This window comes from Nelumbo nucifera, chromosome 2 (genome assembly GCF_055504915.1).
Source record: "Nelumbo nucifera cultivar China Antique chromosome 2, China Antique-T2T, whole genome shotgun sequence".
In the NCBI taxonomy this organism is placed as follows: Eukaryota; Viridiplantae; Streptophyta; class Magnoliopsida; order Proteales; family Nelumbonaceae; genus Nelumbo; species Nelumbo nucifera.
The window spans coordinates 34,807,171-34,870,862 of record NC_142650.1 but is presented as its reverse complement, the minus strand read 5'-3'; the positions used below and the strand labels follow the sequence as shown (position 1 = coordinate 34,870,862).

Here is a 63,692-nt window from a genome sequence, read left to right as displayed (position 1 = left end):
CTCTGCCTCCGCCTCCGGAAACGTTGCCGGAGGTGTGTGGAGATAGAGGTGGCGGCGGCGGCGCTAGGCAGAGGAATGACCACCAGCGCTGCCGCCGCCACCTCTACCTCCGGCCATCTCTAGCAATGTTGTCGGAGACGAAGGAAGAGATGGGCGGAGGCAGCGGCGAACGGCGGTGCTAGTGAACAAATGGCAAGAAGAAGATGATGAACATTGTTTTTGCCCTTTATTGATATTATTTTTAAAAAGTTAATCTATTTTTTATTTTTTTAAAATATTACTTTTATTGATATTAAACCTCAAAAGTTTCCCTTATATGCTATTACCCCAAAGTTATTTACCCATCTTGGAAACGGGTATAAGTGATACCTAGGAAAATAAACTTTCCTTGGTCCCCACATAAATCTGAAAAAAGAACATAGGATTCTTCGTCATTGGGATTTTTCCCATTGACCAACTTTCTCCCCTCTCAAAATTCGAAAAAAGAACACCCCCCAAGTATCAAGCAGGGATAGAGGAAATTATCATCCCTAATTATAGTTCTATGCTTTTTATCTTATATGTCATATAATATATGTACAATATTTATTTTATATTATATATCAAATAATATGTCACATTTTCTTGGCTAGACCGGACTAGGCTTCCTAAGCAGATTGAAAATGATCACCCCTAGCCGATTCCCTAGTGTGTAAAAAATCCCATTTGGTAAGAGGCGTAAGACTAGACCTAGCAATTGGGTTGGGTGGGTCGGGTCGGGTTCGGGTTCGGGTTAGGACACTTCGGGTTGAATTTTGGGTTGGGTCAAAAAAATGTTGGACCCTAACCCTAAATGTTTAGGTTAGGGTTGACCCATGAGTCAATTCGGGTCATCCCAAAAAAAATAAAGAAAAAATACACGAAGAATGTCAAAACTAAAGGAATTAACCTTATGATTCCAAAAATAAAATAAAAAATTTGAACATTTAACATTTCAAAGAATAAACAATAAAGAGTAAAGACTAAATAGTAAAGATTAAAGACAGGGAAACTTCTAACAATACATAAATAGTCCCAATTAGACCTAACAATTAGGTTAATAGGTTGACCCATGACCCAACCCAACCTAACCCAATTTTTCTTGGTTGGGTCGGGTCGGGTCATTCTCAAATTTAGTTAGTTAAGGCCATGTTTGGTTCACTGCTCTGCACCTCATTCTCTTAATTCTTGTTCATTCTAGGCAAGAATGGGCAAGAATGAATAGCATTAGAGTGTTTGGTTACAAAATTCTTGCCCAGGGCCACATTCTTTTTAAAATGAAAAATCAGCCCCATAGCACAAAAATTGACTAGCCTGCAACATGAAAACTAATCATGCCCCATCTTGTTCATTTCATTCTCTGGAGAAACTCTACCTATACAACTTTTGCAATAGATGTTTACTTTTCCAAAAGCACTTTTACAAAAGTACTTTTACTCTACATGAAAGTACTTTTATGAAAACACTTTTATGGAAGTACTTTTATAGAAGTACTTTTATGAAAGCACTTTTATGGAAGCACTTTTATGGAAGTACTTTTAAGAAAGCACTTTTATAAAATCACTTTTACAAAAGTATTTTTATAAAAGAACTTTAATGGAAGTACTTTTACAAAAGCACTTTTACAGAATTACTTTTATAAAAGCACTTTTACGAAAGTTCTTTTATAAAAGCACATTTAGGAAAGTGCTTTTGTAAAAGTACTTTTCATAAAAGTACTTTTACAAAAGCACTTTTACAGAATTACTTTTATAAAAGCACTTTTACGAAAGTTTTTTTATGAAAGCATATTTATGAAAGTACTTTTATAAAAGCACTTTTATGAAAGTACTTTTATAAAAGCACTTTTATGAATGTACTTTTACAATGGTACTTTTATGAATGTGCTTTTACGAAAGTACAAAAGCACTTTTAAGAAAGTACTTTTATAAAAGCACTTTTACGAAAGTACTTTTACAAAACATCTATGCCAATTGGTAAATATTGATTATTGGAGACCTAGGCTAGAGGTTTGTGAATAATGGAACAATTTTTTTTGTAAGAATGAAAATGAGCAACATAGAACACTTGTCAATCTGAAAAGAATTCATTTTTAGGGAAAAAGTGTTTGGTTCATAGCAATTTTTTCTCATTCTGCCTATTTTTACCCATTCTTTTCCATTTTAGAATCTCATCTTAGATAAGAATGAGAAAGAATGAAAGTTGAACCAAACATGGCCTAAATATGAGACCCTAATCCTGTTTCCTCAGGTTAGGTTGGGTCCTGACCTGTTCATGGGTCATGTAGCCCGATGGCCCGGCCCGCACCCCGGTCAGGCTTGGTCATGTAATTAGGCCCGCGGGCTTGACCTCGGGCCTAACACAGTAAGCTCGACTATGTTTCAGGTCGGGTTCGGGATTTGTCAAAAAAGCCCAGCCCGACCTGACTCAACATTATATATTTTATAAAATATATAATATGTATTTTATATATTATATAATATTTATTAAAATATATATTTATAATTTAATATATACATTTTTTATTCTTTTCTTTATAATCTCTCTCTCTCTCTCTCTCTCTCTCTATTCAACCGCTAACAATATGGGCTAAATTTCGGGCTCGGGCCCAGGCCTGAGCTTTGGGCTTTTTATGAGGGTCAGGCTCACGCCCAAGTTGTAGGCCCGATGGTTGGGCCGGGCTCGGGCTCGGGCTCGGGCCTTAGAAAATTCTATTAATACAGAGTGAAGCCCGACCCGAGCCCGGCCCGACCCGGCTCATGAACAGGTCTAGCTGGGTCAGGTTTGCGAGTTGGGTCAACTATTTGCCATGTTTGCATAAGATTGATTCCTCAATAATCAATACATGAATCAATTAGTCCTTTCCATGGGTGATTTTCAAGTGATTTCTAATATATCCATGACAATAATGTTGTCATAGTTGCATTTTCTTTTTGAGAAATTATCTCATCATTATTTTTACCAAATATGTTTCCTCAGAGAAATCAATAATACCCTAAACCCCTCAAAACTAGTGACTCTTGAGGAATTTTGAGAAACAAGATTCCTCAACGAAACATGAGTTTGGATCTGCTTCTCACAGAGCATTCCTCACACGAACATTACAGCACGTCCCAACTGCACATTGAGAACATCTCCTATATTTATATGTTATTATTCATGGGAAGATGTTTCCAATACACATGGTGAAATGTACTATGAAGTCGGTATTATTCACAAGACACCTACATAAAGCTTTGTCGATATTTATATACCCTCCACACCAAACAGTCTTCCATCCTAATAATATATTTAACTTTTGCATATAGAAACTGATGAGGGCAGATTTGGCCCTCCAGTGAAATTGTGACACCTGGCACCTCATGCCAACTAAGTGTAGCCTCTTGACAACTAGACAGCTCGCCATAGGCAGCTCGCCATAGGCAACTCGCCATAGGCAACTCACCATAAGCAGCTTGCCACAGGCAGTTCGCCATAAGCAGCTCGCCATAAGCAGCTCGCCATAGGCAGCTCGCCATAAGCAGCTCGCCATAGGCAACTCGCCATAAGCAGCTCGCCATAGGCAGCTCGCCATAAGCAGCTCGCCATAAGCAGCTCGCCATAGGCAACTCGCCATAAGCAGCTTGCCATAGGCAGCTCGCCACATGCAGCTAGCCGCAGGCAACTCGCCATAGGCAGCTCGCCACAGGCAGCTCACCACAGGCAGCTCACCCTCAGCCTGGCAACTTAGACAACTCAGCATTGCATAGGCAGCTCGCCACTAGGCAACTCACAACTAAGCAGTTCGTCCCCAAGTATCGCAGGAAGATCTCCTGCCTGACGACCTGGCCCAGACACCGACCCACCGACCTGACAACCTGGCCCAGACACCGACCCGCCAACTGACGCAGGCGCCGCCCTGACAACCTAGCCTAGGCGCCGACCTGGCCGCCTGACACAAGCGCCAGCCTGACAACCTCGAGGAGTTCACCACCATACCCCGGTTCTGACGAGATGTGATGAGTCTTACCGTTTGGAGGCTTTTCACCCACCTAACCCGCGAGGACTCCGGTATATAAAGACCTCACCCCCCAAAGGGGAGGGAGAGGGGAAAAAAGGATGGTAACCCCTGCTCTCTATCTCTCTCATTTCTCTCCAAGCTCTTTGTAATCAAAATGCTAACTTAGGCATCGGAGAGTCTCCGCCGGGAAAATACCCCCGGGTCCTTTGATACAGTTCTCGCAAGTCCCTCAACACCCGCTGCCTACAAAGGAGAGGAAACCACCTCATGCAGAGGGTAGTCGGGTTGCGCTGCACCAGGGAGCTCCACCATCCTCTAAGTTGCAGGCCGTCTAGGAGCAGGTCAAATGACAAGTCCACCCGGGAGTTCGCCACCAGGCAGTTCGCCACCAGGCAGCTCGCCACCGGGCAGTTCTCCACCAGGGAGTTTGCCACCAAGCAGTTCGTCACCAAGTATCTCTCCACCAGGGAGCTCGCCACCAGGCAGTTCTCCACCAGGGAGTTCGCCACCAAGTAGCTTATCACCAAGGCACGTCACCACCGGGTCAAATAACGAGGTACTTAGCCAAAAAAATTTATACATCACAAAAAATGGTACGTGACCAAAAACGATTACATCAATTGGCGCCGTCTGTGGGAAAACGCTACAAAAAGCTAAGTTCTCATCCTACAAAAGCTAAGTTCTCATCTTACCAAAGCTAAGTCCTCACTTTTTAGAAATTGAAGCTATCACTTTATAGTTTACATTTTTTATGAACTCAAAGACTATGCAAGTAGCTAATAGACTAAGTAACTCTACCAACCTTACTTTCAATTAAGATAATGCCTCATCAGTCCTCTCCGCAAGGTCCCCCCTACAAAGATGAGCTCTTTGTGGCTTCCGCGGGAGTTGGCGGCCAACAGACTACATAGGCGCCCCTACCAGTCGAGCCTTCCAAAGCTCCCGTGTGAGCTGGCGACCTAAAGTTAGTAGTGCTGCCCCCGATGGTCGAGCTCCTAGTAGCTTCTTGTAGGAGTGGATGACCGGCATTACGAAGCTGATGCAGCACAATCATAGCTCAACACCTCACAGGCAAAGCCTACGGGCCACATTACTGCTTAAGGCCCAGTCGCCTCTCCGGCACGGGCGAAGTCAAAGAAGAGTAGACTACGAGTCACTCCCAAAGCCTACGGGCCACATTACTGCTTAAGGCCCGGTCGCCTCTCCGGCACGGGCAAAAGTCAAAAGAAGAGTAGATTACAAGTCACTCCCAAAGCCTATGGGCCACACTATTGCTAAATATCCAGTTGCTTCCTCAGCAGGAGCAAAATCAATAAAAGTGAACTATAAATCGCCCCAGAGTCTAAGGGCTACACTACTGAACTGGTGGAGGCCCCCTCGCCTAACTAGCAGCTCGCCACATACAGGCAGCTCCCGAAGCCTAAGGAATTGGATCAGCACTTACTAGCTCGTCGACTTACGGGCCAAAAGAAATCTACTCCCTTCGCTGAGTTACTCTCAGCTCGGTAGTGGGGGGCAATTGATGAGGGCAAATTTGGCCCTCCAGTGAAATTGTGACACCTGGCACCTCATGCCAACTAAGTGTAGCCTCTTGACAACTAGACAACTCGCCATAGGCAGCTCGCCATAGGCAACTCGCCATAAGCAGCTTGCCACAGGCAGCTCGCCATAAGCAGCTCACCATAGGCAACTTGCCACAGGCAGCTCGCCATAGGCAGCTCGCCATAGGCAACTTGCCATAAGCAGCTTGCCACAGGCAGCTCGCCATAGGCAGCTCGCCACTAAGCAGCTCGAGCTCGCCACAGGCAGCTCGCCATAGGCAGCTCGCCACAGGCAGCTCACCCTCAGCCTGGCAACTTAGACAACTCGGCATTGCATAGGCAGCTCGCCACTAAGCAGTTCGTCCCCAAGTATCGCAGGAAGATCTCCTGCCTGACAACCTGGCCCAGACACCGACCCGCCGGCTACACAGGCGCCAACCTGATAACCTGGCCCAGACACCGACCCGCCGACTGATGCAGACGCCGTGCTGACAACCTGGCCTAGGCGCCAACCTGGCCGCCTGACACAAGCGCCAACCTGATGACCTCGAGGAGTTCACCACTGTACCCCGTTTCTGACAGGATGTGATGAGTCTTACCGTTTGGAGGCTTTTCACCCACCTAACCCGCGAGGACTCCGGTATATAAAGACCTCACCCCCTAAAGGGGAGGGAGAGGGGAAAAAAGGATGGCCGCCTGACACAAGCGCCAGCCTGATGACCTCGAGGAGTTCACCACCGTACCCCGGTCTGCTCTCTAGCTCTCTCATTTTTCACCCACCTAACCCGCGAGTCTCCGCCGGGAAAATACCCCCGGGTCCTCTGATTTAGTTCTCGCAGGTCCCTCAGCACCCGCCGCCTACAAAGGAGAGGAAACCACCTCATGTAGAGGATAGTCGGGTTGCGCTGCACCAGGGAGCTCCACCATCCGCAGGTCAAATGACAAGTCCACCAGGCAGTTCGCCACCAGGGAGTTTTCCACCAGGGAGTTCGCCACCAGGCAGTTCTCCACCAGGGAGTTTGCCACCAAGCAGTTCGTCACCAAGTAGCTCTCCACCAGGGGGCTCGCCACCAGGCAGTTCTCCACCAAGTAGCTCATCACCAAGGCACGTCACCACCGGGTCAAATAACGAGGTACTTAGCCAAAAAAATTTATACATCACAAAAAATGATACGTAACCAGAAACGATTACATCAGAAACCATCCAAATTAAAGACAACATTTGATCCAAGAGAAGTATTTCTGACCACATACATGATCTTTTTCTTTCTTCAATTTTCTTTCACCATCGGCTCAACATATGAATTGTTGTATTTCCATGAGCTTGTGCTTCCTCCAACTCTTGAATGATCACTTAGAGTTCAGCATCTCAACTTCTAATTGCGTTGCAATGCTGCTTTCTTGCTACAAGAAATTTGTTGTAGCTTGTAAATATCAATATACCCATGCCTGCATTGTGTTGGGATCATAGGATCCGTTGACAGATATATGTTTGAATATGTTTCAACCTCTTGGTTTTCTTTTATGCCCTCCCATGTTCTAATTAATTATATTGAATGTCTTCTTTTGGCATATTATGAGATTTTCCCCCATCATAATGTAGGGTCCATGTTGTTTGCTCTCACCTATGTTTTGCTATTTGGTACCACAAAAATAAATGTATGATGACAATGAAATTAAGCCCACATGAAAATTGTCTCTATTTTTGTATCTTTGAATGATGTGCTAACCCTTTCCTCCGTAACTGAATATATGGCGACCATACTCAATCTATCCCTCCCAAGACCTTAGATAATTGGGACCAATATTGGATAATGGCCTTTTTAAATATATGTGGACTGAGTTGATTCATTCAGAACTCAAAGTCCAAATCCACCTGAGCTTGAATACCTTCAATAAACATGCAGTGGAAGAATAAATATAGCAAAAAACTTTGGGTGCTTGATTGCATAGAATTAACACACATTTGTTCTTTATTTTGGATAGTTTTCATTTTGTCCATCATTAGAATCCCATCCCCAGATGCTTTCTATGTAAACAGTTGGAATCTACATGAGAAACTCAGATTTACAGGGTGCAACTTGGGTGGGTCCAACCCAACCTACAATTTTACATAGGTTGGGTTTGGATTTTCTGTCCTCAAGATGGGCCCAAAAGTTCAGGTTTTTTTAATTTTTTTAAACTGGACTATGGCCTAGCCCTTAGGTTGTTTGAGCCCAGCCCAACCTTATCCCAAATTGAGCCCAACTCAATTATATATTCACATATTTGCATACAGACATGCATATATGTAAAATTTTTCTTAATAAACCAACCCAAGTAAATCAAATTAAGTGCATGTTGGGCTCAGGTTGGGTAGTCCAAGCTTGACCTTGGGCTCAGGCCAAGCTCAAGCTTTAGGTCCAATTCATAGGGTTGGCTTGTGTTGAGCTAAAACCTGGTATGGCCTGCCTAACTTGCACAGTTGCACCCCCTACTTGCTTTCAAATTCAAGATCATTTTATATTGGTATTTGAGATGTAGTTTCAAGAAATTAGAGGTGAAGCTATGAGCCATATCTAAAAACATTGCATTTAAAATATTATCTACCCCCACTCAAGTAGTTGAGTTTGTTGTTAGGTTGCAAAAAAATTGTTTGCAATATACAATAAAGTTTCTAGTGAGAAACTACAATCAACAAGGTTGAAAAATCTCCAAAGAAACCTTATGTGGGACATTAGTAATTTGGATTGAGAAAGAGAACAAATGCTGTGTTGTGAATTGTATTTAAAATGACTTACATCTATTTTACAGATTCTGGAGTGTCACCATGAAAAGTTTCCAAGTTTGTATGAAGAGACCTTCTATACAATCACAAATTTGAATTAAGTGGTCATTCATAGTTAGTTTAATTAATAGTTAATAATTGTTAATCTTTTAAATGATGTCTTTTGACCACATCCGATCAAATCATGACCATTGGATTAAAATTAAAACATCAATGAGGATTGTTATAAGACTTTTATAGAAACAGCTAGAGCATAAAACCATTGCTATAAGACTTTTATAGAACTTTTACACAAACAGTTAAAGTAATAAGACTTTTATAGAACTTTTATAGAAATAGTTAGAGGATAAAATCATTGCTATAGGAATTTTTTGTGTCAATTATTGTTATAGGAGTTTTATAGAAATAGTTAGAGTATGAAACCATTGCTATAGGACTTTTATAGCAACGTACAGGAGCATCTTCAAGGGGTTGAGTCCATTACTATAGGATTCTTATAACAATGATTAAACCATAAATTATCACAATTTTATAAAAATGTTGCTAAAAGTTTGCCCTTTAATTTAAGAATCCCTATGTATTATTCCTTTAGCAATGGATTTTTAAATAAATTCACTACAACGTTAGAGAAGGTTTGCTTTCACAGGTACCTATATGATGAGAAAAAGAGATTTTTAAATAATTAATATTTTTTTCAAATAAAAATCATCTTATATTAAATACAAAATATCCATATTTAGTCTTGGTTCAATATTCATCATTATACAACTCTTTTCATTACAAAAAATATAAAAGAGAATTAATAAAAATATTCTCATTGCATCTGATTGTCCACTCATATACAACATGTACATCATGCATAAGACCTTCACTTTGAATCATAAACTTCAATTTATCAAGTTCAACAAAAATGAATACATAATATCGATACCAATAACTAGTCATATTAATTAATTAATGTAAGGGTCCATTTGATTCGTAAGAATAGGGGTTAAGAATTGGAATCAGAATGGTCCATTTTGATTCCAAGCATTTGGTTGGGTAAAATCAGATTCTGATTCCCATTTCATGCAGAATGGCAATCCCCCATTTGAGGGAATGGCCATTCCCAGCCCCCTCCTGAGGAATTAGAATCTCATTCCTGCTCATTAAAATAAAGAAAAAAATGAAATGACACAAAACCCCTCAAACCCTTCTCTCTTCCCAATTCCAACTTTCTAACCCTTCCTCCCTCATCTCTTGTCACTCCCTCCTTCGATAGTTAAAGTTTGAAGAACCAATCTAAACTAAAACTCCGGCAATGACGAGGTAAGTCACCATTGATTTCTCTCTCCCCTTTCCTCTTCTCTCTCTCTCTCTCACACACACACAATTTTTCATTCCTCTCTTGTTTTTTCGTTACAACAAACCAGAACACATAGGAACCATTTTCGAGTTTACAATACCATCCTTGCAATCAAGATATGATTTGATTAGATCATTTGTATAAAGCAAGACCTAACCAAAATTTCTCTTATCTGTAGACTTGGACTTCTAATTGGGAAGGGGACAGTTTTCCTTGATTTTCCTTTTGGAAAAAGGTATTTCTTATATACATAAGTACAAGGTGTCTCTACCATGCGAAAAATCAGTGAAACCATTCTTTGTATCATTTCTTTTCTTTATCCATACTTGGACATGCTGATTTTATACTAAAATTCTATATGTTGTGTTGTATATATGTGTTCTTTCAATTTCTAAGCATGCCTTTCTTCAATCACTTAGGCAATATAGAGCCAGTTTCTATCTCTCTAGTATTTTATTTTGGTAGGTTATAGGTTGATTTTTGTAATGTTAGATGATTGTCTTTAATCATGTTGTCTTAAGTTCCTTGGGGAATAATATGCGAGAAAGATGAAGTTGGAAATTCCTTCAAGTATTTTAGAAAAAAATGGTTATAGGGTTCCACAAAGCCTTCCTTTTATCATTTATTTTTAAGGAACCAAATTGAATCATTAGGAAGCATATTAATCTTTTTTTAATCAAGTTATGCTGTTTTCTAAGTATAAATTATCTGACATTCTACAATTTTTTATTGGTAATTGTTCATTTTACCACTAATAGATACTTTCATGGTTGTTAGTAGGTTGTTGTTCTTCGTCATGGTAAGACCTGCTTTACAAGATTATGGTCCTCAAAGTGTTTATTTTTCAACTTCATAGAAGAAAAAGAAAAATAGTGGGAAATGGGAGAAGTAAGACATATCTTCAATTTTTATCCAAATAAAAATATAACAAGAGGGATTCAATATAAAGGGTAACAACCTACTTTACTTTTAGCTAGGTGCATTTTAAAATATTTAATCACTCACAAACAAACCAAATAGCCAATTGCTGTGAATATAATAGCAGGGATTATTGACAAAGAATCTTTTCCTCATAATGAAATGCCTCTAGTCAAGGAACTAAACCTAAGTTCTGGAATTGAATCAAAATTTCAGTGTGTGTGTGTCCATTAACTAGCTTAGTTTGCCATTAGAAATTCCATATTTTGAAAAATTAGTCACTTATTTTATCTCTTAAACTACCTCCCCCACTTTAACTAAATTATTTCTAATTCCTATTTATCTCCTAAATTATCATAAATTCCTATTTATTCTCTCCCTCATTTTTATCTATATCTATTTAAAGAAGGTTAGAATTAAAAAGTTTAAGAATTATTTAAATATTCTAATGAAATTATATAATAACTTTAAAATAATACAAAAAATAATTATAATAGATGTAATAATATTCATATTATTAATAATTTTATATTTTTACAAAAATCATCACGAAATTATGTACTAACAACAAAAATTATTATTTTATGATTTTCCAAATTATTCAATTTAAATGTTATTCGAATAATAAAAAATTAACATTAAAAAATAAAATATTATTTTAATATTTTAATAAATAAATATCTTAAATAATAAAATATTAAAAATTGCTAAATAATTATATAAAAAAATATTTAATATTATGTAATAACTTTAAAATCAATAAAATTAAAATAATGAAAAATAATTATGACATAATAATCAAATTAATAATAGTTTAATATTTTTCAAAAATAATAACAATATTATGTAATAATAGTATAAATTTAAATTTTATGGATTATTAAATTCAATAAATAATTAATATTTTAAATTAAAATAATATTATTATTTAAATAACTAAATAATATTTTAAATAAAATTTTCACTTAAATCAATTAATAATTCTAGAAATTAACTTTCAAAAAAATAATATTGATTAATAATAATTTTAAAATCTTAATCTTTATTATTATATATTTATATATACTAAAATTAATATTTATTGTAATTTTAGTAATTATTTATTGTTTTTGTGATAAATATAATAATTATAACATAAATCTACTTTTTTTTTGTTGTTTAATAGAAATTTTTCAATAATTATTGGAGATTAAATTACTGTTATTTAACTTTTTAAATTTAATTTATTGTGCTTATTGTATTTGTTGTATTTTTGTTATAATTTATTGATTAATATTTATTAGAGATTAAACTATTTATTGACTAATTTAATATTTTTTAGCATTTATTATATTTTTGTAATTATTGTATTTTTATTAGTTATTTATTATATTTTCATTATCAATATATTTTCAATAATTGTATATTTTTGCTATAAATTTTCAATAGTTATTTGAGATTAAAATATTGTTATTTATTAGAGAATAGACTATTAATTTAGCTAAAATTAGGAGTGTTCACGAGTTAGTTCGGTTTGGCTTTAGGTTGTTTGGCCAACCAAATCAACCTAGTTAGGTTGGGGTGTTGGTCACCCGAAACCGACTGACCATTAGTGAAAGCCAATCAACTCGGGTTATATCGGTTTGGGTCGATTTTCTGTTTGGTTGGTTGGTTCAAAAGATTTAAATTCAAATTAAAATTTTATAGTGGCATTATTAAAAAATAAATAGCCTTATCCTCCACCAATTCTCATACTTTCTTATACTATCTCAAATCTCAATCCCTTCCCATACATCATACTTTCATATATACTCTCATACTCTCTACTCTCCAATTCTCAACTTGATTCAAGTTTCAACAAGAAGAAGGCTTGCTTGGGTATCTCAAGTTAGCAATTTGGGAGACTTGGAGTCTTCAACTATTGAAATCAAGTTGAAATTCTGAACCAGCAATTCAGGTAAGTGCAATTAAATTAATTTTTGTTTTTATAATTAAAAAATGGTTGGCTCCTCCTCTTGCTCTCGACACTAGTTCCTCAATGTAGTCAATGTCAACGATGTCAATGTTCAGTCACAATATGATAGTATTAGTGCTGATATGGATGTTGTTGATATTGTTGACATTCCCACCCCTAGTATTGTTACTAGAGGTAGGGGAAAGAAAAAGGAGAACACTATGTTGATTAACTCAGTTTGGATAATATTTAAAATAGAGGAGATTGAGAGGAAGGGAAAGAGAGTTGTTTGTCAAAAACATAGGAGTGACTTTAGCTATAATAGTAGTGGTGGTACTAGCCACTTGGGCAGACATTTGAAACACTATTTGATGAAAGAAGAAGAAAAAATAAGGGAGAGAAACATCACAAGCACAAATAGAAAGTGAGATTTTTGGTACTTTTAAATATTCACAAGAAAAAATGAGGCATGAATTAGGAAAATATATTGTGCATGCTAAACATCCATTTTTATTAATTGAATATACTAAACTTGAAAAATTTTTACGTAGATTTGTACATCCACAATTTAAAAAACTTTCTAGAAATACAATTAGAATGATAAATGCTTTAAAATTTTTTTATTCATATAAACAAAACTTAATTTCTTATGTTATCAAATCTTAATTCTAAAACGTCAATTACTTCTCATATTTGGACATCTAGATTTAACATAAGTTATATTTGTGTTACCGATCATTTTATTAATGAAAAATGGCTTTTACATAAAAGAATTTTGAGTTTTACTAGGCTTGAATGGCCACATACTGGCCCAATTATTACTACAAGTATTTTAAATACTTTATATATTTATGGAATTGAAAATAAACTTTTTTCTATTAGTTTTGATAATGCTATTAATAATGATTTAGCAATAAATATTTTAAAATCTCAATTAAAACCATATTTAGATGGTAAATTATTTCATATTAGATGTGCATGTCACATTTTAAATTTATGTATTCAAGGTGCTTTAAATATTATTTCTCATCATATTTCTAAAATTAGAAATTGTATAATATATATTAAAATTTCTTGCAAGAAAATAAAAATTTAAATATTTGTGTCAAAATTATGGTTTAAAATATAAACATTTTGCATTAGATGTTCAACATAGATGGAATTATACCTATTCTATGTTAGAAAGTTGTATTTCTTACAAACAAATTCTTAGTGATTTTTATAATGCAAAAATGCCACACAATCCTATACTTGAGGAAGATTGGGAAATGGCCATTTGTATAAAAGATCTTTTACAATTTTTTTATGATGCAATTAATGAATTATCAGGTATTTATTACTCAACTAGTTGTCTTTTAGTTAATCAATTATTTATAATTAGTGAATGATTTGCAAAATATAGGAAAAATCTATAATTTCAAAGTATTATTGAAATAATGGAAAATAAATTTAAAAAATATTGGGAAAAATTTGTTCCCCTTTTGTTGCTTAACTATAATATTAGATCTTAGGATTATGAAAAATGGTTTAAAAATTTTACTTGAATCATATTGTGAAAATATGAATTATGAAATTGGAAATAAAATAAAAGAATTTAATAGTTTATTATTTGAAATGTATAGGTTATATGAATCTCAAGTGGGTGGGCATAAGAAATCTTCTACAAGTGCAAGTTCCATTTCTGAAACAGTTAGTTCCAGTGGTGGATTAGACAAAATTCGGTTTTTACTACATAAGATGTAGAAATCTTCTACCAGTTCATCAGCAAGTTTATTTATTGAACTTAATTTTTATTTACAAGCAAGTATTTCTACTCTAACTGATTCCTGTGACAATGAGGGATGGGATAATTTTGATATTTTAGCTTTGTGGAGAGGACATGAAAACAACTATTCAGTCTTTGCCACCGTGACACATGATTTACTAACCCCTCCGATGTTTACAGTTCCATCAGAGTTTTGTTTTAGTGTAAGTACTAGGGTGCTAGATGATAAGAAAAGTTGTATGAATTATGAAAGTCTAGAAATGTGCATCTGTCTTAAAATTTGATTGGATGTTGAGGGTAAATTATAAGACAAAGGAGGGCATGACATTACACCAGATGTTTCACTTGAAGCAGATGATGATAATCAAAGAGATGATTAGATGAAGATGCAAGTGAAGGTGGAACATGAAGAAAAATGATGAAGTCAATATTTTTTTTATTTTTTTGTATACTCGATATTTCAATTATTGTAATTTTTTAATTTTTAAAATGATTGTAATTTTTTCAATTTTTAAAATTATTGTAATTTTTTTCAATTTTATTTATATTAGTTGTTATTTTTTCAACAATGTAACTTTTCATTTTCAATTTATAATTGTATTATATTTTATTTTATTCATCCATTGTCCATCGACCGTTGTATTCTTTAAATTCAAGAAAATTCCCATTTTTTTCCAATTTGTTGTCCAGTTTGTATTTTCTTAAGTATTTAAGTATTTTTTTAATTTTTTTGTTAGATTTTTTATTTTTCCAACTTGTTCCTAAAGCTTAAAGGAATTATTGAATTAAGGAAAGTGAAATATTTTAGCAAAAAAATAAAAAAACAAAATGTAAAAAAAAACAATTTGGCCCGGTTCAGCCTAGGCCCAAGGCCCAGCTCATAACCCAGCTTGACATGGGCCAGGCCCACTACACGGCCTGTAGCCTACCCGACATAGGCTTGTGGCACGACCCTGCTCGGCATGGGCCCGCACGGGCTTGAGCCATGGGTTGTGCTGGGCCGACCCCCAGTAGTATCCTAGGGGAGGAAAGCACGGCTTGGCCCGTCCCGCACTTTTGCATGGGTCGTGCCGTGCCAGCCTAGCATGGTCTGATTAAGTTGTTATTGCCTCTAAGCCTACCATTCTCCAATTTGCTAGTTCGCCGCCACCCAATTCAAGCAAAACAACAACCACTCCAGCACCAATGCACCTATTCTGGCATTAAGATATTTTCAGACTGTAGATCTAGGTTTTTAATCTGAAACTATGGTGCAAAGAATTGGATTCTTTCCACTTCCCCTTTCTCGGGTAATCCAAAACTCAAAAACCTAATTTAGTGATATGTTTTGGGGTTTTATTTCATAAAAAGCTTGAAAATGCTTTCATCCTTAGTAATCAATCGAATTTGAATCGAATGAATATTGGACTTAATAATCGAAATCGAATTCTAACCTACATTTTAAATATCCATCGGATATCGAATCGAATTCGAATATCACATAATAGGTTTCCAATTTGAATCTAACTGGATTCGGTTCGAATTCGATCCATTTACGAGCCTTTACGAAGCTACTGCACATCCAAAGCCAAAATGAAAATTTGTCACATAATCGACTTTGGACTTTTCTGGTTTCTCCAAACCAATGTAACCAAACATTACTTATAGGCTATCCACATAGGTAAAGCAAGCCACCACATAAAAGCCTATTACGATCCATTTGTCCCATATTGATAATAAGGGATGCTAATGCGAGGAATCCCACATCGATAGTATGGGATGCTATTGTGGGGTATATGTATTTAGATTTCCTACTCTAACAGTTAGCTTTTAGGGTGGATTCTCCACTTTTTTTAAGGCACATATCAAATGCACTATGCGTTGCAGTACAGGTAGTGACGTCGGTATTAGAGTGTTTGGCCGTGATCAGGTGGATTAGTGCGAAGTCACCTACCGAGATGCTAATGTGAAGAATTTTATGGGATGCTGTTGTTGTGGGGTATATATGTGTTTGGTTCCCTCCCTACAATTTCTTCAAGTTATAGTCTTACCTCACAGTTCATTTCTAACTGAATTTATTAAGATTTTCTATTTTCATCATTTTGCGTTAGCCCTTTGTGATGTAATTTGGGAGAAATAGAAGATTCGGTGCCCATTGATTGATATTTTGTCTTTTCATGCTGGTGAAAGAAACCCTAGAATTAGCTCGTAAGAATCTTGTTGGGGTTTCTTTCAGAACCCAAGAATTTCAGTTAAGGCTGCATAGCGTAGATAAGTTAGTAGCTTTCGTACAGTTAAAAATGGTGACGGCCTTCGTCAGTCACACGGCTTTGAGGCAATTGTCCCAGTTCTTTGCGGCAGTTGTTTTCTTTCACACTACAGAGTATATTCTGGCGATTTTCTTTCACGGAAGATCAAGTGTAACCCTTTCCTGTACGTACTCTTCATTTTTGCATCTCTCGATTCAGTTTTTGTTGTTCTAATTTTTTTGCTTAAATCTTTAGTACTCTGAGGCTTTGCTTGAATTTGTTGTTGTTAAACTGCTGAGTGTTGAGCAGTCAATAAACAACGTGTTAGAAAATGAATGTTGGAAAAATGTGAATGTTAAGATGGATAAGTGGATAAACCGTAAAGGATAGGATTTGGAATGAAGTTACAGTAGGAAATAAGTTGCCTAACATGATAACATTTGTTTTCTAGTAAATTTGCTAATTTTCTAAATGGAATAATCAAAATAGAAAGTGAATATATAAACCGTATAGAGGGCATATCATTCCATCCCTTGGAAGCACCGTAATATGATAAGATGCATATCCTAAGATTTTGGTGCAGTCCTTAACCCTCAGCAGGGCTTCCCTGTTAAGGAAGTTTGGCGCAGACCTGTTCCCCCTAAGATTTTGGTGAGGACTGTTATCATTTGCTAATTTCTTGTTCCTTTATTCCAGAGTTATGGAATTGGCTTCTTTCTTTGTTTGGGAGCAATTGGAACTTGCCAGCATATTTAAGATTGCTTTTTGATCCCTCTACTTTTGTTTGGCAGCAAAAAAGGGGTAAAATCATGTGGAGGTGTGCAAGAGCTGCATTAATATGGACAATTTGGGAAGAAAGGAATGTTAGAACTTTTTTGGAGAAGGAAAGGAAGAACCTTTAAGAGATTAAGGACTGTGTCTTGGTTAGGGTGATTCATTGGCTGAAATCTTTGGACTTGTTCCACCAATTCTCCTTTAATGACATTTGGAGGAATTGGGCAGCAGTGGCAAGTTGTTCCTCTTCCAAGATTAAAGTGAGAACAAGCTGGTCATCACCTCCTACAGGCTTCTTGAAGTTGAATTTTGATGGAAGCAGTCTAGGAAACCCAGGCCCTTTTGGGTTAGGTGGGGTATTGAAGAATGAAGTTGGGAATGCGATACTTATCTTCTCAGGTCCTTTAGGAGTGGGAGACTCTACTAGAGCGGAATTGTTTGCTGCCCTGCAAGGTGTACCGTTTTCTGTTCAATTAGGGGTGGAACAACTAATAGTTGGAGGTGACTCAAAGGTTGTAATAAGCTGGTTGCAGGACCCAAAGTCAGTAGTTTGGTGCTTCAGGAATGAAATTAAAAAGTTTAAGGTGCTGACAAGAAACATGGACCTAAGAATATAATGGGTGGGAAGATCAGCAAATGCTATGGCAGACTGTCTAGCCAAGCAAGGGTTAGATAGGGAAGTTTTGTATTGGGCACAACTGTAACTTATTGCTTTTGTTTTCTTCTTTAGTGGAGATATTGCAGCTTGCGCCTTTCCGAGGGCTGCTTGTATGTGGTAATATTTCCAAATTAATAAAAGGTTCTATCTATTTATCAAAAAAAAAAGATGCATATCCTAATAAATTCTCTTCTTTTCTAACTAGAGCAATGAAATAGAAATTGGATATAGTAACTAGATATAAAGCATATCATTCCACTCCCTTTGGAAGCACCCTTGCCTTGAAGAGTGATTATGGTGAATCCATTGACCATGTTCCACCTTTATCAAATTGTTCTAGTGAAACATGAAAATTTCCTAAAGTATCATCAAGATTCTTTAATTAAAAGCCTTCTAAAGGAGCCAATTATGCCTTCCATTGATGTTTGGTCTTGAACTTTTCATTGCGGTTATAGAATAGTGCCCTGAGGTGCTACTCCATTTCTGCAAATGTTAATTTCTTGGTTGGTAGAGATACATCCAAAGTTGCATGTGAATTTTATACTATAAGTAACTCTTCTTTCTATCTTGCAAGCTCAAAACTCTGAATAACTGTAGATGGCTGGTGCATTTTCCCCCCAACTCAAACTTTATCTGCAAGGCTAGAAATAAAACAACTTACTAAAAATGATCAGAAAGACCGTGATGGTCCTAGTACCAATCTTTCAAACTTGGCTTTGTCTTCAAACTTTTCTCCCGATTTGTTGAAGATGGTGGAGCGTGGTATTTCCAAACTTGGAGAGGCGTTTGAGAGAAATATGTGCTTTTGTAAATTTGGCTGGTAGAGAACTTGATTATAGCTAGTAGAGGACTTGTGCATGGCCCCTGTGCAAGGATGACATGCACAAATTGAGAAATGGTCCAAATTTTCTTGATCAAAAACTTGATTATGGAATAAGAATTTGAATTATCATTTTCCTCCCAGATCTGAAAGGTGTGATCTATTCTTCTATATTTCAGATCTGAAACTCTTCTACTTTTTTCTTCTTTATCCCATCTCAGATCTGATTTTCCTCCTTTCCTTAATGTGAAGATTATAGGATTTCTCCTTCCTATCCTTTCTTGTTCTATATACTAATTTGTTCTTGTCAATACTTTCCGGAAAAAAAAAGAAACAACGTTTTTTTCATTGGATAGTTTTGATAGCTAGAAACTGGGTGAAGAATTTACTGTTATAATCTGTATATAATGATTAACAAGTAGTTTTGCTCCCGAAATTTGTTGAACTTATTATGCTTTTCTAATGCTAAATATCCTGTGCAATTAAAATTTGTCTTAATATTGTTTAAAATTTCTCTGAACATTCTATTTTTTATTTTTTTGATAGTTATAACGAAATACTTTATTAAGAAAATCATCAAGGTTCATTTATCAAAAAAAAAAAAGAAAATCATCAAGGTTACAAGGATCCACAGAGAGGTGCAAGGTGCAACCTCTCAAAAAAAGCAACAACAGATTACAACATTGCTCCCTAGAAACCCCTTGCTTGGCTAGAGTATCTGCCATGTTAGCCAATCCTCTTTGCCACTGTAGTCTTAAAGTCATATTTACTGGCAAGCCATTTGAATCTCTTTATCTCCTCCCTATAAGTTTAGATTACTAACTCCATGTTCCTCAGCCAGCCAGTCACCAACTTGCCATCCCCTTCAATGACTATTTATCAAAATTCATCTGCCTTGCTTGCTATACTCCTTGAAGAGCAGCAAGGCACTTAGCGCTGATCAAGTTCCCCACATCTGCTGGACCTGAGAACAGAGCCACTACACTTCCTTCTTTATCTCTAAAAGCACCCCGTATACCTGAAGGGCCTGGGTTGCCCTGACTGCTTCCATCAAAATTAAGCGTAATAAAATCATCCTCAGGAGGTGACCAATTGGAGATGATCCTCTCCTCTTTTTTGATCAATAACTGAATGGGATTCATTAAATATGATTCAAGAAACTACAAAGAGAAGAGGGGAGATAAACTTTCTTAGCTCCCCTCAAAAGGTAAAACAAAAATTACAACATACTAACATAGCCCGAAAAAAAATTGCTTCTTCCCACCCCTTGCTTGGTCAGAATATCAGCCAAACAATTAGCATCTCTCTTAGTTCAATGCAGCTGAATTTCCATGCCTTGTGTCAGGTACTTGAACTCCCTTTTTTCATTTATGTAATCCCACCAGCCTATCTCCACCTTTTTTGAAGCCATCCAATAACAAGCTTTGAGTCCCCTTCAATTGTTAGCTTAGAAATATTTAATTCCTTGGCCTTCTGAGTTCCTTCCATCACAGCATAAATTTTTGCTCTCAACGAGTTACCCACTCCAATAGGGCCTGAGAAAAGAGCCCTAATGAAACCATCCTCATCTTTGAAAACACCTCCAATACTTGAAGGTTCAGGATTGCCCTCGCTACTGCCATCAAAATTCGGCTTGATAAATCCATTGGTAGGAGGGGGTCCAGGAAGGTCTAACAACAACTCTTAATGGAGCAGAGTCGGCCACTTTCCTCTACTTTCTCATCAGATGATCCTCTCATTTGAAGATCTATTAGCCATTGATGCCCAATTTCTCCAAATATCATCAAAATGAAAATTGTGAGAATAAATCCACTGTTTTACCCAATATATCTCACTCTTGTTGCAATTTTGCCCCTCCTTTTTGTCCATCTGAAAGTAGAAGGATCAAAAACCTATGTAACTTCAAAGGTAAAGTCCACCTACATCCAAATAAAGAGATTTGTAGTAAAAGGACAGGAGATTAGAAGGTGTTAACAACTCTCCCCATTAGCTTTGCAGAGAACACACCAGTTTGGAGACAAACAAAGAAGAGGCCACTTCTTTTATAGATTATCCAAGGTATTAATTTTACTTTTACCATAATAAACTTTCCAATATTCTATTTCTTCTCAATTATTTCCTTGATATTTTATCTCAAAATTGGTCAATTTTATACCATTTCAGGATTTACTTACAACTTTTAGGCATTATTTTTTGGACTGAGGCTTACTGCAAAAAATCTTAAATTGTGAACCTCAAGGGGGACAAACCATCTAAATAGGCTTAACATTGTAGAAGATTTTATTTTTTTCTGTCTTTATATGTTTTGTTGAAGTTCTCAGGGGCTGTTTAATAACGGCTGAAGTAGATGAACTGAGAAGCTTATTCCTTAACGACTGATGCTAAATTTGGATAGATTACTATGCCCTTGAATATTTTATTACTTAGTTATTTTGTCCACTATAAGACAAAGCAATAACTTGTTCAGTTCAGCAACTTCAGCTGTTATTAAACAGTCCTTCAGATTATATTGTTGCACTTTCATTCAACTATGTTTAATAGTGGGGTTTCTGGCTACTTACTATTTGAGTAAGAAAATATTTCTTGATCCAATTGCAGCACTTCTGATCAGCAAAAATTATGTTATAGCATTGAGCTTCTCATTGTTGGAATACATGCTTGAGATTGCTTTCTTCCCTGGACTCAAGGAACTTTGGTGGATAAGCAACTTGGGCCTTGTGATGGTGCTATTAGGAGAGATAATACGAAAAACTGCAATTATAACAGCTGGACATGCCTTTACACATATGATCAGGAAATATCATGAAGAACATCATATGCTGGTTACTCATGGAATTTACAGGCAAGTATTATACAAAATGGGTTAGGTAACTGCATATTGATCATGGAACTCTATTTTACTGCAACAGCTTAAAAGAGTTTTATAGAGCTCAGTGATTATGTTGTCTTCTTGAAAGGATCCTCCTCCTCATCAGTAATCTAACCTTAGAACTAGATAAGGAACACAGACTGAAATAGGCACTGATAGAATCCATGTTCATTGCCTATACTGTACACATTTTGCACATGCAGCCATAGTTTTCAAGGTGCCAATGCTAGGCTAGGTCATAGGGGGCACTGGGCACCTTATTGCCTAGTTGACTAGGCAATTACCTAGGTTTCATAGCAACCAGCAATCATCTTTCACTAGTAATTATCAATGACCTTCATAAAAAATGAACTTCATATTAAACATAGAAAATCAACTATTTTTTGATTGGTAACAGGTAACTTCATTGGTTTGAAAAAAATGAAATATATATACAAGAATGACAAAGTGCCATACATCCCAGTACCCAAAGAGGCGAATGTGTTGATTGGACAAAATTTTAAGTTCATCATTGCTTATCGGTTTAAGTTTTGAAGTGTTCAAGGGTTCAAGAGTTCAAGACAGCATGCACCAACACATGTCTTGATTGAAAACCTAACAAATAAGAAAGTAATGAAAAGAAACTAGTATATAAACCTACAAAATGAATAACTTAGTGTAATAATGTCTATTTTATTTAACTTTGATGGTAGATCTCTAGGCAACCCAAGACCGGCAGATATTGGAGGTGTAATTAGAGATTCAACAGGTACTATCAAATCTCTGTTTTCAATTCAGGCCCCATTGGAATTAACGATTCTGTTAAAGCGGAAGTATTGGTGCTTCTGCAAGGACTGAGGATAGCTAAGAAACTTGGAATCAAACTTTGGAGGTGGAGGGACATGCTAAGGTTGTTATTTCTTGGTTGAACAGCAGTATTCCAGGAGCATGAGCTTATAGGCAGACAATAAAGGAAATTCAGTTTTTATCCAAGGAAGTGGGGACTACCTTCAACTGGGTTAGGAGATCAAGTAATCAACAAACAGAATGGCAGATTATATGACTAAACAGGGAATGTATTGAGACACTTGTTTTGCGCTGAACTGTAATTGCTGTTATTGAAAATATGGGTGTCTGGGCACCTATCCAGTACCTTTGCAATCTTACTTATCTTTAACCAATAAAATTTGTTGCTTATCAAAAAAATATCTATTTTATTATTATAATCTCAATAACTAAAAAATATAAGAATATAGTGCCATGTGGAAAATAGCTAGGCACTCAAGTGAGGTGACCCTCCATAGGCATCTTTTCACCTAGGTGCCCACTTAGGCATTGCCTTGACAGTTATGCATGCAACGTGGTTCCACCATGGAGATGGGTGTAGAGAAGTGTACTGGTTCTTCCCAATTGTGAGATCTACACTCTTTTGGGTGGCCAAGCATTGCAAAACCTGGGCGGCCTAGATGGTGCCTATTTGTAGATTGGAATGCATTTAGTACTTGGTCTTGTTTGAAATAAATGGTTCTTGACCTGTTTAATGGGGCATCACAAGCTTCCTGCACATGTTTACTTTTGTAACACTGGTGTGGAGAGTAGCTTCTTTTGTCTTTACACAATAATTCAACTTTGTCATTAAGTTGCGGCTCAAAGTTAGTTTATGAGTAAAGTGCATTGGTGTTTTAATTTGAGGATCCCAGAAGCTGATCTATTGGGTTTTAGAAGTTTTGACTGGGCGATGAAGATTTCATTGAAAATTTATTGGGGTTTTCTGGGCATTGAAGGTTTGCACAAAGATTTCATTGTCACATATTGACATGGTAATAATGAAATTCAGTTTCAACGTTCGATGAAAAAGCCCAACATGGACGGATCAAATGCCACATTTATCACTTTGATTCCAAAGAAGAGGGAGGCCAAAACTCCTAAAGACTTTAGACCAATAAGTCTCATTGGGAGTGTTTACAAAATTCTGTCAAAGGTCTTAGCAGAAAGACTAAAAAAGGTGTTACCCTCGATCATCTCTCCTTTCCAAGGAGCTTTTGTAGAAGGAAGGCAAATTGTGGATTAAATCTTAGTGGCTAATGAATGCGTTGGGGAAAGAAAAAAGGGTAGAGAAAAGGGGCTGGTTTGTAAGGTAGATCTAGAAAAAGCCTACAACCTAGTTAATTGGGAAGTCCTTCTAAAAGTATTAGAAAGACTGGGATTTGGAGATAAATGGAGGGCTTGGATCAAAGGATGTTTAAGTTCATCTCATTACTAAATTCTAATTAATGGTACAACAAAGGATTTCTTCCCGGCCAGGAGAGGAATTAGGCAAGGTGACCCTCTATCCTCATTCTTGTTTACCCTAGTGGCAGAAGTGTTAAGTAGAATGGTGGCAAAAGCTAATGCTCAAGGCCTTATTAGAGATTGGAGGGTAGGTAGAAATTGAGTGATTGTTACCCATCTCCAATTTGCAGATGACACCATATTTTTTTGTGAAGGGAACAATGAGGAAGTGGTGGAAAATTTTAGGGGGCTGCTGAATAATTTTATGGGAGTAACAGGGCTAAGGATAAATTGGACCAAAAGTGGAATTGTAGGGGTCAATATCAATTTAGAGGAAGGAGAACTAATGAGATTTGCAGAGATCTTGGGGTGTGAGATCAGAAGCTGGCCTATTAGTTACCTGGGTCAGTTGGGTTTTGGAAACCAGTTTTAGAAAGGTTTGATAGGAAGCTAGCCCTTGGAAGAGGAATTACATTTCTTTGGGTGGAAGAATAACCTTGATTAGAGCCACTCTAGCAAACCTCCCCACCTATTTCCTTTCAGAATCCCTTCCAAGGTAGCAAGGTGCCTAGAGAAGTATATGAGAGATTTCCTTTGGGACCCAGGAGGGGAAGGGAAGGATCACTTGATCAAGTGGGATCAGGTTAGTAAACCTAAGGAACAAGGGGGTTTAGGAATTGGGAACATCCTTTTAAGGAACACAACTCTACTAGGTAAGTGGCTTTGGAGGTTTCCCTTTAAGGGTGACAAATTGTGGCACAAAGTGGTTGAGAGCATTCATGGGGTGCCTGGAAATGGTTGGGATGCAAAAGTTTTCCCTCACAGTTCTTCAGCTTCTCCTAGGAAAGCAATTCATGAAATCTACCCTACTTTCCTCAATTCCATCCGGTTTGATGTGGGACAAGGTACTAGAATTTCGTTTTGGGTAGGGGAAACCCCACTGAAAGACCAATTCCCTGATCTCTTTGCGCTATCTAACCTTAAGGGGGAAGCTATATCCATGTTAGGATCATTGTTTCCAAACAGTGTGAATTGGAATTTGGGCTTTAGAAGGGGATTAAGGGAAAATGAGTGTAAATCTTTAATCTGATTGCTGGACCCCCTAGGGCAAATCCACTTGGACCCTTTGTTGGAAGTCTTTAGAATCTGGGTAGGCTCTCCAGACGGCCTCTTTTCTTACTCCTCTTTCTTCAAAGTACTTGCTTCCCCCAACCTTCTAGGTGGGATTTTCCCTGTGAAAGAAATTTGGTGTAAGCCTATTCCCCCGAAGATCCAAACCTTCTGTTGGGAAATATTCTTTGGTAAGGTAAACACTTGTGATACGCTGCAGAAAAGAAGGCCACATATTTGCCTATCTCCTCATGTGTGTTCATTGTGTAAGGAAAGTGGTGAGACCCTTTCATTTAATGATATCCTATTCTTTTGTGCATCGAATTTGGGAATTCTTTTGTACTCTCTTTGGTTGCAAGTGGGTTCCCCCTCAAAATGTGGTAGGACTCTTCAACCATGATTTCTTGAGACAACGAAAGAAAGGAGGGATGGTAATGTGGAAAGCAACAAAGGCAGCAATTTGTTGGGTAACATGGGAAGAGAGGAACAACAGAATTTTCTTGGAAAAAAGTAGAACAATAGAGGAAGTGATTGATAGTATCAAGGTGAAAGTAGCCCATTGGGTAAAACCCTTGGATAGCACAATTTTTGAAGTAGCACCCATCAAAATTCAGCTTTACTTTATTGCCTTCTGGTGGCTTCCACTCCAGCCTTACTATATCTCTTACTCTCAAAAATTGTGCTACTTCAGACCATGTTCTCAGGACCGATTGGCAACGGAAACTTGCTGAAGGCTGAACTATTGGCATTATTATAAGGGTTAAAGCTAGCCAAACAACTAGGATGTAGACATGTTGAAGTGGGGAAGGAGACTCAAAAGTAATAATTTCATGGGTAACAAATAGCAGCCATACCCCATGGACGTTTAAACATGTGATTAGGGAAGTGGAGAAGATTACAAAGGAGGTTGAGGCTGAATTTAAATGGGTCCAAAGAAGTGCAAATGGGCTAGCTGATGGATTAGCAAAACAGGGGGCATTGAGACAGCAATTATTTTGGGCTGCACTGTAATGAGGGGTAGAATAGAGTGATTAAAAGGGATCAACAATCCCATCACCAAGTTGTATAAACTGCTTACAATCTGAATTTTAATAAAATACATTTTTACTGATAAAAATAAATAAAGCTCAACATGGACAAACATTAGTCTTTTATTACAGAGGCACTAGTCTATAACAAGTGTATCAGGAATTATATAGTTTTTCAGCTAATATAGAGCAAGCTGTTGTAGGGATCATACTTTAAGGAACCAAACCCCACTGGCAGGAGCTGGACTAAGCTGGGTGAACTGGACTTGGCTGGCCTCAGGATACCTAGGTGCTATGTCCTGTGTAGGTGAAAGAATCAGGTTTCATTTCTTTAAGTTCTGAACCATGCTTTCTTTAAATGTAAGAATGTAAAAATATCAATTATGTATTGTCAGAATTGAGACAGACCCTAGAATGGGGAAATCATAAGATAACCTAGTAACATTGATGCCCCCAAAAAAAAGAAGAGAAAAGAACATAAAAAGTGGCCTAGTACCATGGTTTTTTTGTGTGTTTATTTCTAGCAAATAAAAGCAATTTGTTCACAGAAGGGGAGCTACAAAAAGTTTTAAAACTAATAGGAAAGATCGATTAGAAATGAAGGGGTTGAATGAATGTGATGAAAATTTTCAACCAGAGTAGGATTTTAAATGTCAGCTTTGGTGTGTAATTTTGTTTGTTAGGTATGGGGGACATTATTATAGGGAGAAAATGTGCAAACATGGAAACAAAGTAGATTAATAAATATTAGCCAATTGGAGTGTGGCTATAATAAGTTGACATGTGCATTTTAATAGGCTACTATGAAATGAGTGTATGTTAAATATGTGAGAAGGAAAAGGAAGCAAAGAAAAAGTTGGAAGGGAAGCTCTCACCAACAAGGGGTTGGAGGAGCTTCATCAAGGTGGAAACGAAGGAGTTTCTGTTGGAGGAGATGTATCATCAGGAGACTACAGTCAAGGTTCGAGAGGGCAGGAAAGGTACAGTTCTCCTAGTGGGGGAGGCAGCTTTCTGGTTTTGAAGTTTTCTGGATGATGCTGTGCATGTAAGTTGGGGAGTGGATTGGAAAGACACCTTCAGATACTTGACTAAGAAATATTGTGCAGCAAGGAGGGACTTAAAAGGTTGGTTTGTGTCGTTAGAAGAAAGATTCAAGAAAGGGAAGACGCAAATGATCATAATCCCAGAAGGCAAAAACCTGGAAGGGTGGATAAGAGTTGCAAATGAACTTCACAAAGTGGTTAGGAAAAGCTGGTTGAAAAAGAACAGCTCAATGAAGGAAACAGAAGTAGTAAAAGTTATTGGTAAGAAGGGGGATTTGATGGAAAGAAGGAAGATATTAGAGAGATTGGGGCTTGAAGAACAATGCGAGAATAGGGACTCTGTGACAGTTGCTGTCTGCATTGGAACTAAAAATCTTGTTAAATGGGGAGAAAGGAGATTGGGAGCAGAGGCTAGTTGTAACTGGATAAAAATGAAGGATTGGAAAAGAACTTTAGAAGATGCAACAAAGAAGTTGGGGGTATCAAAGATACAGCAGTTCTCATACTGTTTAATGAAAGGAAAGCTATACTGGATGTGGGGAAGGAGCTGTGTTAATTGATAAATGGTCTTCATCATGCAACTTGATGAGGATTCATGGTGGATGCCTTCATCTGAATCTGCTGGAGCTGTCGTTCAATCTGTGGCAGAAATCTATACTAGAGAAGATTGTGGTGGCAAAAGAAGGTGGTTTGCTTTCCTACAACAAATGTAACTTGAGAGTGCTAAGCATGAGGATTGTTGGAGTCAAGCCAAAGGCTATTCCAAGATGCTTAGATCTATATGCTGATGGTCTTTGAAGCAAGGTGTGGGTGGCTTTGGAATTGGAAGTGGTGTTCTGGAATGGGAAGGTGAAGCAGGAGAAGACAATGACATCGCTAGATGGTGTTATGAGCACCCACACCACGTGGCAGCAGCTGAGGCAGCAACACGCGCACGGTAGGCACCGCGCAGCAGCGGCACCATGAGCCGCGCACGGCACCGCGCGCACACACCGCGCAGCAGAGGCACCGCGTGCACACACCGCGCAGCAGCGGCACCATGAGCCGCGCACAGCACCGCGCGCACGCACTGCGCAGCAGCGGCACCGCGCAGCAGCGGCACCATGAGCCGCGCGCGGCACCGCACGCACGCACTGCGCAGCAGCGGCACCGCGCAGCAGCGGCACCATGAGCCGCGCGCGGCAGCAGCACCACGCACTGCACCGCGCGCGCCACGCGGCGGCAGCACCACGAGTGCGCGCAAGCAGCAGCAGCAGAGCGGGGCCCACACGACAGCTCATAGGGTGGGCCCACCCTTATCCGAAAACGTCAAGAGAACGCAGGTTTCCCTCATCCCTTATCCCATTCGTCCTTATCTTATCCCCTTTTCTTAGAAGGATTTTTAGTACCATTAAAAGTAAGTAGTTTAATTAGGAGTAGGAGTTTGAGTTCGTTAAGGACTAGTCTAGCCGAATCCAACAAGGAAACCTCCTCTTGTAATCTTCTATTTAAGGAGACGCTATTATTGAATGAGGTATCGAATTTTGCAGTCAAGAAAGGAGGTAAGGAGAGTTCGGTGATCTCTTGGACAAATCACCCCCTACGACAGTCAAAATAGGGCTTGTACGCAAGGCCAAGGGCAAGGAAAGGTCCGAGGCTCTGACGGCGGAACGACCCGTGACACGATCCTACGCTCGGGCCCATAACAGATGGGTTACAACTTACAAGTGCGACGAAGGGTCAAGTAAAAAAGGGTCAGGGTGGGTTGGTCAAGGGTACCCATGTGTCATAACATGCTGTAGAGTGAGGCTCGAAAACTGAGGGGAAAAAGGGTTTAGGGTTCGAATAGCTCGAAAGACGGATGGAAGGAGAGAGTTGGGAGAGGATGATGATTGAGGTTTGAAAACTTCATTTGTTTTTCTTCTTCACCACTAGAAGCTGGTGCAGTAACACTCCTTGCCACCAAAAGAGCTTGCCGCCTCTATTCTTTCCTCTGTTCTCTCAGGTGCTGGCAAACTGCTTCTATTTTCTTCTTTCATTCCCTTTGCTGCTGGTTCTATCTTGGGGCTGAGCATCACTGAGGCTTTGGTTGTAGTCTACAACAATTGACATGGGTTTGGTTGTAGACTCGCAACAAACGACACTTGTCATGGGATCCTTAGGGCATTTGCTGTTTCGAGGGTTCTGTTGCCAATGAAGGCCTTTGGGAAGGAAACCCTTGGATCAATGATGCTTTGGTACTGTAGGGTTAGGGCTCCACCTCCAGATCTCATTGACTCGTCCTAGTTTTCACCAAGAGATCCGATCACGGGTAGCTGTTACTGGCGTACACAAGACCAATTCAATTTTTTGCAATTGAACAGATATGATAATATTTTTGATATTCTTTTAAAATTTATTTTTTCCTGTTTAATTTATACTGGTTGTTGGAATTTTGGTGCTTTTGGTTTTCCATTTTCTTTCAATTTCTTGCAATATTTATATTTTTTGATTTTTTCCTATATTTTTTTTTGCATTTTCATATTTTTCTAGAATTTCCAGTGTTTTAATAATCTGTTATTTTTTTGAAATTTCTGTTTTTAACAATTTATACATTTTCCTGTATTTTTTGTTATTTATTTGTAATTTTGTGTTTTTCTATATATATTTTTTGTATTTTATAATTTCTTCTATTTTCTGCAATTTTTATATTTTTCTGAATTTCTGCATTTTTTGTATATTTTATTCTTCTGCAATTTTCTATGTTTTTTACAATTTCTGTTTTTATGTAAAATGATACTTTCATTTAAATTTTTTATTATATTTATTTTTTCTGTAATTTCTGATGTTTTACATGAAATATATTTATCATTTTCAGTGTTTTTATGCATTTTTTGTTTATTTGAAAAATATTTTTTTAACATGTTTTATGTTTTCTTAGTTGAAATATGTATTTCTGTGTTTTTAAGCATTTGAGATGGAGAAAAAAAATATTGATAAAAAAATGTCCAATTTGGATTAGTGGGTAATATGGGTGAGTCAGGGAGGGTTGTCACCCACTAACATCAATAAATATGGGTGGCAAATGGGTTAGAGGGTCATTATGTGTAGGTTGGTCAACCCATACCCGTCCCAACCCAATCCACCCATTTGCCACCCCTAAACATTTGTTTTTGTTTTTGTTTTTTTCTTTTTATGAATGCGGAATAGATGACAACACCCCTAAACATTTGTTAGCACCCAGGTGAAGCCATCCTCCATATTTTTCAGTTTGACCGACACTGTGTACTAATAGCTAGTTACTCTTATTCCCCTCTATCCTTTTACTAATAGTCTAATACCAATATTTTCTTGCTGAATCTTCAAGAAATGACTCCAATGTTTTGTGCATCAATCCCACCCATCAATCTTGCAAATGTCTTGAGCAATGTTTTAAAATGCGGATGCGTGATGCTAGGCATTCCACTACCTTGAGGTGTGAGGCATAGTTCAGAACGTAAGAGGTGTAAGCCTCCTGAACATACGCCTCCTTAAGAGGAGGGGGGATGAGGAGGAAGAAGATGCAGAAGAATCTCATTTTTCTTTATTTTTAATAAAAATCTTTTATATTAAGAAGAATGAAGATGCATAGCACTAGTTAAAAGGGGGGCTGGGGGTGGCCAAGGGGTCTGGGGGCTTAGCCTCCGACCCATTTTCTTTACCCTTATCTTTTCTTTCTTTTTCTCTTTTTTTTTTCTTCTCTTTTTTTCTTTTTCTTTCCCTTCCCTTTCTTTTCCTTTCTTTTCCTTTCCTTTCCTTTTTTTCTTTCTTTTTTCTTTTTTTTTCCTGTCTTTTTACATGAGGTGTGCATGAGGCATACGCCTCGTGAAAAAAGCATATGAGCCTCAGGGCGTTTGGGGTGCCTCACTTGGAGTCGTGCCTCCTGGTGTATGCCTCCCACGCCTTTTAGAACACTGGTCTTGAGAATCCACTGTCTCCAATTTTTTTCCATGCGATCTAAATATATTACATCCCTTACTGTTCCCGCCCAAATCGTACTGGAATTTCGAGGTCTGCTCAGAAGTATCACTGCACAGGCAGCAACAACCAAATTATCAGCCACCTCTCTGGTATCGCCAGATGACACCTCCCTTTTATCCCCATTGATAGATCCCTGTTAATTTTGTGGCTAATCAACAGAGTGCCAATTGCTGACTCATGCTGATGAGGGCATCCCACCAAATACGGTTGAGGTTTTATTGGCAAGAATAAAAGAATAGCATGTTCAGATATTATTTTGGACTAGACTAAGCTGTCCAACTCTGAAAAGTTTACTTTGTGTACATCACTGTGGCATGTTTTCCCAAAACAATGGTGCCCTATTCACCTATCTATCAAAATAAAGGGTGTCCTATTCCCCCAATGATTTTGTCATTGAGTCAGCCCATTGAACTTTATTGTTAACAGATTGCTGTTCTTTGCACCCAATTGAACTTAAACACCCAGTTCTGCAGATAGATGCATGATCTCTCACATGACGAGTCTGTAAAGCCAAGAAGCTTTTCTCTTGTCCCTTAGCCTGCTTATTACAAATTTGGAGTCCCCTTCCATAATCAGATTTCTGGAATCAAGTGGGTGTTTGGTTGGAAGAATTGATTTATCAATACATTTCCTCAAGAATCTCTGATTTTTTGGGGTTTGCAGAATACTGATTTCTTCATGAAAATATATTTGGTAGAAATAATGCTGATGAAACAGTTTCTCAAAAAAATATGGAACTGTCACAGCATTATTGGTTTGTAAGTTATTGGCATGGACATATCAGTTCCCTGTTAGGAATCAATTCAAAGCACCAAAAACTGGACTAACCAACTCCACTGATTTTTAAGGAATCAGTCTTACCAAAGAGGACTTTTCACGTGATTTGGGGAACCAGCTGATGTAGAAAATCTAAAAATTGGAATTAACAAATTGATTCCTCCAACCAAACATCCCTTGAGTAGTTTATGCAGCCTTAAACCTTGTAACACTGCTAGACTTAACGTTTGGTTTATTTTCAACTTGTGCATTTACTCTGGTTAGTATTTGTGATCCTGTCAGAGCTCAGACTATGGCATTGCTTTTAAAGATGTATTCATTGGTTTATAGAGCGTGGAGGTTTATGATGAGTCTTAGGTGGTCACTGGTTGGACTAAGAGATGGTTCTTGTAGCTTGAGTTGTATTCATGGGCAAGATTTTAAAAGACTAAAGGCGTAGTTGAGGCGCTATGGCCCCAAAAGGTGATGTCTAAGCCTCAAGGCATAGTGAGGCATAAGCCTCAAAGAATAAAAAGAAAAATTGTTACAGCTTATAGATGATAAAAGTAATATATGAAAACCAAGATAAAATAATAGAGAAGAGGATACAAACATCCAAAATCCATAAACCAGAAGTTGTGTCTTATATAACCAATAAGTCCATCACCTCATCAATAAAATCTTGATCAATCCCAACATCATGAAGTAGTGATTCAAAAGTATGAAGTTGCTCTTGAGCATTTGATGCATCATTTTCAGTTATCCACTCATTATCAGATTCTATGTCATCTAAACAAAGTGGATCTTCTATAGTTTTTCTCTTGCTTCTCTTCGTCTCAACTTGAGATTGTACAAAATATATACTAATGAGTCTCTTTTGTTGTAGGCGGTTCCTTCTTTTAGTGTGGATCTATTCTTTTACAAGCCACAAAATCATAAATTAAAATTTATAAATTCATTAATATAGAATCAATCTTTAACATAGCATGAGTCTCACATATACTAACCACCAGTTACTTGGTGAAAAGAGTTCCAATTTTGTTCACAACCAGATGAACTACATGTGAGACTCAACACTTTCACAGCAAGCCTAGTCAACTCTCGATTTTCATCATCATATGCTAACCACCAATCAACTGTGAAAAAATGATAAGTTAGAAAATGTAACTTACTAGAAAAAAAAAACAAATATAATGGTCAAAACTCTTGAGACTTAAAGAATTATAACATGCCAGGGTCCCTATTCTTTCTTGTAGAAATTGCCACTTTTTTTTTTCAAAAATTTTAAATGCTTTTCAAAATGCATCTAATTGAAGACCAGCATTTTCCCTTTCCTTTGGATCTGGAGTTAATTTCTCTTTGTAGCTTAACAAGCCAAGTTTGATGTGTGGATGGTTAAGACGGTTGGATTCATATTGGAATTGTGGATTAAGAGAATAAGCTGCAACATGCAAATATCAGTGCATTTGATCATTCTACCTCCTATCAATTATCTTCCAAATAAGCTCATACTTTGTTATTTAATTGTTCAAATTTTTAGCAATTTCCTGTTTTGTCTTATTCATTGCATTGTCCTGATAACTCCAATCCTTGAAGGCCCAGGGTTGCCTTCACTACTGCCATCAGAATTCAGCTTAATGAAACCAGAACATGGTGGATTCCATTAAGAGAGCCATTTCTGCTTGGAGCTGAATCTGCCACTTCCTTCCAACTATTCAGCAGAACCACGGTAGGAACATCATCGAATAGGTCCACTGATTTTATCCAATGAACCACCATGTCAGTAATCACCTCAATTTAGTTCCAGCTGCCAACCTCTATCTAGGCTTGGGACTGGCAGTGTAAGACAAGCAACGCTCACACTGGTGGAGTTCTGCAAAAGCACAAATCTTGAAACTTATCCATACATAATCTAAATTATTAATAGAGGAGAGGGATTTGGAGAGTTTTCTGAAACATGGAACATAAACAACAATATCCCATCAGACTTATTTGTATTTATCTAATTGGTTGTTACCTTCATTGTTGACATTATCCTGCCTGGTATGATAATTGTTGTTGACTCACAAAATCATGAACAGATATGCAGAGAGATTTTCTTGATGCAAATACATGGTATTCTACTAGATTGAAACTAATTCTTGTCTTGTCAGTTTGGAGGATCTTTTTTTTCCTGTTCTTTAATTTCATTTTAGTATATTTTTTCAACATTTTGGGATATGTTCAACTTTTTGCCAGTTATTGTTGAATGAATAATCTTATTTTACATTATTTTCAACAATGATTTTTATATATGTCTGCACATTTCATTTCTTACCAGATTTATCCGTCATCCAGGATATTGTGGCTTTTTCATCTGGGCAACTGGTAGTCAGATAATGCTTTGCAATCCCTTATGCATTGTTGCTTTTGCACTGGTTACGTGGCGCTTCTTCTCAACACGGATACCGTATCCACTGTTCATTATTTTTTATAGTAAATGAAAAACAATTTATTGAAGAAATAAAGCCCCAGCCAATCAAGCAAGAAACCTAAACATCTGAGCAGTGAGCAGCAAGCAAAAGGAGAAGAAAATGCTGACAACCTTATATATTGCTGCTATACAAAATGAAACCCCATGTGGCAATAAAACCGCATAGCCCACCACCAAACTCCCAACCTCCAAAGGATAAACCATTCCGCCTATTCCTCAACTGCAAAACATTGAGAGGACACTAGAGAACATTGAACCCAGCAGCCGATCAACCCAGTCACAATTTGAGATTTACTTCTTCCTCTTCTGTATCTGTTTCTCCCTATGGTATTCTTCAAGAAAGCTAAATAAATCAATATGTTATGCTATAAGAAAAGAAGAAATCCATGAATAATTCCTGAGGCCCATACTAGCATCTCTGGAGGCTTTAAATCACAGTGCAAGATATAACATTCCCATAGTCCATGTATTTTTTGCACATAAAATCCTATTTACATTTTGTCGATTTGTGATGGGTGTCTCTAGTGCTTCTTTTATAAGTATAAATAAAAACCTAGAGAAAAGCTATAGTAGTCTAACTGTCCAAGTGCATTGATTTCTTTCAAAATACATTCTAGTACCATTAGTTATCTATGTGGGCCTAGAATTTTTTTTTTTGATATTTTAACAAACTGATATCTTCTATGACTTGCATTTTTCATTAGTAATAATATTGACAGAGCCTCTTTTTGCTTTGTTTAGTAAAAGGGATTATGACACTTCTGACAGGGTTAAGAGGGCCTAAGGTTCCTTTAATGTGAGTTCTCTTTGCTTCTATCATACTTTGACCTATTTGTTCTAAATCCGAAACCTCTCTGACTTCCTGCCAAGGAAGTATTTCAGGAAGTTATTTCTGGTTTCATTATTACAGACTGTATTGCCACTTGTTTTCTAAGCTTTTTCATTGTTTTGCTTGGATTTAAGGTTCTCTTGGTAGTTGTTACAATATATAGCAGCTTGACCTAGGGCTGTCAATGGGTTGGTTCTACTCGAAACTGACAGACCTGAACCAACTGAACCAATTATATTGATTCTGTCTCTTGTTTGTTCCAAACCGACTCAGATCCGAACCGGTTATTTTGTTAATAATATATAAAAATTTCCTAATTTTTTTTGTAATTTTTATTCTATTTTATGTTTGTAAGTGTAAAAATGATAGATAATATATAAGATAATTTTGATTAAAAACATTTGATTTATTAATACATGAATAATTTGTTATTTTACTGTCAGTTTTATTAAGATTGTATTATAAAAAACCAAGTTTTAGGTAATTTATTTAAATAATTATAGCTGTCAGTATAATTGGGTCTAATAGGGTTAGACTCGATCACTTATCGGGACATTCTGGGTCTATGTTTTTGTCCTGATTAATAATTGGGACAGGACTGGTACAGGCTGTTCCGAACCAGATCCAACACGTTGACAGCCCTAGCTTGACCCAAGATCTGGATCTGGATCCATCCCCATACAGGTTTGGATTCTCAAAAGACTCGTATTCCAAAATAAACTCTGGTCTGAATTTGGCGGTGAGGATCAAGTCATAACGAGTCTGGTCAATGTGGTCATATATGCAGATTCCTTTTAAGGATCCAAATCCACATCCAGGTCTATTTCCCCATCTGTATACGAGTCTGAATTTGGATGGATCAGCGATCCAAGTATCCAACTCGTTTCATGCTTTACTTTGTGCCATTGAATCCCCATGGACTGTATTGACATTAGTGTTTGGTTGGAACTTGGAAGTAACTCATCTCCTTTACTTGAACACATAATGCAGTATTCCAGCAATTATACAAGTTTCTTACACCCTGAAGCTTCCTTATCTTAAAGAAAACAGATATGAGGAGTATTTCTTAAGGCAGTTTTTTGGATCTGAGTACGAGGAGTATGCTAAAAGGGTTCCATCTGGCGTGCCATTTATAAAGTGAAGGGCCTGCAAATAACATTGTGAGCAATTTCCTAACAGGGTTTAAACCTGTTCTAATGTTGTGTGGGGTTGGATGGGTACAAGTTGAGAGGTAATGGCAATTTTCAAATAGGTTTTTGTCTCTTGTGTTTGGAGGATGGTTGAGGAATCCTGGGATTTCACCGCACATTAAAGCCTTCTATTGTAACATAGTAGAATGATCTTTAAGAGATGGAAGAAATCCTGCTTTTCTTTAGCAGTTTGATGTAAAATTGCCTCATTATGCTTTCATAATTTGATATCTGGTATCAGTTGGGATTTGTCTTGTGTACTATTTTATGACGGAAAAACACTTTTGTTCAGTTATCTCATGTTCCAACATATATATGCATGTTCACTCTCGATTGTGTTTTATTGGGCCATTGTACATATCTTGTTTCTAGCAAAAATCTGGAGTGATTTCATAATAGCCCTATATCATCGTCCTCAACCCTGTCCACCCATTTCAAAAATAAGTAAATAACATGCAAATTTCTTCAGGGAATTTATCAAAAGACAAGGGGTGTTGCATTATAGGTGGAGATTTTGATAAATAAAATCAGAAAATTAATAAAATTTTGAGGTGGAACAAAATGAAAATTTACTTAAATAAAACCTTAGTTTTTTTTTCAAAGAAAAAATAAAAAATAAAACTTTAGGTTTTGGAGCAGAAATCTCTTTCTAATCTTTGCATTGATATCTTTTAGGGGTCTAAGAAGCTTTTTCTAGATTGACCACTCTCATACTGGAGCTTCCGTTCTCATTATAATATGAGATATTATTTTTACCATTAGAGTGCACCAAGCAATGACTCCTTGGCTCGCTATAGCCTATAGGTTGTTTAAGGAGACATCATCAAATGGCTTAGAGGATATTTATATCTAAACTGCTTGGTTTGCTTAGTTTGATTACTCCAGAAATGTTTGATTTTTCTGTTTTATTTTCCCTAGTTTGTTTTTGGTTGTTTTACTTGCCATTACCTAATTTTTGGTCCCAGGCTGAGCTATCCGGGATTTTGGGAGGGCGGTCTTGTTATGGAAAATTGGAAATTGAATATATCTTTATTTAAAGTGTCAAATTTCTACTTCTATATCCGATCTCTAGATGATGTTCAGTGCCTTTCTTGATTGTTGAACTCTATTTGCAGTGTAAATGAAATTGCATTAATACAAATGCATGAAATGTAAATCAGAAGAGTGCAAGTTCCGGTTAGCTTTTGCTTTAAATGTTTGTATAGTTTATTTTGCTTCATGCCTTCATCTACACTGAAACAAAATGTAACATTTCTATTAGTGGGCTTGCATGTTGATGGATTCAGTGGGAGAGTCTTATATAACCGTGTAAGTCACTCTTTGGATCATCAGCTGAATAAATTACTTGTTGCAATTTTGCAATCACAGGTCTTTTGTCCCCTTTGAAGTAGACGGACTACCGTTAACATCCTTTCAGGAGCTTTAAACAGGAGTAAACCAAAATTTGCACTCCTGTGTTTTTGCACTAGAGCAAATAAAATTACAATGCAAACAAACATGGCCACAGTTATTTTTTGGCAGAGCTAATATCTTGAAGTTGGTCTAATTCGTTGTAGCAGCACATCAGCTGACCATCTGCACACCATCACCACTACAAATATTTAGAAATCTTTGGCTGTTGGGGAGCTTCTTCAACATCACTCACTACACTTAAAACCCCACCCATTCAGTCCCCTGCTTGCCTTTTTTGTCAAACGAATATTTGAGGGAAATTACTCTTTTACCCCCACAACATGATAACCATGTGTCATGCCCAAGTAGACTTCCAACAGCACAGGGTGTTGGTCTTACTGGGCTGGGCCAGGTTGGGCTGATCATCCCTACCAATTAGCCTAATTGTTTTTTCATGGGTCTACACAAGGGGCCTGACCCACATACCCATTCCCCCAAACCCGGTGACAGTGAAATTTGATCCCCAGTCTTAAGTAAATCTGCCAAATCCAGCCAAACAACTTGCCAACTCGATTTGTTATAGGGTTAATTTTGGTCTTGATAATTAAGACTCAGAAGAACTGGGTTTGTGAATTTTCTTATCGGACCAGGGACAACTCCATTGATAGCCCTACTCCCATGGGCCATGGAGCACTAAAGATCAGCTCTATTTCTAAATTTTTGGGCTCCTTCGTATTGCCTCAATGCTTTGGCAAAACAATAAATACCCCCAAGAAGCATCAAAGATGCAGAGTCATTCTCTCATTCATGATTAGCGTTGGGCCCAAGTTTGAAATTTAATGGGCCAAGGGCTTTGAGACAAAAATAAAATAAAAAAATTTTGAAGGTTAGGTAAATAATATATTCGCCCACCGTGGGGCTCGAACCCACGACCACAAGGTTAAGAGCCTTGCGCTCTACCGACTGAGCTAGACGGGCTTTTGTGAAACATCTTTCGCTCTCATTTATCCAATCTCTTGAATCATACTGATTAAGGGATTAGGAATACAAATACATTATCCTGTAAATTATTCCTTGTCAGAATCATCCCATATTACTAAAAGAATATGCCATAAAGGAAATGATAATGAGAACATTTTCTACTGAAGTAGATCAAGGTTACTCAAACAATATGAATATTCATTAGTCACCTCTTCTTAGCTTCCTTCCAATTTCAAAAATTCCTACTTTATCTACATTCATAAAACTATTTCTATGCTATCTTTCTTACTTCTCTGACCCCAAAGGCCTACTCTCTCATTTATCCAACCCCTAAGACAAGAGGGTTTCTCCTTATTTCTTACTATCAACCCCATGGCTTAATAGAAGTTAGGTTTTGATTGATAAATTTAGGTTTTTCGTCTCAATTTGGGTTTAGTCATTGATTGGCACTTAACCTAACCTAATTCATCTAATTTATTGAGATAAAAAAGGGGTCGTGAGAGAGAGAGAGAGAGTTTTAACAATAATCTTATTAAAGAGAGTAATGATCAATTTTATTACAGAAAATTGAGACTTAAGAGAGTTTTTATTTTGAATTATTACATTTTTAATCATTTAGTTTAAAAATAAACAACCACATGTGTGAGAAATAAGAAGAGAAGGAGGTTTTTGTGAGATGCTATTCAAAAATGTATTTTTAAGGCTATGTTTGCTTGGGGTGTAAAAGCAAATTTACACCTAATGTAAAATGGAAACCGGTTTGATGAGAGCTTAAAATGGGAATTGGTTGTTGGCCCCGTATTGATCACGTTTGAGGGGATCAAGGTAAATTATACGTTTCGCTTTTGTAGGTGTTTGGATAACACCCCATCCAGGTAAAATTCCACCCGTTATTGGGCGGTCTTCCTCAGTGTAGTATGACCAAATTAAACAGACAATTCAATCAGCACAACAAAATACTCATTCTAAACATCAACTAGCAGAAACAAAACAAATTTCGTCTTCGGATGGTTGCCGGAGCCAGTGATGAAGCTTCTGCTGAACCGTTCTGCTTCTATGAAAACCTTGAAACTTATTCAGGTATGCCGCAGAAACAACTCCTTCGCTCCATGGAACTGCCTCCGCCCTCCAATCGATTCCTCCGGCCGATAATGCCACCTCACCCGGAAAAGGAAGCCAGTGAATCCCAAGGCGATCGATATATCAGATTGAACACAAAATGAGCTTGTAGCCGTACATGTGTCTCCTCCTCTCAAGGTCCGGGACAATGCCGTTCCCGCTGCGTCCGCCGACAGTAGCAGGTAAGCGAAAACCTACCCAACGGCGAGCAAAGTTCAAACCCACACGCAATGGAAAATTTGTGTGAGAAAGGGATAAGAAATAACACAGAGAAAGAGGGCCCAATATACAATGACACAATCCCCTCCCAAAGTCCAAGCGAAGGAGATAAAAACAGGAAGGAAAAGCGAAATTAGGAAAAATGTCACTCACTCTCATTTTTCATCTATCAACATTAACTAGTTATGCGTTCTCAAGCAATAGCAAGCAGAGGTTCTGCCTCTGTTCCCAAACCGGATTCCTTCCATGGTCATCTTGCGAGGATCCTCGACGATTTGGCACGGATGCAACTTCCAAAAAGCAATCTTGAGCTCCTCTGCGGTCGCGGACGTGGTGGTGCTGTCTCCTTCGCCGGAAAGCCGGTTTCCATGGAGAACGTAGGTGGGTTCAGATCTGCAGCTGCAACTGGTTGCAGCAGTAGTGACGGAAAGAGAAAAAAAAAAAGAGAGGAAGAAGAAGAAGAGAGAGAGAGAGCGAGCGAGCGAGCGAGAGAGAAGAAGAGAGGAGAAGAGATAGATATTACATCGATAATCGATGTAATTAAACGGTAAAATTACCAAATGCCTGCAAAATCGAACCGGGGTGTAAAGTTTACCCCGGTTCAATTTCATACCTCTACCAAACGCAGCCTAACGGAAAATGAAGTAACAATGATTCGGTAAATTAGTTCTTCACACATAAAATAGTAGAAAAAAAAATTTCTTTTCTTCTTTAGTTATTGAGCTTCAAATTTAATCCTTTACTAGGTTCTTTGGCTAGTTGTAAGCAAAAAAAAAAAAGTGCTTAGAATAAGTTCAATAACCAAGTTCAAAAAAACAATTTCAATATTGAGAGAGAAAAACCTGATAACCCATCGAAAGTGGCAATGGTTTCTTTAGACTTTTATAGAAGTAAAAGATTGGTTCACCTTAAGTATTGGGTGGGAAAAAAATTGGATTTTGACATTAGTTTGGGTCCAAGCTAGGGTTCATATTTAGAGTTGGCTCTTAACCTAACCCAATCCATCTAATTTACATCCCTACTTTATTAGAGAGAAAAAAGATCAGGAGAGATTTAAGAGAAAAAGAGGGATTTAATGGGGAGGGGAGATGTGATAACCATCGATTATTAAGAAGTGTGAGTGTGTGTGTGTGTGAGAGAGAGAGAGAGATTTAAGAATGATCTTATTAGAGAGTAAATGTGGATTTTATGAGAGACAATGAAGACCCATGAGGGTTTTAATTTTGACTTATTATATTTTTAATGATTTAATTTAAAAATAAATATGCACATATGTGAGAAAGGAGGAGAGCAGGAGGTACATGTGAGTTCTATGGTGAGAGGACTACTAACCTCCCATCTTTCATCTTTCTATTATGCATATAGGTTACATGCAACTAACCTCCTAGTATGACCCCCATACTAAGTATGGGGAACTATATCTATCTATTTATCTATCTATCTATTTGTTTCTGTTTTTTCCTTTTTTGACAATAATATCATTTTTTGATATTCCTTAATTATCTTATAATTATATCTGATTTTAATTTTTATTTAATTTAAATAATTGAATTAGTTTTAATTTCTAATTTAGAAGTCTTTATAATGACTTTTATTTGAATTAAAAATTACAAAGATTAATATGGGCCCTGCATCATTTGGAGTGTATATTTATACGTAGCCGTGTGCCTAATGTTAATTTGGAGTGGATACTCTTTTTTCTATTGTTAACTATGTGTTTAAAGTTAGAACTTTTTTGTGAGACAAACTTAATTACTCTCACTTTTTTTTTTTTTTATATAGTGGGTAAAAACATGTTTGAGGAAGAAAACTTATATTTATTAAGAGTAGAAAATATCCCCTTTTTGGAGACCATTTCTTAAAAAAATAAGATGCCACTTTTCTAAGGAAAAGATCCATTTTAAAAGAGTCATTTAGGTAAATACCCCTATTGTTTCATGTATTTCTAAAACTTACACCCTACTTTGCATTTTACTAAAACACCCCCTACATTTTACAATTACTTTACTTAATCAACCTTCCCTTAGGAACCTTTTGTATTTTTGTCTTAGAATGGTCATAAATCTTTTTAAAACCAGTAAGGGGCATGGATACATGACTTTTTTTTATTATTAAAAGAAACCCTAGTAATTCCATGTCAACCTCCTAGGAAACAAAACAATCCCCCCAAATTATGGTTTGGTTCAGAGAAGGCAAGGAATGTGCATGATATGAGAACTATTGAGGGTATTTTTTAGAATAAAAAACATTGGCCCCATGCCCTTTCACATTTTTCACTCGTTTTAAGTGGTCATGTGACGGAATATAAATGGTTCCTAATGGAAGGTCAGTCAAGTAAAGTGGTTAAAAACTATAGGGGGTGTTTTTAGTAAAATGCAAACTAGAGGGTATAGTAAATACATGAAACCAAAAGGGGTGTCTAATTGTCTAACTAAATCACCTTTAAAAAAATAAATACATAAAGTGGGTTGGGTTTTACTCTAACTTTCAAATCTAGTTTTTACTAATTCTCTCGTTCTTTCAGTTTTATTTGTGAGAACAAAATCTCACAAATAAATCAATAAAGCTAAATACATATAAAGAGTGGGTTGGGTTTAACATTAGATTTAGTTTTATTGATTTATTTGTGAGATTCACGGGAGTTTCCCTGAATGTATCTAAATTCACCCATATCTTTCATCATATCCATGTATATCCAAGGCATATAGTGATACGTATCAATTTAATATTGATTTAATTTTCAACCAATAAAATATGCAATGCTGATATTTTGAACTTTGGTATGCATGTTTATTGTTGAGAATAGACAATAGACATCAAGATCATCACATTACTAATAGCAATTAGCAATTTCTGACCTAACCCATGTGCTCCACTCAACCCAATCATTTATAACTTGCACATTTACTTAGTGGGTTGGACATCGGTTGAATTACCTATTAGATGACCTGAATGGATTGGGTTGGGGTATCCATTAGACTTGGAAATAGAACACAACATTCCTATTTGGGAGATAAATCCATGATTTAACCATTTAAGTCAAATGAGTCCCTGATATCACAATTAAATAATAAAAATGTAAAAGTATATAAAATACAAAAAAACATAATTTTTTCAATAAATTTATAAGAAAAAAATGGAAATATCTCTAATATTATATACTCATCATATTAAGAGTCCACCTATAGTACATTTTGAATATTAGCTAGCTGTTAAAATCAAAATTTCAACCAATCATATTAAAAACATCACATAATCTATTTACTTTTCATTGTTTCATGTTACACAATCTATATGTTTATGTTTCACAAAATGTTCTTACTATTAAAGACTTTAACAATATTAAAGATGTCACTATATATCATATGTCACTTTATCATTGGTTTATTCATGTCTACACATTATGTTGTAGCAATTTTCATAGAATGCACCATAGATTTTGCCTCATATATTAAACAAAATTTTGATAGAAAAGAATTATTTTTATTAATGATGGAAATGACTAAGATATAGAAAAAAAAATCAAATATCTAATCTATGACCCACTGATTGAATCAAATGGATCAATGATTCAACCAGCCAGTTTATAAGCCAACTAATAGGGTTGATCAATCCAACCGGATAGGTCAAATGGTTGGCATGTGGATCAGTCCAACCCGCATATTTACTATGACTAAATCAGCTCAATAATTCCCATTGTCTCACAATTTAAATTCAAATAATGTATTAACTACGGCCATTAGTTCTACTTAAATTATTAAACCAAATGCTTGTTTTTATTTAAATTATGTGTCATTTATTAAGGCACCCCTTGTACTTTACACAATATTAACTAAAACACCCCTTGTAGTTTGCATTGTAATTATAGTCATCATATCTATATCTATATAAATATATTAAGTTGAAATGTGTATGTAAGAAGGTCTACGATGAGGGAAATGGAATCTAACAGTATTTTTTGCCTTTTTTCTTAGAAATTACAAGAATGCCACTACCAATTCTCTCTTTTTCTTACAAATTACAAGAATGCCATCTCTTTCTCTCTCTCCTGCCATCTCTCTCTCTCTCTCTCCTTATAAATTACAAGAATGTCACTCTCTCTCCAACCTAACAGTAGTCTCTTAGCCGAATGGATAATATTACTGAGTGGGAAAATTAAATACTGAAATTAAAAGAAGAAATAGCAAGCAAACAAGAGAAATCAGCCTTACTGAATTCTGGTTCAGGGGTTCGGTTTTGCCAATTGGCCATCGATCATAGGTATCCCAGGAAATCTTGCAATTCAAGCATTTAACCTTAGATTTATTAGGATAGCCATAATAAACATTGTGTTTTCCTAATACAACTGATCAAACCCAGCATTCGATCAATACTTATCACTACTCAACTAGGTGTGATAGCGTTCCATATTAACCAGTAATGGCATTAAGATTTGTGAAAACAGTTAAACCAAAACAACAATAATTGAGATAGCTGCAATTATTGCATCTTGTTCCATCGATTCCTTTTAGGTTAAACCATGTCAATACATCGGTCAAAGGCTGTCATGAACAATTGACCCAAAAAGATATTAACCTAATTGCTACTTGTACCACTATTCGTGACAATTACGGATCACCGAAATCATGGATAGCAATAGGAAAATCAACATTAATTCAGTTTGTCAGACTAATTAACATTAACATCCAATGAAAATATGCACCAGAATCAATGAATACTTGAATTAGAAAACAAGAACTAAAATTAAATACATTCAATTTAGCTGCTCCCCCCTTGAACCAGAAAAGAGAAGTTTAGCTGCTCATGATCTTCGAACCCTCCATGCGTTTCTTCTCTATGGCCGAACTGCTCTCTCGGTAGCTTGAGTTGCTTGGTGATCTCTTGGATCTTGGGGTGAGTGATGCTAGAGCTGGTCCGCCCCCCTCTTTATATAGCCAAAGGAGAGGGCTGTTTTTCAACTCATTCTAGGAGATCATCTTATCTTCAGGGAGTCCTGATATTCTTTGAACTAATCCTATCCTATCTCTTATCTAATTCCCAACCTTTTTATCTTTATAGGATTACATTCAAAATTCAGATCTAATAAGACTCTCTCCCTCCTTGGAGGTTACATTCGAATTAGGACTCTAGGCTCTTGCATCCAAGTTGGGCTTCTCTGATAACTTGGGCTGCTTCCAGGTTCTTCTGCGAGTTGGGCTTCAACTGTGAAATGGGTCTGGCTACAAACTTACTTCGATTTCAGGCCTGGTTTCGTACTCGATGCGGACCGAATCTGCCAAAACCCAAAACATAAAAGTTGTGGGCCTTTCTTTCATCTTTCTAAAACTTCTTGAATTGTCTAATTCGGAGTCTGGAATTGAGAGTTATGCCCAGATTACTGACTGTCGCCGAAATTGTGAAAAATCACCCGATTTGCCTTGTTTTCTTCCAATTGCCTTATTTATTGCTCTGAATCGAAATACAAGAGTAATTAGTCCATTTAAGTGCTAAAGTAATATAAAAATATGAAAATTAGGGGATAAAAATAGGGTTCTTTTTAGTCTCATCAAATCCCCCCACACTTAAACTTTGCCAGTCTTCGGGCAAAGCAAAACTCAAGCAAAACAAGAAAAACTAATTATTGAATTTCTTTTCTTCTTCTCTATACGAGGCCTGGTCCATTGCATGCTTCAGTCCAGTCTTGGTAACCTTCCCCCTTTCATCTCTTTCTCCCCTTTTTCTCATCCAAGAGTGATTGCAAATCACCATTCCTCATGGTCCCAGGTTAAATCGATAGTCAAGGAAACAAGCCTTCCACCGGCTGAACCTTCTTGGACTGAACAAGTACCCATTGCTTTAACAAACCAATTCAGCCAGATTCAATTATCTTTCTTGTTTCTTAGGTCAAAACAAGGTGTGTTATTGCCATAAGCTTGCTATGCATCACATCTCCACCACTTAGTATGAATTCCAAGGATCTGAAGGTGAGAATGGGGTTGGGGTTCTAGGGTGAGTGCATTTTATTCTTCATCTCACCCTTTCCTTTTCCTTTCGCTTCTAAATGTGAGTGCATTTTATGCTCCATCTCACATTTTCCCTTCGCTTCTAGATGTGAGTGCATTTTATGCTCCATCTCACATTAGTCACGAAATATTTCCCTCTCTCTTTTTTTTTGGATAAGAATCATAGGGTCTCGCCGCTTGATCCATGGATTTATTGATCGTGATCTCAATATGCCTAACACAACAAGTTCTAGAATAAACTTACCATGTTTGATAGATAATTATGTGAAAATCAATCAAACCCTTATGCATCTTGCCTATTGATCGATTAAAATAATGAGGTACCATATGCAGCCAAGAGAGATTCAGTTAGTCATACTTGCATCCTATCCTATCTATTCTGCCTAGGCACATGATTCCTGATAAGTTGAAATCGTTCAAGAATAAGCTTCCAGGGAGCAGAAATTTTAAAAGGTAAGGTTAAGAAGTGATGATCAAAGCATGCTAGGGTTATCACAAATTTCCATCAGGTTTCCCTAATCCCCCCACACTTAACTTATACATTGTCCCCAATGTATGTGATTATGCATGAAGTAGAAGGATTTGGGGGTACTTCCCTGTTCGTATTGTTGGGTTCCTACTAAACACAAAAATCAAAACCAAACAAAATAACAAAACTAACTAAATACAATGGGTCCCACAAGCGCAATTGTTTAACGTTGTTATGCTCGACGTTCTCCTCTACTCCTTTAATCCAATGAATACCGATGAATGTCCAACGAGATGTCTACCGTAGAGGAGACATTTGCATCCTCGTGGAACAACTTCAATCGATGCCCATTCACCTTGAAGATCTTACCTGTGTCTAGACTTTTGATCTCTACTGCACCATAAGGAAATACATTATTCACAATAAGTGGACCCATCCACCTGGAACGCATCTTACCTGGCATGAGTTGGAGTCGAGAATTGTACAATAAGACCTTTTGTCCAATTTTAAATTGTTTTCTTAAGAGTACATTGTCATGGAATAATTTGGTCTTTTCTTTGTAGATTCTTGAATTTTCATATGCCTCTAACTCAACTCTTCTAGCTTTTGCAACTGGAGCTTCCTTTCCTTCCCTGCTTCTTCCATATTCATGTTGCATCGCTTGATTGCCCAATAGGCCCTATGTTCAATTTTGACTGGCAAGTGGCAAGATTTGCCAAAAATTAACTTGTAAGGGGACATAACTATTGGGGTCTTGTAAGTTGTTCGATATGCCCAGAGAGCATCATCTAGACGTAGGCTCCAATCCTTCCTTCCCGGATTCACTGTCTTTTCCAAGATGGATTTTACCTCTCTATTGGAAATTTCAGTTTGCCTGTTAGTCTGCGGGTGATAGGCAGTGGCGATTTGGTGATGCACCCCATACCTTCTCAACAAGGCTTCGACGGTTCTATTGCAAAGGTGGGTCCCTTGATCGCTTATGATGGCTCGAGGAATGCCAAACCTACCGAAGATGTTAGACTTGATAAATCCTACAACACATTTAGAATCATCAGTCTTGGTGGCTTTGGCTTCCACCCATTTTGAGACATAATCGACTGCCAAAAGTATATAAGAAAAACCACAAGAGGGAGGAAAGGGTCCCATGAAATCAATACCCCAAACATCAAATATTTCACATATAAGAATGGGGGTTTGGGGCATCTCATTCCTACGAGATGGTGTACCTGTTTGCTGACATCTTTCACATTTTTTACAAAATAAGTATGCATCTCTAAATAGGGTTGCCCAATACAGCCCACTATCCAAGACTTTTCGAGCAGTCCTCCTTGGCCCAAAATGGCCACCACAAGCATAATTATGACAAAAAATTAGAATCGACATATGCTCTTCCTCAGGGACACACCTCCTAATCATTTGATCAGAACAAAATTTCCATAGATAGGGTCATCCCATACATAATATTTTGCCTCATACTTGATTTTGTTCTTCATGGATTTGCTAAGGTCATTAGGCAAGAATCCGGTGACCAAGTAGTTCACAATATCAACATACCATGGAACCATACCTCTCTGTGAAACAACTGCTCATCAGGAAACAACTCACAGATGGGTGAGGAGTCCTCATCTTTCACCCACCTACTTAGGTGATCCGCCCCCAAGTTTTCAGCTCCCTTTCGGTCCTTGATCTCTAAATCAAACTCTTGGAGCAAGAGTATCCACCTTATCAGCCTCGGTTTTGACTCCTTCTTCGCTAGTAGGTATTTCAAAGCTGCATGGTTAGAAAATACAAGTACTTTAGAGCCAAGCAAATATGATGTAAATTTGTCTAAAGCAAACACAATAGCTAGTAGCTCCTTTTCAGTAATTGTGTAGTTGCTTTGGGCAGCATTCAACGTTTTGGAAGCGTAGTAAATGATGTGGCTCTTCCCATCTATTCGTTGACATAGAACAGCCCCTACTGCATAGTTGCTTGCATCGGTCATGATCTCGAAGGGCAAGTTCCAATCGGGTGGTTGAATAATGGGTGCAATTGTTAATAAATTCTTAAGCTTGTCAAATGCTTCCTTGCACTCATCACCAAAATCGAAAGGCACATCCTTTTGCAGCAAATTGGACAATGGCAGGGCAATTTTTGAAAAATCTTTGATGAACCTGCGATAAAAGCCTGCATGTCCAAGAAAAGAACGAACCTCCCTAACATTTGTAGGGTAGGGTAAGCTCACAATCAAATCAATTTTGGCCTTGTCGACCTCTATTCCTCTAGCTGAAATTAAATGTCCCAACACAATGCCTTCCTTCACCATAAAATGACATTTTTCATAGTTTAAGACAAGATTTGTTTCCACACACGTATTTAGAATTTTACTTAAACTATTTAGGCAGTCATCAAATGAATCACCATAAACAGTAAAATCATCCATGAACACTTCAATGCATTTTTCAATAAAAGCAGAAAATATACTCATCATGCATCTTTGAAAAGGTGCCGAATGGGCAAGTGAATGTTGTTTTCTCTTGGTCCTCCTACGCAATAACAATATGATAATATCCTGAGAACCCATCGAGAAAACAGAAAAAAACCTTACCTGCTAATCACTCTAGCATCTGATCGATGAAGGGTAGGGGAAAATGGTCCTTTCGAGTGGCCAGGTTAAGTTTTCAAAAATCTATTACCATTCGCCAGCCACCTTGTACCCTCATGGGAATTAGTTCATTATTTTGATTTTTTACTACAGTAATCACAGTTTTCTTAGGTATAACATGAATAGGACTTACCCATTTACTATCTGAAATTGGATAAATTATCCCTTCATCTAATAGTTTAAGCACTTCTTTCATTACTACCTCTTTCATTACCGGGTTAAGTTTTCTTTGTGGTTCTCTAACCGGTTTGGCACCATCTTCCAAAAGGATCCTATGCATGCAAATCGAGGGGCTGACCCCCTTTATGTCGGCTAGGGTCCAGCCAATCGCCGCCTTATGGTCCTTTAGGACTTTGATGAGCCTCTCCTCTTGCTCCTCAGTCAACCCTTTTGCAATGATCACGGGCAGTGTCTCTTTTTCGCCCAAGTATGCATATTTTAGATGATCAGGTAGGGTCTTCAGTTCCAACTCCGGAGCCTGCAAAACAGAAGGCATCAATTTTGTGTGTGAAATTTTCGATGGAATATCAGAAGTACTTACCTCTTGTTCCGGTTCCAGAGTATCACAGGATGCATCGAACTCCTCTTCCCTGTTCGATTGTGCCTTGTATTCCAGTTCATCATCCATGTCCTCCTCTCCAAAGACTTCTTGCACAATCAAATCAATGGTATCAATAGAGCAGATCGAATGACATTCACTAGGATATTTTATTGCTTCAAAAATATTAAATTTTACAATCTTTCCGTCGAATTCGACGGAGATGGTACCCTCATCCACATCTATTTTGGTTTTGGCCGTTTTCATTAATGGCCTTCCTAATAGAAGTGGGGCTGAACTCATGGTTGTGTCCTCCTCCATCTTCAGGATGTAAAAATCAGCTGGAAAGATTAAATCGTTAACCTGCACCAATACATCCTCAACAATCCCTTATGGGTAGGCATTAGAACGGTCAGCTAATTGAATAACAACTCTAGTCTCCTTCTAAGGACCTAGTCTCAATGCACAGTAAATCGAGTATGGCATGACATTAATAGATGCACCTAAGTCCAGCATGGAACGCTCGATTTGTTTATTGCCAATCACACAAGGTAGAGTAAACATACCTGGATCAGCATGTTTTTTTGGCAGGGTCCTCTTGATCACGGCTGAAACGTTCTCTCCAACTCTTACCTTTTCATCAATTCGCAGCCTTCTCTTGTTAGTGCATAATTCCTTCAAAAATATTGAATTTTTCGGGATTTGTTTTATTGCATCTAACAAAGGAATGTTGATCTCCACCTTCCTAAAGGTTTCTAGCACTTCTTTCTCATATTCCTCTTTCTTAGACTTTTCTAACCTGCTAGGAAAAGGTGGTACAACAACATTAGTAACTTTAGGGAGAGGGGGTCAGATTTTACCTCGTTGGGGCTGTCGTTTGACCCTTGTCTTTCTTCTTCCTTGGCTGCCTTCGATGGTGAGCTTGGTTGGGCTGCAACTCTCTTCCACTTCTCAACACCACCGCACTTGCATTCTCTTTTGGGTTAACTACCATTTGTGAGGGTAGTTTCCCCGAGCTCTGCGTCTCCAACTTGCTAATGGAAGTGGCAAGTTGGCTGATTTGGTTCCCCAAATTCTGAATGCTGGCTCTTGTTTCCTACTGAAATTGCTGAGTATTAGTAGCTAGAGCCTTGACTATATCATCTAATTACATACCTGAATTTGGGGGTTGGCCTTGCGCTATGATGGGTGTTGAAAACTGGGGCTGTCGATTGAAAAAGTGGGGCTGATATTTTTGCTGTCCTCCTTGGTTCCCTTAGCTTAGATTTGGATGATCTCTCCACCCCGGATTGTAGTAATTGGAGTAGGGATCATACTTTCATTGGGGCTGGCCCGGGAATCCTCCTACGACACTTACTTGCTGCATCGATCCATCCTGTAGTGATGGACACATGTCCGTAGGATGTCCAGGGATCGAACAGATACCACACACCCTGGTTGTTTGTAATTGTCCTGTAGCGAGTTACCTAACCAAAGCAGTTAAATCTGAAATCTGATTTTCTAAATTAATATTGCTTACCTCATTAACTCGTCTAATGGTACCATCTGTCCTTGCACCGAACTGCTGTGAATTTTCGGCCATGTTGGAAATTAATTCCCTGGCCACTTCAGGTGTCTTGTTTACTAGAGCTCCTCCACTGGCTGCATCGACCATACTTCTATCCATGGGCTGGAGCCCTTCATAGAAGTATTGGATTAACAGTTGTTCGGGTATTTGGTGGTGTGGACAGCTAGCAACAAGTTGTTTAAATCTTTCCCAATATTCATATAGTGTCTCACCACCAAATTGCCGAACTCCACATATTTTTTTTCTTATGTTAGCAGCCTGGGATGCAGGAAAATATTTATCCAAAAATATCCTATTCATCTCATCCCATGTGTGTATTGAACTAGGAAGAAGAATATACAACCAATCCTTTGCTTTATCTCGTAAAGTAAATGGAAAGGCTATGAGTTTTACCTGGTCCTCGGTCATACCTTGGTGCTTTATGCTCAAACAGACGAAATGGAATTCCTTTAGATGCTTATGAGGGTCCTCACCTGGAAAACCATGAAATATAGGCAATAGTTGTATGAAAATAGATTTCAGTTCAAAAGCTACCTCAAGTGTGGGATATGTTATACATAAGGGCTGTTGGTTCATAATCGGTGCAGTCAACTCCCTCAATGTCCTCTCTCTGTCAGCCATTCTTTCTCATTTTCGAAAATGGGAAGATCACAAGCTGGTAGATCGAAATCTGAATTCACCCTTTTAGGTGAACGATCCTTCCTTTGCTTCGCCTCCTTCCTTAAACGACGGGTAGTTTTCTCAATTTCGGGGTTGTACTTGAGTTCACCTCGTTGAGAAGCACGAGTCATAAAATAAGAAGGTTAACACAAATAGAAGAAAATAGCTAAGAAATTAAAGTTGCTCCCCGGAAACGGTGCCAAAATTTTGACGGGTTTGTCGAATCCCTCAAAATTAATGCTAGTCCCACAATAAGATATTTGCAGTAAAACTAGTACTAGGTCGAATCCCACAGGGAGCTAACAGTAATCTCTTAGCCGAATGGATAATATTACTGAGTTGGAAAATTAAATACTGAAATTAAAAGAAGAAATAGCAAACAAACAAGAGAAATCAGCCTTATCGAATTCTGGTTCAGGGGTTCGGTTTTGCCAATTGGCCATCGATCATAGGTATCCCTGGAAATCTTGCAATTCAAGCATTTAACCTTAGATTTATTAGGATAGCCATAATAAACCTTGTGTTTTCCTAATACAGCTGATCAAACCCAGCATTCAATCAACACTTATCACTACTCAATTGGGTACAATCGCGTTCCATATTAACCAGTGATAGCATTATGATTTGTGAAAACAGTTAAACCAAAACAACAATAATTGAGATAGCTGCAATTATTGCATCTTGTTCCATCGATTCCTTTTAGGTTAAACCATGTTAATACATTGGTCAAAGGCTGTCACGAACAATTGACTCAAAAAGATATTAACCTAATTGCTACTTGTACCACTATTCGTGACAATTACGGATCACCGAAATCATGGATAGCAATAGGAAAATCAACATTAATTCAGTTTGTCAGACTAATTAACATTAACATCCAATGAAAATATGCACCAGAATCAATGAATACTTGAATTAGAAAACAAGAACTGAAATTAAGTACAGAACCTCATAATGACTCAATCGAACCTCCCCCCTTGAACCAGAAAAGAGAAGTTTAGCTGCTCATGATCTTCGAACCCTCCATACGTTTCTTCTCTATGGCCGAATTGCTCTCTTGGTAGCTTGAGTTGCTTGGTGATCTCTTGGATCTTGGGGTGAGTGATGCTAGAGCTGGTCCGCCCCCCTCTTTATATAGCTAAAGGAGAGGGCTGTTTTCCAACTCCTTCGAGGAGATCATCTTATCTTCAGGGAGTCCTGATCTTCTTTGAACTAATCCTATCCTATCTCTTATCTAATCCCCAACCTTTTTATCTTTATAGGATTACATTCAAAATTCAGATCTAATAAGACTCTCTCCCTCATTGGAGGTTACATTCGAATTAGGACTCTTGGCTCTTGCATCTGAGTTGGGTTTCTCTGATAACTTGGGCTGCTTCCAAGTTCTTCTGCGAGTTGGGCTTCAACTGTGAAATGGGCCTGGTTGCGAACTTGCTCCAACTTCGGGCCCAGTTTCGTACTCGATACGGACTGAATATGCCAAAACTCAAAACATAATAGTTGTGGGCATTCCTTTCATCTTTCTAAATCTTCTTGAATTGTCCAATTCTGAGTCCGGAATTGAGAGTTATGCCCAGATTACTGACTGTCGCCGAAATTGTGCAAAATCACCCGATTTGCCCGGTTTTCTTCCAATTGCCTTCTTTATTGCCCTGAATCGAAATACAAGAGTAATGAGTCAATTTAAGTGCTAAAGTAATGTAAAAAGATGAAAATTATGGGATAAAAATATGGTTCTTTTTAGTCTCATCCATTACTCTATTAATTGAAAACCCTAATCAAGAAATCACAAGAATGAATCACAATCAATCGGATCTGCTTAAAATATTATTTACATATCAGAATTGAAACCCATCATGGTTTGCATAATAGAAAGAAGGATAGATTCAACAAAGAAAAATCATGAAACCCTAATTAAATCTAGGTTACCGAATTCGCAGAATCAAAGAAGAAGACAACCTAGGATTTCAGCATCAATCTTCAATCTTCTCTTCAATTCGCATTCAGCAGCCTTCTCTCCTTCTCCCGCACTTCTTCTCTTTGGTTTTGTCTTCAGGGGTCCAAACCCTAATTTCCTCTTTTTGTTTTCTTTTTATACTCTTCCTTTCAACCTTCTTCCCATTCTCTAAAGTCAGTCGCCTTTTTGGAGCCTCCCTTAGGATTGTTGTTGGGCTGCTGTTCTTGGTGGGCCGAACTGCTGTTCTCCCATAGGGTTTCAGTTGGGCTGCAGTTGGGCCTCTTTCCTTGGTGGGCCGAAGTGCTTCCCTTTTCACCATATCAGCATGCCTTCATGCTCTCTTCGCCCTAGACTGTCCCAAACTCCTAGTTTCCTGAAATTCTGCTCAATTAGGGTAAAACCATTGAAAATCATCATCAATACCATGTATAAAACAATAAAAATGATGTGTAGCATGCGCACACATTAGATATCATTGAAACTTTCAGTCCTGTTGTAAAACTAACCACAATTCGCATTGTTCTTGTTATTGTTGTTGCTCAAAATATTGACCATTGCACCAGCTTGGCGTTCAGAACGCTTTCTTACATGGAGACTTGGATGAACTTGTTTACATGCAACAACCCTATGGCTTTGTTGAATCTACACATCCCGATTATGTTTGTTTCCTCAAAAAATATTTTATATGATTTGCGCCAGGCCCCTCACTTGTGGTTTTCTAAGCCAAGCTCGTATCTTCTCTCCATTGGGTTCATTGGCTCTCGACCCGACACTTCTCTCTTCATTAAGCGCATGGTTGACTATACTATCTTCGTTCTCGTATATGTCAATGACATTATAATTACCGGCTCCTCTTCCTCTCACATTCAGTCTGTAATCCATGATATGAGACATCATTTTGCTATCAAGGACCTTGGTCCTCTCAGTTATTTTCTGGGTGTTGAGATTATCCGTACATCCTCCGTCTTATTTCTTTCGCAGAGAAAATACATTACTTATCTTCTTACAAAAGCGCAGCTCATTGGCATCAAACCGGTTTCCACCCTGGCTCAAGCCGATGCTAGTGTTTCCAAAATTCATGGGGAACCGTTCTTTGCTGGAGAACTATATCACCGTACTGTTGGCGCCCTCCAATATCTCTCCATCACAGCATTGTCTCTGCTACTTCCGAGCTGCTATGGGTGAAGTCTCTTCTCTTAGAATTGGGCATTCTCTCAAGTTCCTCTCCTCCTATACTATGGTGTGACGACATTGGGCCACTTATCTCGTTGCTAATCCTGTACTTCACTCCAAAGCCAAGCTCATCCAAATTGATGTTTGTTCGTGAACATGTTGCTTAGAAGAACCTTCGTGTACATACTAATGTATATATGCTCACTTTGACACTCAATGAATGATCATTGAATTTCCCAAGTCTGATAGTCTCAAATAAAAACAACAATTCATATAAAAAACTTAGAAATAACAATTTGTATTAACGGATCCGGAATTAATATGTTTTGGGTAAAAAAAGTCCTCATAAATTTGTATTGATCAACCCTACACCAAATACAACCCTGCTAATTTTTTCCTTACACCAAAAATAATATATTTATTAAGAAATAAAGGGGCGAAGAAGGTCTCACAAATGAAACTGAGTGGGAGACTACAGTCGAAAAAGTTCTTCTCACTTCAGGCTTAAAAAAAAAAAAAAATCTTGTCACTTCTTGATAGGCATTTATTTAGGCGCTGATTAGTTTATTAAAAAATAAGAGAGAAACAAAACTTCTTTTTTTTTTTTTTTTAATTTTTTGCAAAGAGAGAAGCACACTAAACACAACGTTTAAGGAATTAAAAGTTTTTGCAGAAACAGTAGATATAGATGTAACAAAGTGCAATTCGATCGTTGGAGATAATGGCGTGGATGTCCCAATAATTAAGATTGCAATTTAGTGTTGTGTTGATAGTTTTCCAGAAGTGAGTCATCGTCAAGTCACACTAGCTAGACACGCAGAGCTTCTATTTCCTTCACCTCAAAAATATGTCTGAATTTTCAAGGCGTATAAATAGTCTTTAATTAGAATTGATAGTGCATAGACCAATTCCACTCCACACCATGAATTCTGTATTTTTCAAATGGGCCCTAATATGTGAAATTCAAATTGACTTGTGATTTTTATGTAATAAACTAGTATGACTAATTCATAATGAGAAAAGTAGAAAGTAGAAGCAATGAAATGGATCCCAAAGCTAAGTCAAGTAGTCAACATCGATGGGCCTGCCTAGGAGAAGCACCTTCATACATCACTTATCTACACTTCTACAAAGACTTTCGTAGTGGCTCCAGTCTCCAGAGGTCTTTGGGATGGTTCCGTGGCTCCAATATTGGACACATAAGAAGGGAACAATCTTGACTGTTATGTTGGAGTTTGTATGGAGTAGAATGTGAGAAAAGTCTTTGGAATATATCATACATGGACAGCCGAAGTTTTTGCCATGGAAAAAAGTTTTTGAAGTCTGATCTTTAAAACTCAAATACTTTTGTTCTAAAAACAATTAGAAATATTGGTTTTTGGTATTTTTAGAGGCCCTGAAAAGATAAAATAGTTTGAGTTGGAACAACTTTCAAACATTTGAAACTATGAAGTTACTATTTTATCCCAAAAAGTAGACTGTTTGATACATTTGAAACTATTAAAACCTACCCTATAGTTTGTGTTTTACTAAAATATCCCCTATACTTTCAATCAATTTACTTAATCAACCTTAATTTCCATTAGATGAAAGTGAAAAATGACAGTTTTAACTCTAACATCCATTCAAATAAACTTAATCAAAAGAAACTAAACAAGAATGTCATTTTTTCCCCTAATAAAACATGAACAACCGCTCTAATTTTCTCGATATTGTCAATTTTGTTTTCTATGCAAAAAAGTGTTAGCGGTACTTTTCGAGTAAACAACCATGGATCCATACCCTTGAACATTTTCCTCTCAGTTTAGGGATGCTTTTGGAATAAACAACCATGGGTCCATGCCCTTGAACATTTTCCACTTAGTTTAGGTGATCATGTTACTATTTTAAGATGGAAAAACAAATAGTTCTTAATAAAAGGTCGATTAAGTAAATAGGTTACAAATTTTAAGGGGTGCTTTAGTAAAATACAAACTATAGGGTAGGTTTAAGTAAATCTACAAAACAATAGGGGTGTTCTAGTAAATGACCCTAAAAAATATTAAAAAGAATTTTAAACAAAAATATTATTGCTATTATATAAAAATATTATTTGTTTAAATAAAAATAATATTTTTATTATTTATTAATAATAAATATTAGTAATATTTCCAAAATAAGTAATAATATTATTTATTATTATTAGGTTGATGATAGTAATGATGATATAAGTGTTATTTTATCACCTTTAAAATGTGTATGATTATGGAAAAACATGAGGCCAGGTCTTATTATTTTAGACACTTTTCCCTTATTAAACATTAGTAGTAGACATGATCTCTAACTTCCCTTACCACTGACTTGGGAAAACAAGTTTTTTAGAGGTTAGAGGAATACAACCTAATTTTTACCTTCATTAGGTTTGGGATTTTGGAAATGGCTAATCATAAACACATGAAAGGGAGTAGGCACAACACAGGCTACCTATTGAACAGGTCGTGGAACTTACCCCAATTTGTTCACTTATAATTTAACATGTTCCAACAAGTAACTTGTGGATTATAGGTACCATGTAATATGGAGAGAACGAACTTTGGCTATAGCTAGGAGTGAGTATTATTCGGTTAAAACTGAAATACCGAACCGAAAATTTTGGTTTTTGTTTTTTTGGTTCAATTTTTTTTTGTTTTTAGATAGTTCGATTCAGTTAGTTCGCTTTTTAGGAATTTCAGTTTTCGGTTTCGGTTTTCAGAGTTAGAAATTTGGTTAATCAAGAAAATTGATTTAACCAAAATTCGTTATATAATATGTAATATGTAATATACAATATATAACATGTAATATATAATATGCTATTTATTTATATATTAATATATTATATATAATGTATTATAATGAAATTCACTTTCAAAATATATATTATAATATAATATATATTATATGTTAGAATAAATAATATTTGATATATTAATTAAATTCAGTTTTTAACTGAAATAACCAAAAAACCAAGAGTACGAGGACGGTGAGACACCATCGACTAAGAAAGCTATCCCGGAGGTATGATTTAATATTTGATTGTAAATCATGATATAACTACTAAAATTGTACTGCCTTCTTTCAAATAAATATACCTAATATTTGTTTCCATCAAAAGACTTTGCTATCGAGATAACTATTATACATGTATCCTTTACTGAAACCGTAACTGCCATGTACTCATCGCTTGAACTGCACATACATATATGGCTCCACCTTGAATAAAATGACTTGCACTTTCTGATGTGAACATATCCATGCATGATGTTTCAACCAGAACTATTTCACTAGGAAATCTTCGCAAAAGGACATTGCGTTGGTTTCATCGCAGGAGGACACTCTACAACCAAAACAAATATCACCAATATCAAAGGTGAAACACACTAAAAGACATAAACACATAATTAGTAACGGAATCAAAGATGCTAAAATTCACTTGCAATAACAGGGACAGAAAGAGGAGACCATAGAATATTGTGATGAGATCCAAACACCACCTAAACACATGCAGGATTCAATTGATGCGGTGGAAGAACCATTGGATGAAATCAACATGGCCGCAGAAGGAACGGAGAAGAGGTCATTGTACATATCAACCAAGTTAGGACCTGAAGATAGACAAAAACTAATTGACTTGCTGAAAGGTAAAAGAAACCTTTCCTCATTGCAAAATGTTGGGACTTGAGTAGGAGTAGACTAATCTGTGTTTTCTTTCACAGAGTTCCAAGACATCTGCGCTTGGTCATACGACCAAAATCCAAGCTTACACTTGGCCCTTGTCAGACATTCCTTGTGCATAGATCCAAAGGTCAAACCAGTGAATTAACCCCAGAGAATCAAGTCGGAAATAGCTCTAAAAATCAAAGAAGAGATCAAACAATTTTTGAAAGTGGGATTTATCAAGCCTATAGCACACCCACAATGGTTGGCCAATGTAGTTTATGTCAAAAAGAAGAATGGACAACTCAAGTTAGCATTCACACTCTAAGTACTTAGCTAGGTTATCAGAACAATACTATAAACTAACTTCTTCCACCCCTACCTTAGGTGTTGCATTGATTTTAGAGACTTGAACAGGCCTGCCCCAAGGATGAGTTTCCTCTACCAAACATGGATATCCTAATAGGCTCAATGACAGTAAATCAACTATTCTCCTTCCTAGACGCCTACAATGGATATAATCAGATCTTCATGGACCTTGTAGATGCACCCCACACAACCTTTCATATGCCAATAGGGAATTTTTACTATAAGATGATGCCCTTTGGCCTGAAGAATGTTGGGGCCACGTATCAGAGAGCAATGACGAGTGCCTTCCATGACATGATGCACAAGGAGATCGAGTGTTATGTGGATGATGTAGTAGGTCAAAGCGAAGAAGAAGTAAGACCACTCTGAGGTACTGAGGAGAGTGTTTGATTGATGCAGAATTTTCAACCTAAGACTTAACCCTCCAAAGTGTGCATTTAGAGTACAGTTTAAGAAATTCTTGGGGTATAGAGTGAATTAGACCAGGATTCATTCGGATGAAGACAAAGTGAAGGTAGTTCTGGACCTACCACCTCCGAACAGCGAGTCCCAATTCAAAACCTTCATAGGAAAAGTGTCTTACCTCAGAAGGTTCATCCCTGGCCTTGCACACGTAGTAATGCTGCTGCTAAAACTTACCAAGAAGTCTATAGAGTATAAGTGGTCAACAAGGCATTAGGATGCCTTCAACCAACTGAAAAGAACCCTGGCTAAAGCCCCAACCATGTCACCACCCAAGAGTGGTTGAGAGTCCAAAGTGTACATCGCATTAAACTCCAAGGCCGTAGGATGCTTGTTAGCCCAGGACAGTGGTGAGGGCATTGAGTGCACAATTTATTTGCACTAGTAAAACTCTGAAACCAGCCAAGAAAAATTATTCCCACATGGAGCAGTAGTGTTTGGCGCTGCTATTTGTGGCACAAAAGTTTAGACATTACATCCTAGGATAGAGGGTAAAGTTGATCGCACGGAGTGACCCAATGAAAAACTTCATAGTGAAGGAAGGTTAAATTCATCATATGGATGGATGAACCATGCTAGATGGTTGGACGAAATTTCAAAAATTTTCTTGCAACCTTATGGGAATCGCATTCTCAGTTTTAGAAAAATTACATTTTTCAAGAATCGTTCTTGCATAGAAACCAGATCAGATCTGAAACCAAAAGAAAGGGAGAAGTATACCTGATACGGATTCCACAAGTGTAGCTCCCAAAGTGGTAGTTCACGCCAAAAGTGAATCCTAAAACCGGCCTCCACTGAAGATGGTGCAACTTGGAATGAAGTTGGTTCAGCAACGCAGTTTTTAGCAAAACTACAATCCAACTGTTTGGATCGTACAAGAGAGGAGAGCACGAAATAATTTTGATGTTTTTCTTGCAAAAATCAGAGATAAAGAATGATCAAGATCAATCACAAATGTGGACAACAAATTAGGGTTTTTGGGGCGGCAAGAGCAGGGAGAAAGAGCTGATAGCAAAAGTGATCTAGAGTAGATCGAGCTCTCCTTTCTTAAATCTTAAAGAGCATTACACCTAATCAAATTAGAAGGTTCCTATTCCAAATCTTTATTTGGATTTGGACTCTCTAAGTGGATAAGACTTATTCTCTTATCCTAATGGATGCTCTAGATCCATATCCAAACCCATATTCACACATGTCACATGACTACTTAAGTTGTCATGTGACACCCTGATTAATCATATTAATCATGGGATTTAGGCCCATTAAGCAAATAGCTCACATCCCTAGGTAGTTTCTAGCCCATTTAGGTTCAATTTGTATGGTGTGGGACCCCAACAATGACCTTACATAAGTGATGTGTGCACAATTTACATATAAATTCTGGTGTTTTTGCAAGGTTTTGATGCTGATTTGTGTGAATTCTTACCCCAATTTAGCTTGATTTCAGGAAATTATCAAAAGGGACAAGTCTAGGGGAAAAAGAGCATAAAACCATGCTAAAAGAGGCCAAATTGGAGGTAATACAGCCCAGCTGGGAGCACGGCCCAGCCGAGAGGTCAAAAGAGGGCTATTCGGCCCTTAAAGTCCATGCAACACTCTTTGGGAGAGCCCAAAGAGAGAGTCCAGCTGTAGCCTTCCAAGGGAGCCTATTAGGCCCAGCAAAGAGGAGGCCCATTTGCAGCTCAAGAGCAGCCCAAATTGCAGCCCAAAAGAAGCTAGGGGCGGCAACTTCTAGAAAGTTCAAGAGAAGCTACAGGCCCCAAACTTTCTAGATGAGAGAAAGGGGGGTCAAAAAAAACCTTTTGGGGCGAATTCCTTTTGGGGAGAAGAGAAAGATAGGCGCAAGAGAGGAGAAGAAAGGAGAAGATTCAAGAGTATTCAAGAGAAGAAGCTGATTTCAAATTTGGAGAAGAAGTCATGGAAAGAGATCAATCTAGGTTGTCTTCTTCCTTGATTTCTGCACAAGTGGTAATCGAATTTAGCTAGGGCTTTCATGTTTATTTTCTCCATTAATTCAATCTTTCTTGCTATAACTGAATGATGTATCATGTAATTTCAGATCTGTAATTAGTTCTCTAGGGTTATTCGAATGGATTAGCTTCAATTTTGATGTTTCTTGATTAGAAATTTAATGGTTAGAACTGCTAGCCGAATTGATCTTAATCTTTGTAATGTCTGAATTGCTTGAAAAAGAATTTAGCCAATCTCAATTCTGTTTGGCCGAACTGTTCTTCTTTCTTGAAGTTTTTAGATTGCTTGAGAAAGAGTCTAGAAATTCAGATCTGCTAATCAAGATCCGAATTGAGTGCAAGGTTAGAGATAACTTGCACAATTCGGTTGGTGATCATTCAATCTGAAATGATGCCCTAGAATTTCTAGATCTTAATGCATACATGGGGATTAGATTCTTGCTAGAGATAGAAGAATCATCACTCATGCATAGAATGAACATGCGCTTGAAAGAGGTTGTTCATTGCCTTGGGGTTTCACCAAACCAAGGCTGAATCCTAATCTAATTAAATGACCTAGAGATCTAATTGTTGAATCAATTCTGTGCATAGTTAGCTTGTCTTCTCAATTTTCTTGCAAGGTGTTTGATCCAACATGTTAGAGGTAGTTTGCTAGTTAGGATTTCAGTTTTGCATTAGATTTACAATTTGGCTAATCAGAGAAGAATAGGCTGATATACTACTTGTAGTTGCTGCACAAGTCCTTGTGGGAAATGACACTTTATTCATCACTCTATTACTTGTGCGGCTAGTGCACTTGCTAGTGTAGCAAATACGCATCAATAAGCCCACATGGGTTCGGCCCAGCCTCTGTGAAAAGGCCTGGCCGAATTCATTGTCAAGTACAGTGAACCCTTGAGTCCATCAGTATGGATTCTTAATGGGCTCAACATTTACAGTTAAATGAACCTTGAGTCCAACAATCCTATGAAGGCCCAAGGATAATGGACTTAAGTAAGATATAGTCCATCAGGTAAACAACCCTCAATGGTCTCTTACACTTAACCTCTCAGCCCATAATGATCAAACATTGCCCGATAGGGAAGGACCTCTCCCCTGACTGCAAGGTGTAGTGTTGCACTCTCTACCCGGATGGGTCTTAAGAATTAAAACCTTTTGCAAATCCTTTTTCTTAAAACATAATATATATATTATCATATAAATATATTTTGCAAAACAAATCTCAAACACGGTTGAAATTGACTACTGGTAGTTTTGGTTTCCATCAGAGAAAGTGTAGTCCCAATCATTCACTTTGTCCAACAAAGGGGCTGATCTTGTCACTATGATCACCCACTCGAGTGAATTTTTAGACTGCCCCAACATACCCAGGTTTTGACCCCTAAAGGATCTCACAGTTTGGCTTATCAAAGATAGCCCAATTTGACACCCAATGCAATACCATAATCGAGTCTAGGGGCTAGGTGTAACTTTCCAGTTTTTCCCATCAGTCTCTAAGGTCTAGGGCATAACTAGAAAATGGTCCGGGTTTAGTGCTTCAAACAAATACACATTACATGTGCTTCAGGTCCAACCCTACAGTTGAGACAAACTGCCCCAACTTCTTTGGTAGCACATTAGTGTTAGCCTTGGCAGGATAAACTCCCCAAGTCTATCCAATGGCTGAGAACATTCTAAACTAACACGAATCTCATAAGTGTCTAGTTTAAGGGGTAATTACAAAGAAACACACCAATCATAACATGAAACAATTGTGTACTTTTATTCATTTACAATAAATGCATCAGTGAATCAATCTGATTGGAGCTAAGGGCATACACTGTCTAACACATAGACAAACCTCCTCTCTCTGGAAGGTTGGTTAAGTGGATGATGCAGCTCAACAAGTACACAATTGAGTACACCCAACCCCGAGACATTAAGCATCAGTGCATCAATCTGATTGGAGCTAAGGGCATACACTGTCTAACACATAGACAAACCTCCTCTCTCTGGAAGGTTGGTTAAGTGGATGATGCAGCTCAACAAGTACACAATTGAGTACACCCAACCCCGAGACATTAAGCATCAGTGCATCAATCTGATTGAAGCTAAGGGCATACATTGTCTAACACATAGACAAACCTTCTCTCTTTGGAAGGTTGGTTAAGTGGATGATGCAGCTCAACAAGTACACAATTGAGTACACCCAACCCCGAGCCA

General features: G+C 37.5%; 1 protein-coding gene, 2 long non-coding RNA genes and 1 other non-coding gene across 7 annotated transcripts; 2 read left to right on the top strand and 2 right to left on the bottom strand.

The window, feature by feature from the left end:
* Positions 1 to 16,047: 16,047 nt before the first annotated feature.
* Positions 16,048 to 36,636, top strand: LOC104612300 (protein-S-isoprenylcysteine O-methyltransferase B-like). Of its 4 annotated transcripts, none has more exons than XM_088898769.1 (4): positions 16,048 to 16,699; positions 21,366 to 21,609; positions 33,398 to 33,530; positions 34,122 to 34,256. In XM_088898769.1, the coding sequence occupies exons 1-4, from the start codon at positions 16,444 to 16,446 to the stop codon at positions 34,170 to 34,172; spliced, it is 684 nt and encodes a 227-aa protein (XP_088754895.1). In that variant the 5' UTR covers positions 16,048 to 16,443; the 3' UTR covers positions 34,173 to 34,256. The 4 variants fall into 4 exon arrangements, with proteins under 4 accessions (XP_088754895.1, XP_088754897.1, XP_088754898.1 ...); XM_088898771.1 differs by having other exon boundaries at positions 16,049 to 16,699; positions 34,139 to 34,195; XM_088898772.1 differs by lacking the exon at positions 34,122 to 34,256 and adding an exon at positions 35,016 to 36,147 and having other exon boundaries at positions 16,053 to 16,699.
* On the top strand, positions 16,714 to 19,376 carry LOC148802092 (uncharacterized). Its single transcript, XR_016082770.1, has 2 exons — positions 16,714 to 17,166; positions 17,307 to 19,376. It is a non-coding gene; the product is annotated as an uncharacterized LOC148802092 (long non-coding RNA).
* Positions 36,637 to 38,590: 1,954 nt separating the features above from the next.
* TRNAK-CUU (transfer RNA lysine (anticodon CUU)) lies at positions 38,591 to 38,663 on the bottom strand. Its single transcript has one exon. It is a non-coding gene; the product is annotated as a tRNA-Lys (tRNA).
* Positions 38,664 to 39,604: 941 nt separating this feature from the next.
* On the bottom strand, positions 39,605 to 40,505 carry LOC148802090 (uncharacterized). Its single transcript, XR_016083156.1, has 2 exons — positions 40,158 to 40,505; positions 39,605 to 39,979 (listed from the first exon to the last, which is right to left on the bottom strand). It is a non-coding gene; the product is annotated as an uncharacterized LOC148802090 (long non-coding RNA).
* Positions 40,506 to 63,692: the final 23,187 nt, after the last annotated feature.

What these genes read in the sequence shown, in the direction of transcription:
- LOC104612300 (XM_010279681.3), top strand. Translation starts at nt 16,444, where the DNA reads ATGCTGGTGAAAGAAACCCTAGAATTAGCTCGTAAGAATCTTGTTGGG. An exon ending in ATCAAGTGTAACCCTTTCCT is followed by an intron (nt 16,700 to 21,365) that starts GTACGTACTCTT and finishes ATCCAATTGCAG; the next exon opens with CACTTCTGATCAGCAAAAAT. An exon ending in TTCTTCTCAACACGGATACC is followed by an intron (nt 34,251 to 36,153) that starts GTATCCACTGTT and finishes TAAAGAAAACAG; the next exon opens with ATATGAGGAGTATTTCTTAA.